This window comes from Pseudopipra pipra, chromosome 1 (genome assembly GCF_036250125.1).
Source record: "Pseudopipra pipra isolate bDixPip1 chromosome 1, bDixPip1.hap1, whole genome shotgun sequence".
Taxonomy (NCBI): domain Eukaryota; kingdom Metazoa; phylum Chordata; class Aves; order Passeriformes; family Pipridae; genus Pseudopipra; species Pseudopipra pipra.
In genome coordinates, this window is record NC_087549.1 from 961,943 (window position 1) to 1,017,794 (window position 55,852).

The 55,852-nt window shown below is 62.9% G+C and overlaps 2 protein-coding genes across 2 annotated transcripts; both read right to left on the reverse strand.

Moving 5' to 3' along the window:
- Positions 1-4: 4 nt before the first annotated feature.
- On the reverse strand, positions 5-7,601 carry LOC135405902 (GPI-linked NAD(P)(+)--arginine ADP-ribosyltransferase 1-like). Its single transcript, XM_064640445.1, is given in 10 exon segments — positions 5-363; positions 2,333-2,377; positions 3,879-3,943; positions 3,945-4,017; positions 4,020-4,103; positions 4,106-4,223; positions 4,225-4,278; positions 4,280-4,422; positions 4,425-4,701; positions 7,289-7,601. Coding segments are annotated over 9 exon segments (1,176 nt in total). The 5' UTR covers positions 4,660-4,701; positions 7,289-7,601.
- An 11,770-nt stretch (positions 7,602-19,371) lies between these two features.
- Positions 19,372-52,275, reverse strand: LOC135404027 (myosin-6-like). The gene is made up of 33 exons (XM_064638576.1): positions 52,257-52,275; positions 50,912-50,975; positions 50,006-50,104; positions 49,805-49,908; positions 47,776-47,924; positions 47,419-47,677; positions 45,879-46,049; positions 45,434-45,743; positions 45,278-45,351; positions 45,081-45,168; positions 44,878-44,995; positions 44,670-44,793; positions 43,181-43,317; positions 42,972-43,098; positions 42,757-42,885; positions 42,405-42,647; positions 41,118-41,294; positions 40,873-41,018; positions 40,702-40,792; positions 39,424-39,813; positions 38,347-38,473; positions 36,861-36,979; positions 34,637-34,833; positions 33,036-33,219; positions 31,185-31,350; positions 30,974-31,098; positions 30,575-30,883; positions 29,122-29,325; positions 27,132-27,257; positions 26,775-27,050; positions 23,199-23,294; positions 20,270-20,404; positions 19,372-20,175 (listed from the first exon to the last, which is right to left on the reverse strand). The coding sequence occupies exons 4-33, from the start codon at positions 49,904-49,906 to the stop codon at positions 20,155-20,157; spliced, it is 4,920 nt and encodes a 1,639-aa protein (XP_064494646.1). The 5' UTR covers positions 49,907-49,908; positions 50,006-50,104; positions 50,912-50,975; positions 52,257-52,275; the 3' UTR covers positions 19,372-20,154.
- Positions 52,276-55,852: the final 3,577 nt, after the last annotated feature.

Genomic DNA, 55,852 nt, shown 5'->3' on the forward strand with positions numbered 1-55,852 from the left:
TCCCCTACCCTCCTCCTCCTCCTCCTCCTCCTCCTCCTCCCCTTCCCCCCCCCAGATGAAAACTCGCGGTGGGTCGAGACAAAACCGCTTTAATCGTCGGGAAGAAAAATAAAATTATTGGAAAGGGGGAAACCCCCCCCCAAAAAACCCCAACAGACCAAACCCCCAAAAGTTCAGCCCCCCGGCCATAGCACGTCCGGGTCACCTGTCCTGTCCCGGTGCCCCCGGTGGCTCCGCCCCTGTCCCCCTTGGTGGCCCCGGGGTGGCCGCGGTGGCTCAGGGGGTCCCCGGTGGCCACTGCCAGGGCTGCGGTGACCAGCAGGAGCCCCCCGAGGGGAGGGGGGGCCCCCAAGATGCCGCTGCCTGGAGGGGGCAAAGAGGGGGCTCAGGGGGAGCCAGGGGGGTCCTGGGGGGATATGGGGGGGTCAGGGGGCCAACGGAGAGTCAGGGAGAGCTGAGGGGGGTCAGGGGGGTCAGGGAGACATGTGGGGGGTCTGGGGGGCAACAGAGGGTCAGAGGGAGGTGGAGGGGGTCAGGGGGCAATGGAGGGGTCAGGGGGACCTGGGGGGGGAGGGTCAGGGGGGTCAGGGGGGCAACGAAGGGTCAGGGGGACCTGGGGGGGGGGGGTCAGGGGGACATGTGGGGGGGGAGGGGGGCAACAGAGGGTCAGGGGAGCGAGGGGGGTCCTGGGGGGATTTGGGAGGGATCTGGGGGGGGGTCAGGGGGACGTGAGGGAGGTCAGGGGGGTCAGGGGGGCAACGAAGGGTCAGGGGGACATGGGGGGGGGTCAGGGGGTTCAGGGGGGACATGTGGGGGGGGAGGGGGGCAACAGAGGGTCAGGGGGAGCTGGAGGGGGTCAGGGGGGCAATGGAGGGTCAGGGGGACCTGGGGGGATGGGTCAGGGGGGCAATGGAGGGTCAGGGGGACCTGGGGAGGGGGTCAGGGGGGGCAATGGAAGGTCAGGGAGACGTGGGGGAGGTCAAGGGGGTCAGGGGGGCAACGAACGGTCAGGGGGACCTGGGGGGGTCAGGGGGGTCACAGGGGCAAAGAAGGGTCAGGGGGAGCTGAGGGGGTCAGGGGGGACAATGGAGGGTCAGGGGGACATGGGGGAGGTCAGGGGGGTCAGGGGAGCAATGAAGGGTCAGGGGGACCTGGGAGGGGTCAGGGGGGTCAGGGGGTCAACAGAGGGTTAGGGGGAGCTGGGGGGGGTCAGGGGGGCAACGAACGGTCAGGGGAGCTGGGGAGGGTCAGGGGGGCAACGAAGGGTCAGGGGGAGCCGGGGGGGGTCAGGGAGGCAACGAAGGGTCAGGGGGAGCTGAGGGGGTCAGGGGGGCAATGGAGGGTCAGGGGGAGCGAGGGTGGTCCTGGGAGGATTCAGGAGGGATCTGGGGGGGGGGTCAGAGGGAGCTGAGGGAGGCCAGGGGGGTCAGGGGGATCACGGAGGGTCAGGGGGAGCTGAGGGAGGTCAGGGGGGCAACAGAGGGTCAGGAGGACATGGGGGGAGTCAGGGGGGTTAGAGGGGCAACGGAGGGTCAGGGGGACGTGAGGGAGGTCAGGGGGGGTCAGGGGGGTCAGGGGGAACAAGGGAGGTCCTGGGGGGATTCAGGAGGGATCGGGGGGGTCAGGGGGGCAACGGAGGGTCAGGGGGAGCTGTGGGGGGGGGGGTCAGGGGGGCAACGGAGGGTCAGGGGGATGTGGGGGAGCTCAGGGGGGTCAGGGGAGCAATGGAGGGTCAGGTGGAGCTGGGGGGAGGTCAGGGGGGCAACAAAGGGTCAGGGGGAGTGAGGGGAGTCCTGGGGGGGATTCAGGAGGGATCTGGGGGGGTCAGGGGGGTCAGGGGGGCAACGGAGGCTTAGGGGGACGTGGGGGGCGTCCGGGGAGCAACGAAGGGTCCAGGGGGAGCAAGGGGGGTCCTGGGGGGATTCAGGAGGGATCTGGGGGGGTCAGAGGGACCTGGGGGAGGTCAGGGGGGGCAACGGAGGGTCAGGGGGAGCTGGAGGGGTTCAGGGGGGTCAGGGGGGGCAATGGAGGGTCAGGGGGACAACAGAGGGGCTTTGGAGGGAAGTCCTCGGGGGGGCCAACGGTCCCAGGGGGGCCTTGTGGGGTCAGGGGGAGCTGGGGGGGGGGGGGTAAGGGGGTTCTGGGGGTATCAGTGGGAGCAATGGGGGGTCGGGGGAGCTGGGGGGAATTGGGGGAGGTTTGGGGGGGCTCAAGAGGACCTGGGGGGGGTCAGAGGGCCCAGGGAGGGGTCAGGAGGTTTTGAGGAACAGCAAGGAGCTGGGGGGGGGGGGCCGGGGGGGCCTTGGGGGGGGTCCAGGGGGTCCCGACTCACCCGTGTCGAACACACACGGCCCGTCCCTGTCCCCGCAGTGCTGCTCTGCAGGGGGGACACGGGGGTTGGCCCGGGGGGTCCCTGTCCCTGCCCCCGTCCCTCTCCCTGTCCCTGCTCCTGTCCCCCATCCCTGTCCCTGTCCCTGCTCCTGTCCTTGTCCCCGTCCCTGTCCCTGCCCCTGTCCCTGCTCTGCCCCTCCCCCTGTCCCTCTCTCTGTCCCTCTCTCTGCCCCTCTCCCTGTCCCTGCCCCTGTCCCTGTCCCCCCCGAGCCGTGGGTGTCCCTGTCCCCCCTCCCCTGGCAGGGACCCCCCCCGTCCCCAACCCCTGTCCCCACCCCCGCAGGGAGTGTCCCCGTCCCTGTGCTCATTGGGGGTGTCCTTGTCCCCCACCCACGGGGGGTGTCCTTGTCCCCCCCCATGTCCCCCAGCCGTGGGTGTCCCTGTCCCTGCACCCACCATGGGTGTCCCTGTCACCCCCCTGTCCCCAGCCACTGGTGTCACTGTCCCTGCACCCACAGAGGGTGTCCCTGTCACCCCCCTGTCCCCAGCCATGGGTGTCCCTGTGCCCTGTACCCACCGTGGGTGTCCCTGTCCCCCCCCATGTCCCCTGTACCCACAGTGGGTGTCCCTGTCCCCCTGTCCCCCAAACACAGGTGACCCTGTACCCGCAATGGGTGTCCCTCCTGTACCCACCGTGGGTATCCCTGTCCCCTGTACTCACCATGGGTGTCCCCCCCCGTGCCTGCCGTGGGTGTCCCTGTCCCTCCTGCACCCACAGTGGGTGTCCCTGTCCCCCTGTCCCCCACCGTGGGTGTCCCTGTCCCCCTGTCCCCGACCCGTGGGTGTCCCTGTCCCCTGTACCCACAGTGGGTGTCTCTGTCATGTCCCTGTCACCCCTCTGTCCCCGGCCACGGGTGTCCCTGTCATCCCCCCTGTCCCCAGCCATGGGTGTCCCTGTCCCATACCCACCGTGCGTGTCCCTGTCCCTGTACCCACAGTGGGTGTCTCTGTCATGTCCCTGTCACCCCCCTGTCCCCAGCCACGGGTGTCCCTGTCCCCCATACCCACAGTGGGTGTCCCCGTCCCCTGCACCCACAGTGGGTGTCCCTGTCCCCTGTGCCCACCGTGGGTGTCCCCAGCCACGGGTGTCCCTGTCCCTGTACCCACAGTGGGTGTCCCTGTCCCCCTGCACCCACAGTGGGTGTCCCTGTCACCCCCCTGTCCCCAGCCACAGGTGTCCCTGTCCCCCGTACCCGCCGTGGGTGTCCCTGCCCCCTGCACCCACAACGAGTGTCCCCCCGTGCCCACCGTGGGTGTCCCTGTCCCTGCACCCACCGTGGGTGTCCCTGTCCCCTGTACCCACCATGGGTGTCCCCATCCCCTGTACCCACCGTGGGTGTCCCTGTCCCCCACACCCACTGTGGGTGTCCCTGTCCCCCTGTGCCCACCATGGGTGTCCTCAGCCACGGGTGTCCCTGTCCCCTGTACCCATAATGGGTGTCCCTGTCACCCCCATACCCACCGTGGGTGCCCCCTCGCGCCCTCACCTCTCAGCCACTCGCAGTTGTAGTTGCTGAGGGTCCCCGTGGAGCGGAGCCGGATCCGCACCCCGGCCCCGCCGACACCCCCCTTCGACCTCGGCCACCTCGAAGGTCTCGAAGGGCGGGATGAGCACCTCGTCCTCGTCGGGAAGAAGGAGAACTCCCTGACGGCTGCCCCGTGGCAGGTGAGCACCTCGAAGGCCGTGTCGGCGCCGAAGGCCCGCGCGCTGCCGTGCGCCGCGACGCCGACGCGAAGTGGCCGAAGCGGACGGCGCGGCCCGGCCGGGCCTCGAACCTCACCCCGCTGACCCCGCGGAACACCCGCCGGCACGGCCGGCCCTGCGCCTCCCCACAGCGCTCCCACCGCCCCCGTCAGCAGGAAATGCAAGGCCTTGAAGTGGAAAGCCGTCCCGGTACTCGCGGCGGGAGCGCCCGGCCGCCCGCGAGGCCGCGTGAAGGCCCCGGTGCAGCGGCACCGGCGCCGTGTAGGCCAAGAGGGCCACGGCCTGCTCGGGGCTCAGCGGGGGGGACCTGGGGCTGCCGGGCACCCCCGGACGCGCCACTCGGCCGCCGCCAGCGCCCAGCCCGCCGCGTAGTCGCCGTTGAGCGGGAACTCGGAGCGGTTGAGCGCCGGCAGCGCCGCCGCCATGGCGCGGGCCGCAGCCCCGGTACGGTCGTCGAAGGCCGACGGCGCCATGTCAGGGGGGACCTCCCGGGGGGCCGGGGGCAGCGGGGTGGCCAAAGCCAGGGCCGGCAGGGCCAGGAGCAGGGCCAGCAGCGGGACCATGGAGGGGACGTGGGGACACCGCAGGGAGACCGCGGGGACACCCTGGGGGGACCAACGGGGCACTGGGGGAGCTGGGGGGTCCAGTTTCCTCCCAGTCAATCCCAGTACATGCCCCAGTCCCCCCAGTCCCCCCTAGTCTCCCCCCAGTCCCTCCTCAGCTCCCCCAGTCCCTCCCATTCCCCCCCAGTTTCCTCCCAGTCAATCCAGTACATGCCCCAGTCCCTCCCATTCCCCCCAGTCCTCCCCAGCTCCCTCAGTCCCTCCCAGTCCCCCCCAGTTTCCTCCAGTCAATCCCAGTACATGCCCCAGTCCCTCCCAGTCCCCCCCAGTCCCTCCTCAGCTCCTCCAGTCCCTCCCAGTCCCCCCCCCAGTTTCCTCCCAGTCAATCCCAGTACATGCCCCAGTCCCTCCAGTCCCCCCCAGTCCCTCCCCAACTCCCTCAGTCCCTCCCAGTCCCCCCCAGTTTCCTCCCAGTCAATCCCAGTACATGCCCCATTCCCTCCCAGTCCCCCCCAGTCCCTCCCCAGCTCCCTCAGTCCCTCCCAGTCCCCCCCAGTTTCCTCCCAGTCAATCCCAGTACATGCCCCATTCCCCCCCAGTCCCTCCCAGTTTCCTCCCAGTCAATCCCAGTACATGCCCCAGTCCCTCCCAGGCCCCCCCCAGTCCATCCCCAGCTCCCTCAGTCCCTCCCAGTCCCCCCTAGTTTCTTCCCAGTCAATCCCAGTCCATGCCCCAGTCCCCTCTGTCCCCCCCCCACTCCCTCCCAGTCCCCCCCAGTCCCTCCTCAGCTCCCCAGTCGCTCCCAGTCCCCCCCAGTTTCCTCCCAGTCAATCCCAGTCCACACCCCAGTCCCCAGCTGGCCCCCTCACGACCCCAGTCCCACTCCCACCGCCTTGTTTTTCCCAGTCACTCCCAGTTGCTCCCAGTCACTCCCCAGTCACTCCCAGTGCTGCCTGACCACCCCCCAGTGCCCCCCAGTTTCCTCTCAGTTGCCCCCAGTGCCCCCCAGTTGCCTTCCAGTCACCCCTCAGCACCTCCCAGTTGCCCCCAGTGCCTCCCAGTTGCCGTCCAGTCACCCCTCAGCACCTCCCAGTCCCTCCCGGTGTTCCCCCAGTCACTGCCAGCTGCTCCCCAGTTCCCCACCAGTGCCTCCAGTCACTGCCAGCTGCTCCCCAGTTCCCCACCAGTGCCTCCCAGTCACTCCCAGCGCTCCCCAGTTCCCCCACCAGTGCCTCCAGTCACTCCCAGCGCTCCCCAGTTCCCCCCCCAGTGCCTCCCAGTCACTCCCAGCACCCCCCAGTTCCCCCCCAGTGCCTCCCAGTCACTCCAGTGCTCCCATATCACCCCTTGTGATATTACCCCCATAGCACTCCCAGCCTTGTTTTCCCCCCCCCTGGTGTCCCCCTGGCCCCCCCATGAACCCAATCCCACTCCCACCACCCCGTGTCCCCCCCCGGTGTCCCCCCGACCCCCCCATGACCCCAATCCTGCTCCCCACCCCTTGGTGTCCCCCCCCAGTGTCCCCCCCGGCCCCCCACGACCCCAATCCTCTCCCCACCACCCGTGTCCCCCCCTCGTGTCCCCCCGACCCCCCCATGACCCCAATCCCGCTCCCACCACCCCGTGTCCCCCCTTGGTGTCCCCCCAGCCCCCCCATGACCCCCAATCCCTCTCCCACCACCCCGTGTCCCCCCCCGGTGTTCCCTCGACCCCCCACGACCCCAATCCCTCTCTCACCACCCCGTGTCCCCGCCCTATAGCCCCCCAGCCCCCCCATGACCCCAATCCCTCTCCCACCACCCCGTGTCCCCCCTTGGTGTCCCCCAGCCCCCCCATGACCCCAATCCTGCTCCCACCACCCCGTGTCCCCCCCCAGTGTCCCTCAGCCCCCCCATAACCCCAATCCCTCTCCCACCACCCGTGTCCCCCCCTCGTGTCCCCCTGGCCCCCCCATGACCCCAATCCTGCTCCCAGTCCCTGTGCTGACTCCCAGAGTCCCCCCGACCCCCCCATGACCCCAATCCCACTCCCACCACCCCATGTCCCCCCCCCCGGGTGTCCCCTCAGCCCCCCCATAACCCCAATCCCACTCCCACCACCCCGTGTCCCCCCCCGGTGTCCCCCCAGCCCCCCCATGACCCCAATCCTGTTCCCACCACCCCCTGTCCCCCCTTGGTGTCCCCTCAGCCCCCCCATGACCCCAATCCCTCTCCCACCACCCCCGTGTCCCCTCTCGGTGTCCTCTCGCCCCCCCTACAACCCCAATCCCTCTCCCACCCCCTTGGTGTCCCCCCTTGGTGTCCCCAACAGCCCCCCCATAACCCCAATCGTGCTCCCCACCCCCCTTGGTGTCCCCCCCCAGTGTCCCCCCGGCCCCCCACGACCCCAATCCCTCTCCCACCACCCCGTGTCCCCCCCTCGTGTCCCCCTGGCCCCCCCATGACCCCAATCCCGCTCCCAGTCCCTGTGCTGACTCCCAGAGTCCCCTCGACCCCCCATGACCCCAATCCTGCTCCCACCACCCCATGTCCCCCCCCGGTGTCCCCTCAGCCCCCCCATAACCCCAATCCCTCTCCCACCACCCCCTATAACCCCCCGGTCCCCCTGCGCCCACCCCCTCGGTGCTCACCTGCCCCCCGGGGGGGGGTTTGGGGTCGGGGTCCCGCTCCCGGGGGGGTTTGGGGTCAAGGTCCCGCTCCCGGGGGGGTTTGGGGGTCGGGGGTCCCGCTCCCGGGGGGGTTTCGGGTCGGGGTCCCGCTCCCGGGGGGTTTTTGGGGTCGGGGTCCCGCTCCCGGGGGGTTTTGGGGTCGGGGTCCCGCTCCCGGGGGGGTTTGGGGTCAAGGTTCCGTTCCCGGGGGGGGTTGGGGTCGGGGGTCCCGCTCCCGGGGGATTTTGGGGGTCGGGGTCCTCTCCCGGCCCCCCCCGGCCCCTCCCCTGCCCCCCCCCCCAGGGGTCACGTGGCTGCTCCGGCTTTTTTTAGCCGGATCGGGCCCGGAGCCAACCCCCCCTCCCCCCCCCAGGGTATTTTTAGGGTGTCCCCCCCCCCGCCAGGGGCCGAGCAGCTGCTACTGGGAGGGACTGGGAGGGATTGGAGAGCACTGGGAGGGACTGGGAGGGACTGGGGGGTGACTGGGAATGACTGGGAAGCACTGGGGAGCAACTGGGAATGACTGGGAGGGACTGGAGAGACTGAAGAGCACTGGGAGGGATTGGAGAGCACTGGGAGTGACTGGAGAGCACTGGGGGGTGACTGGGAGGCACTGGGGAGGGACTGGAGAGCACTGGGGAGGGACTGGAGAGCACTGGGAGTGACTGGGAGGCACTGGGAGGGACTGGGAGGGACTGGAGAGCACTGGGGGGTGACTGGAGAGCACTGGGAGTGACTGGGAGGCACTTGGAGGGACTGGAGAGCACTGGGAATGACTGGGAGGCACTGGGAGTGACTGGAGAGCACTGGGGGGTGACTGGAGGCACTGGGGGGGTCACTGGGAATGACTGGGAAGCACTGGAAAGCACTGGGAGGGACTGGGAGGCACTGGGAGTGACTGGAGAGAACTGGGAGTGGACTGGAGAGTACTGGGAATGACTGGGAGGCACTGGGAGACACTGGAGAACACTGGGAATGACTGGGAGGGACTGGAGAGCACTGGGAGGGACTGGAGAGCACTGGGAATGACTGGGAGGCACTGGGAGGGACTGGAGAGCACTGGGAATGACTGGGAGGGGACTGGGAATGACTGGAGAGCACTGGGAGGGACTGGAGAGCACTGGGAATGACTGGGAGGGACTGAGGAGTGACTGGGAATGACTGGAAAGCACTGGGAGTGACTGGAATGACTGTGAGGCACTGGGAGAGACTGGAGAGCACTGGGAGGGACTGGAGAGCCCTGGGAATGACTGGAGAGCACTGGGAATGACTGGGAGGGACTGGGAGTGACTGGAGGGCACTGGAGGGACTGGAGAGCACTGGGAGGGACTGGGAATGACTGGGAGAGACTGGGAGGCACTGGGAGGGACTGGGAGGCACTGGAGAGCACTGGGAGGGACTGGAGAGCACTGGGAGGGACTGGGAATGACTGGGAGAGACTGGGAGGCACTGGGAGTGACTGGGAGGCACTGGAGGGACTGGAGAGCACTGGGAATGACTGGGAGGCACTGGGAGAGACTGGAGAGCACTGGGAATGACTGGGAGGCACTGGGAGGGATTGGAGGGCACTGGGAGGGACTGGCAGTGACTGGGAGGCACTGGAGGGACTGGAGAGCACTGGGGGGTGACTGGGAGGCACTGGGAATGACTGGAGAGCACTGGGAGGGACTGGGAGGCACTGGAGGGGTTGGAGAGCACTGGGGGGTGACTGGGAGGCACTGGGGGGTCACTGGGAATGACTGGGAAGCACTGGAAAGCACTGGGAGTGGCTGGGAGGCACTGGGAGTGACTGGAGAGAACTGGGAGTGACTGGAGAGCACTGGGAGTGACTGGAGAGCACTGGGAGTGACTGGGGGGTGACTGGGAATGACTGGGAGGCACTGGGGAGCAACTGGAGTGACTGGGAGGCACTGGGAGGGACTGGAGAGCACTGGGAGTGACTGGGAGGGACTGGAGAGCACTGGGAATGACTGGGAGGCACTGGGAGAGACTGGAGAGCACTGGGAGTGACTGGGAGGCACTGGGAGAGACTGGAGAGCACTGGGAATGACTGGAGGCACTGGGAGGGACTGGAGAGCACTGGGAGGGACTGGGAGGCACTGAGAGGGACTGGAGAGCACTGGGAATGACTGGGAGGGACTGGGGGGTCACTGGAATGACTGGGAAGCACTGGAAAGCACTGGGAGTGACTGGGAGGCACTGGGAGGGACTGGAGAGAACTGGGAGTGACTGGAGAGCACTGGGAGTGACTGGGAGGTGACTGGAGAGCACTGGAATGACTGGGAGGCACTGGAGGGATTGGAGAGCACTGGAGTGACTGGGAGGGACTGGGGGGTGACTGGGAATGATTGGGAAGCACTGGGAGCAACTGGGAATGACTGGGAGGGACTGGAGAGACTGAAGAGCACTGGGAGGGATTGGAGAGCACTGGGAGTGACTGGGAGGCAGTGGGAATGACTGGAGAGCACTGGGAGGGACTGGGAGGCACTGGGAGGGGTGGAGAGCACTGGGGGGTGACTGGGAGGCACTGGGGGGTCACTGGGAACGACTGGGAAGCACTGGAAAGCACTGGGAGTGACTGGGAGGCACTGGGAGTGACTGGAGAGAACTGGGAGTGACTGGAGAGCACTGGAGTGACTGGGAGGTGACTGGAGAGCACTGGGAGTGACTGGGAGGTGACTGGAGAGCACTGGGAGGGACTGGAGAGCACTGTGAGTGACTGGGGGATGACTGGGGAATGACTGGGAAGCACTGGGGAGGCAACATGGGAGTGACTGGGAGGCACTGGGAGGGACTGGAGAGCACTGGAGTGACTGGGAGGCACTGGGAGGGGCTGGGAGGCACTGGGGGGTGACTGGGAACAACTGGGAGGCTCTAGAAGATGACCTGGAGCAACTGGGACTGACTGGGAGACACTGGGGAGCAACTGGGAGTCACTGGATCCACCCCAGCTCCCCCAGCAGCTCCCAGTTGCCTCCCAGTGCCTCCCAGTTGCCGCCCAGTCAATCCCAGCATGTGCCGCAGGTCCCCCCAGCAGCTCCCAGTCACCCCAGTGCCTCCCAGTTACTTCCCAGTGCCTCCCAGTCAACCCCAGTTGCTCCCCAGTGCCTCCCAGTGCTCTCCAGTCACCCCCCTGTGCCTCTCAGTCACTCCCAGTGCTCTCCACTCCCTCCCAGTTGTCTCCCAGTTCCCTTCCCATGCCTCCCAGTCAGTCCCAGTCAGTCCCAGTCAGTCCCAGTCAGTCCCAGTCAGTCCCAGTCACTCCCAGTCAATCCCGGTGCACGCCCTGGGACCCTCCAGCAGCTCCCAGTCACTCCCAGTTCCCTCCTCAGCAGCTCCCAGTGCCCCCCAGTTTCCTCCCCAGTCCCTCCCATTCCCCCCCCAGTTTCCTCCCAGTCAATCCCAGTACATGCCCCAGTCCCCTCCCAGCCCCTCCCAGCCCCCCCAGTCCCCCCCCAGCCCCCACCAGTCCCCTCCCAGTCCCCCCTCAGCCCCCACCAGTCCCCTCCCATTCCCTCCCCAGTCCCCCCCCCAGTCCCTCCCAGCCCCCCCAGTCCCCCCCCAGCCCCCCCAGTCCCCCCCCAGCCCCCTCAGTCCCCTCCAGTCCTCCCAGCCCCCCCCAGTCCCTCCCCAGCTCCCCCAGTCCCTCCCAGTCAATGCCAAACCCCCCCCAGCCCCCCCCAGTCCCCCCCAGTCCCTCCTCAGCTCCCCCAGTCCCTCCCAGTCCCTCCCAGCCCTCTCAGTCCCTCCCCAGCTCCCCCAGTCCCTCCCAGTCCCTCCAGCCCCCCCCAGTCCCTCCCCCAGTCCCCGCCAGTCCCTCCCAGTCCCCCCCCAGTCCTCCCAGTCCCCCCGCACTCCCTCCCAGTTCCTCCTCAGCTCCCCCAGTCCCTCCCAGTCCCCCCCAGTCCCTCCCAGTCCCCCTCAGTCCCTCCCAGTCCCTCCCAGCCCCTCTCAGTCCCTCCCCAGCTCCCCCAGTCCCTCCCAGTCCCTCCCCAGCCCCCCCCCCAGTCCCTCCCAGTCCCTCCCAGTCCCCACAATTCTCCTTTGTCCCGGTCCCGCCGGTGCCTGTCACGGGGGGGGGGGGTGGGAGGGGCACCCACGTGACCCCCCCGGCTCCCTCCCCCCCAGTACCCCCCCAGTAACACCCCAGTACCCCCCAGTAACCCCCCAGTAACCCCCAGTACCCCCCAGTAACCCCCCAGTAACTCCAGTACCCCCCAGTACCCCCTAGTAACCCCCACTACCCCCCAGTAACTCCAGTACCCCCCAGTACCCCCCAGTACCCCCCAGTACCCCCCAGTAACACCCCAGTAACCCCCCAGTACCCCCAGTAACCCCCCAGTAACCCCAGTAACCCCCCCGTACCCCCCAGTAACCCCCCAGTACCTCCCCGTAACTCCCAGTAACCCCCCGGAGCCCTCGAGGGACCCCCGGACCCCCCCGGACCCCCCAGTATCCCCAGTACCCCCCAGTACCCCCCAGTACCCCCCCCAGTACCCCCCAGTAACCCCCAGTAACCCCCAGTACTCCCCAGTACCCCCAGTACTCCCCAGTACCCCCAGTAACTCCCAGTAACCCCCCGGAGTCCTCGAGGGACCCCCGGACCCCCCCGGACCCCCCCATGGGGCAACCGGAGCCCCCGGGGCCTTCGACCTGGGGGGGCTGAGAACCCCCCGGGGGGGGCTGCTGGGGGGGGGAACTGGTACGGACTGGGAGCACTGGGAGCACTGGGGGGACTGGGACGGGGCACTGGGAGAGCTGGGGGGGGAACTGGTACGGACTGGGAGCACTGGGATGGGGACTGGGAGTGCTGGGGGGGAACTGGTACGGACTGGGGGGACTGGGAGTGCTGGGGGGACTGGGGACGGGGCACTGGGAGTGCTGGGGGGGGAACTGGTACGGACTGGGGGAACTGGGACGGGGCATTGGGAGTGCTGGGGGGGGAACTGGTACGGACTGGGGGGACTGGATGGGAACTGGGAGTGCTGGGGGGGGAACTGGTACGGACTGGGGGGACTGGGATGGGGACTGGGAGTGCTGGGGGGGGAACTGGTACGGACTGGGGGGACTGGGAGTGCTGGGGGGGAACTGGTACGGAACTGGGAGCACTGGGAGTGCTGGGGGGGAACTGGTATGGAACTGGGGGTACTGGGGGGGGGAACTGGTACGGAACTGGGGGGACTGGGAGTGCTGGGGGGAACTGGGGGAACTGGGGGGACTGGGAGTGCTGGGGAACTGGTACGGAACTGGGGGACTGGGATGGGAACTGGGGGGACTGGGGGGACTGGGAGTGCTGGGGGGGGAACTGGTACAGGACTGGGGGGACTGGGAGCGCTGTGGGGGGAACTGGTACGGGAACTGGGGGGACTGGGGGGACTGGGATGGGGGAACTGGGAGCACTGGGGGAACTGGGAGTGCTTGGGGGAAACTGGTATGGAACTGGGGAACTGGGGGGACTGGGATGGGAACTGGTACGGAACTGGGGGGACTGGGGGGAACTGGGAGTGCTGGGGGGAACTGGTACGGGGCACTGGGAGCACTGGGGGCACTGGAGGGGGAACTGATACAGGGGTTACTGGGAGCGCTGGGGGAACTGGGAGCACTTGGGGGGGAACTGGTACGGGACTGGGGTCCTGGGGGGGCTGAACTGGTGTGGGGGCACTGGGGGCACTGGAAGGGGAACTGGGAGGGAACTGGTGTGGGGGCACTGGGTGACACTGGGGGGGGGCTACTGGGAGTGTGTGGGGGAACTGGCACCGGGGGGGGGGACTGGGAGGCACTGGGGGGGCACTGGGGGGGATTGGGGATGCTCTGTGGGGTGATCATGGGGGTCCTGCCCCCCTGTGCCCCCCCGTGCCCTCCACACACTCTGTGGGGTGGTCATGGGGTCCTACCCCCCCTGTGCCCCCCCTGTGCCCCCCAGATGCTCTGTGGGGTGGTCGTGGGGGTCCTGCCCCCCCGTGACCCCCTGTGCCCCCCAGATGCTCTGTGGGGTGGTCGTGGGGGTCCTGCCCCCCCGTGACCCCCCTGTGCCCCCCAGATGCTCTGTGGGGTGGTTGTGGGGGTCTTGCCCCCCGTGACTCCCCCGTATCCCCCAGATGCTCTGTGGGGTGGTCTTGGGTGTCCTGCCCCCCCCGTGACCCCCCCTGTGCCCCCCAGGCGCTCTGTGGGGTGGTCATGGGGGTCCTGTCCCCCTGTGCCCCCCCCATGACCCCCCCCTGTGCCCCCCAGATGCTCTGTGGGGTGGTCATGGGGGTCCTACCCTCCCATAACCCCCCCTGTGACCCCCCATGTGTCCCCCAGATGCTCTGTGGGGTGGTCGTGGGGGTCCTACCCTCCCATAACCCCCCCTGTGCCCCCCTGTGCCCCCCAGGCGCTCTATGGGGTGGTCATGGGGGGTCCTACCCCCCCTGTGCCCCCCTGTGCCCCCCCTGTGCCCCCCAGACGCTCTATGGGGTGGTCACGGGGGTCTGCCCCCCTGTGCCCCCCCCCGTGCCCTCCACGCTCTCTGTGGGGTGGTCATGGGGGTCCTGCCCCCCTGTGCCCCCCCCGTGCCCTCCACGCTCTCTGTGGGGTGGTCTTGGGTGTCCTTCCCCCCCGTGACCCCCCTTGTGCCCCCCAGATGCTCTGTGAGGTGGTCGTGGGGGTCCTTCCCCCCTGTGACCCCCCCTGTGCCCCCCAGGCGCTCTGTGGGTGGTCGTGGGGGTCCTACCCTCCCATAACCCCCCCCATAACCCCCCCTGTGCCCCCAGGCGCTCTGTGGGGTGGTCGTGGGGGTCCTGCCCCCCGTGACCCCCCCATGACCCCCCCTGTACCCCCAGATGCTCTGTGGGGTGGTCGTGGGGATCCTGCCCCCCCATAACGCCCCCCGTGACCCCCCCTGTGCCCCCCAGATGCTCTGTGAGGTGGTCGTGGGGGTCCTGCCCCCCCATAACCCCCCTGTGCCCCCCTGTGCCCCCCAGATGCTCTGTGGGGTGGTCGCGGGGGTCCTACCCTCCCATAACCCCCCCTGTGCCCCCCTGTGCCCCCAGGCGCTCTGTGGGGTGGTCATGGGGGTCCTGTCCCCCTGTGCCCCCCCCATGACCCCCCTGTGCCCCCCAGGCGCTCTGTGGGGTGGTCGTGGGGCTCCTGGCCCCCCCCGCCCCCCCCACACTGGCCCCGGTGCTGCTGCAGACCCTGGGGGGGGGTGGTGGCCCTGGGGGGGGCTCCTCCTGCGGGACCCCCCCCGGCTGCCCCCCGGCTACGGGGCCTGCCTGGTACGTGGACCCCCCCCCCATGTTCCCTTGGTGTCCCCCCCATGTCCCCATGGTGTCCCACCCCCCATATCCCCTTGGTGTCCCCCCCATGTCCCCATAGTGTCCCCCCCATGTCCCCTTGGTGTCCTCCCCATGTCCCCTTGGTGTCCCCCCCATGTCCCCATGGTGTCCTCCTCCATGTCCCCTTGGTGTCCCCCTCGATGTCCCCGTACTGCCCCACCCCCCATGTCCCCTTGGTGTCCCCTCCATGTCCCATGGTGTCCCACCCCCAATGTCCCCTGGGTGTCCCACCCCCCATGTCCCCTGGGTGTCCCCCCCATGTCCCCCTTGGTGTCCCCCCCATGTCCCCATAGTGTCCCCCCCCCATGTCCCCTGGGTGTCCCCCCCCCATGTCCCCTTGGTGTCCCCCCCCATGTTCCCTTGGTGTCCCACCCCCATGTCCCCATAGTGTCCCCCCCATGTCCCCATAGTGTCCCCCCATGTCCCCATAATGTCCCCCCTCATGTCCCCTGGTGTCCCACCCCCATGTCCCCATAGTGTCCCCCCCATGTCCCCATAATGTCCCACCCCCCCCATGTCCCCTTGGTGTCCCCCCTCCATGTCCCCTGGGTGTCCCACCCCCAATGTCCCCTGGGTGTCCCCCCATGTCCCCACAGTGTCCCCCCCATGTCCCCTTGGTGTCCCCCCCATGTCCCCTTGGTGTCCCCCCCCATGTCCCCTGGGTGTCCCCCCCCATGTTCCCTTGTTGTCCCCCCTCGATGTCCCCACAGTGTCCCACCCCCATGTCCCCTTGGTGTCCCCCCCATGTCCCCTTGGTGTCCCCCCCATGTCCCCTGGGTGTCCCCCCCCATGTTCCCTTGTTGTCCCCCCCCATGTCCCCACAGTGTCCCCCCCATGTCCCCTTGGTGTCCCCCCCATGTCCCCTTGGTGTCCCCCCCATGTCCCCTTGGTGTCCCCCCTCAGTGTCCCCCGGGGTCCATCCTGCCACCTCCCGGTGTCCCCTGGGTGTTGTCCCCACCCTGGAGGCCCCAGTGTGTGTCCCCCCCATGTCCCCGTGGTGTCCCTCCCATGTCCCCATAGTGTCCCACCCCCCATGTCCCCTTGGTGTCCCCCCTCGGTGTCCCCATAATGTCCCACCCCCCCCATGTCCCCACAGTGTCCCCCCCCCATGTCCCCTTGGTGTCCCCTCCATGTCCCCTTGGTGTCCCCCCCCATGTTCCCTTGTTGTCCCCCCTCGATGTCCCCGTACTGCCCCACCCCCCATGTCCCCTTGGTGTCCCCCCTCGATGTCCTCATACTGCCCCACCCCCCATGTCCCCTTGGTGTCCCCCCCATGTCCCCATAGTGTCCCCCCTCCATGTCCCCATAGTGTCCCCCCCCCATGTCCCCATGGTGTCCCCCCCCATGTCCCCCTTGGTGTCCCACCCCCATGTCCCCTTGGTGTCCCCTTCACGTCCCCATAGTGTGCCCCCCCATGTCCCCTTGGTGTCCCCCCCCATGTCCCCTTGGTGTCCCCCCCCCATGTCCCCTTGGTGTCCCCCCCATGTCCCCATAGTGTCCCCCCCATGTCCCCTTGGTGTCCCCCCCATGTCCCACGGTGTCCCACCCCCCCATGTCCCCCATAGTGTCCTCCCCCATGTCCCCTTGGTGTCCCCTCCGTGTCCCCTTGGTGTCCCCCCTCGATGTCCCCGTACTGCCCCACCCCCCATGTCCCCTGGGTGTCCCCCCCATGTCCCCTGGGTGTCCCCCCCATGTCCCCTGGGTGTCCCACCCCCCATGTCCCCATGGTGTCCCCCCTTGGTGTCCCCATAGTGTCTCACCCCATGTCCCCACAGTGTCCCACCCCCTCATGTCCCCTTGGTTTTCCCCCCCCATGTCCCCTGGGTGTCCCCCCCATGTCCCCTTGGTGTCCCACCCCCCATGTTCCCATAGTGTCCCACCCCCCATGTCCCCATAGTGTCTCACCCCATGTCCCCATAGTGTCCCCTCCATGTCCCCTTGGTGTCCCACCCCCCATGTTCCCATAGTGTCCCCCCCCATGTCCCCATAGTGTCCCCCCCCATGTCCCCATAGTGTCCCCCCATGTCCCCATGGTGTCCCCCCCTATGTTCCCATAGTGTCCCCTCCATGTCCCCTTGGTGTCCCACCCCCCATGTCCTGTGGACCCCCCTGTTTCCCCTTGGTGTCCCCCCATGTCCCCTGGGTGTGCCCCCCCATGTCCCCATAGTGTCCCACCCCCCATGTCCCCTTGGTGTCCCACCCCCATGTCCCCATAGTGTCCCCCCCATGTCCCCTGGGTGTGCCCCCCCATGTCCCCTGGGTGTCCCTCCCATGTCCCCTGGGTGTCCCTCCCATGTCCCCATAATGTCCCCCCCCATGTCCCCTTAGTGTCCCACCCCTCATGTCCCCTTGGTGTCCCCCCCATGTCCCCATAATGTCCCCACCATGTCCCCTGGGTGTCCCCCCCATGTCCCCTTGGTGTCTCCCCCATGTCCCCTGGGTGTCCCTCCCATGTCCCCATAGTGTCCTCCTTTGGTGTCCCCATAGTGTCCCACCCCCCATGTCCCCTTGGTGTCCCCCCTCAGTGTCCCCCCGGGTCCATCCTGCCACCTCCCGGTGTCCCCCGGGGTGTTGTCCCCACCCTGGAGGCCCCGTGTCCCCGTGGTGTGTCCCACCATGTCCCTATGGAGTCACCTCCATGTCCCCCCAGTGTCCCCCCAGTGTCCCCCCTTGTCACCTCTCCTGTGTCCCCGTGGTGTGTCCCACCATGTCCCTATGGGGGTCCCTCCATGTCCCCCCAGTGTCACCCCTTGTCACCCTCCAGTGTCCCCGTGGTGTGTCCCTCCATGTCCCTATGGGGTCCCTCCATGTCCCCTCAGTGTCCCCCCCTCGTGTCCCCGTGGTGTGTCCCACCATGTCCCTATGGGGTCCCTCCATGTCCCCCCCGTGTCCCCCCCTTGTCACCTCTCCTGTGTCCCCGTGGTGTGTCCCTGTGGTGTGTCCCACCACGTCCCTTTGGGGGTCCCTCCATTGTCCCCCCGGTGTCCCCCCCTTGTCACCCTCCTGTGTCCCCGTGGTGTGTCCCACCATGTCCCTATGGGGTCCCTCCATGTCCCCCCAGTGTCCCCCCTTGCCACCCCTCTTGTGTCCCTGTGGTGTCCCCATGGTGCGTCCCACCCTGTCCCTATGGGGTCCCTCCATGTCCCCCCTCCTGTGTCCCCGTGGTGTGTCCCACCATGTCACTCCATGTCCCCCCAGTGTCCCCCCCTTGTCACCCCTCCAGTGTCCCCGTGGTGTCCCCGTGGTGTGTCCCACCCTGTCCCTATGGGGGTCCCTCCATGTCCCCTCAGTGTCCCCCCCTCGTGTCCCTGTGGTGTCCCCATGGGGGTCCCTCCATGTCCCACCAGTGTCCCCCCTCCTGTGTCCCCGTGGTGTCCCCGTGGTGTGTCCCAACCTGTCCCTATGGAGTCACCTCCATGTCCCCCCAGTGTCCCCCCCTTGCCACCCTCCCTGTGTCCCCATGGTGTGTCCCACCACGTCCCTTTGGGGGTCCCTCCATGTCCTCCCAGTGTCCCCCCTCCTGTGTCACTGTGGTGTCCCCATGGTGCGTCCCACCTTGTCCCTATGGGGTCCCTCCTTGTCCCCCCAGTGTCACCCCCCCTTGTCACCCCTCCTGTGTCCCAATGGTGTCCCCGTGGTGTGTCCCACCGTGCCACCCCAGTGTCCCCCCTTATCACCCCTCCTGTGTCCCCATGGTGCCCCCCCATGTCTGTCCCCTGCCCCCACGTCACCCCCACGGTGTCCCCCCTTGTCACCCACTCCTCTCCCCACGTTGTCACCCCGATGTCCCCCTGGTGCCCCCCCCATGTCCCCACAGTGTCCCCCCCCCGTATCCCCCCCATCATCCCCCCTGTGTCCCCGTGATGTGTCCCACCACGTCCCTATGGGGTCCCTCCATGTCCCCTCAGTGTCCCCCCCTCGTGTCCCTGTGGTGTCCCCATGGGGGTCCCTCCATGTCCCCCCAGTGTCCCCCCTTGTCACCCCTCCTGTGTCCCCCCCATGTCTGTCCCCTGCCCCCACGTCATCCCCACGGTGTCCCCCCTTGTCACCCACTCCTCTCCCCACGTTGTCACCCCGGTGTCCCCCTGGTGCCCCCCCGATGTCCCCCTGGTGCCCCCCCGTGTCCCCACAGTGTCCCCCCCCCCCCCGTATCCCCCCAGGACCTGCTCCGGGCCGTCAGCGGGACCTTCATCTTCCTCGTGGTGGCCCTGGTGGCCTTGGCCTCGTCCCGGGACGCCCTGGCCGCCACCACCTTCGTGAGTGTCCCCAAACCCCCCCTCCCCTCACCCTGCCACCCTCCCCCCATACCCGGGGGTCACCTGCCCCTCTCCCCTCCCCCCAGACCTTCAGCCTCGTCCTCGCCTTCGTCTTCGCCTTCGACGTCTTCGTCACCTACCGCACGCGGGTGGGGCCGGCGCTGGGACAGGGTGAGGGGACACCGGGGGACACCGGGGGACACGGGGGGGGTGGTGGGGACACACCCGGGTCGCCCTTGGGTGGGGGACACCCGAATTCTCCTTTTCCGCCACCTCCAACCTCTTCCTCTTCCTCCTCCAGACCCCGACATGGAGGAGACCTGAAGGCCACCCCCCTTCATCCCCCGGTGTCCCATCGTCCCCTGGTGTCCCATCGTCCCCTGGTGTCCTGCCCTGACCCCCCCTCCCACCTCACAACCCCCCTCCCACCTCACAACCCCCCCCCCTCATCAAACCCCCCCCAAATGAAACCTCTTCCCACTCCTGGTGCTGCTCCGGGTCGTGTTTTTGGGGTGGGGGGGGAGAGGGGACATTGTGTCCCTCCCCCCGACCCAGCGGGCGGTCCCGTGGGTCAATAATTAATTAATTAATTAATGATGTCATCGGGGTCCCCTCGTCTTGGACGGGGGGGGTGGGGAGGGTGTCACTCGTGGGGTTGGTGGGTCCCTCGTGGTGGTGGTTCCTTCATGGGGGGTCCCTCATCGTCATCATGGGGGTCCCTCATGGTGGAGGTGGGTCCCAAATATCATCATGGGGGTCCCTCATGGTGGAGGTGGGTCCCTCATCGTGATGGTGGGTCCCTCATGGTGGAGGTGGGTCCCTTCTCATGGTGGGTCCCTCGTGGTGGTGATTCCTTCATAAGGGGTCCATCATCATCATCATGGGTCCCTCATATCATCATGGAGGTCCCTCATGGTGGTGGAGGTGGGTCCCCCATGGTGGTGGTGGGTCCCTCATCATGATGGTGGGTCCCTTCTCATGGTGGGTCACTCGTGGCAGTGGGTCACTCGTGGTGGTGGTCACTCCTCATGGTGGGTCCGTGGTGGTGGTGGTGGTCCCCCACAAGGGTGGTGGTCACTCCTCATGGTGGGTCCATGGTGGTGGTGTTGTTGTTGGTGGTGGTCCCTCATGAGGGTGGTGGTCACTCCTCATGGTGGGTCCATGGTGGTGGTGTTGTTGTTGGTGGTGGTCCCTCACGAGGGTGGTGGTCACTCCTCATGGTGGGTCCGTGGTGGTGGTGTTGGTGGTGGTGGTGGTCCCTCACGAGGCTGGTGGGTCACTCCTCATCGTGCAGCTTCTGGGGTGGGGTGGGAGAGAAGACAGCGGGTCCGGGGGCGGTTGAGGGGTGGCTGTGGGGCTGGGGGGGGGTGGGTGACGGGGGGAGGTCCCACCTTGGCCCCGATGTCGCGGCTCTTGGCCCGGAGTTTGTTGACCTGGGACTCGGCGATGTCGGCGCGTTCCTCGGCCTCGTCCAGCTCGTGCTGCGCCTTCCGGAACTTGGCCAGGTTGGTGTTGGCCTGTTCCTCCTGGGGGGGCAAGGGGGGGTCAGGGGGTGGCACCGGGGCCAAACGTCCTCCTGCCTCCACCACAGCTGAGCTGTCTTTGTCCCTCTGTCCGTCCATCCACCCGTCCGTCCCCATCCTTCTGAAGGCTCAGCCATCCGTGGAGTCATCCGTCCATCTCTCCGTCATCCACCCATCCACCCATCCACCCATCCATCCACCCATCCATCCACCCATCCATCCACCCATCCATCCTTCTCTTTGATCCATCCATCCATCCACCCATCCATCCACCCATCCATCCATCCATCCATCCATCCATCCATCCATCCACCCATCCATCCACCCATCCATCCTTCTCTTTGATCCATCCATCCATCCACCCATCCATCCATCCATCCATCCACCCATCCATCCACCCATCCACCCATCCACCCATCCATCCACCCACTATCCACCCATCCATCCACCCATCCACCCATCCACCCATCCATCCATCCATCCATCCACCCATCCATCCATCCATCCATCCACCCATCCACCCATCCACCCATCCACCCATCCATCCATCCACTATCCACCCATCCATCCACCCACCCACTATCCACCCATCCATCCACCCATCCATCCACCCATCCATCCACCCATCCATCCACCCATCCACCCATCCACCCATCCATTCATCCATCCATCCATCCACCCACCCATCCATCCATCCTTCTCTTTGATCCATCCATCCATCCATCCATCCATCCACCCATCCATCCATCCACCCATCCACCCATCCACCCATCCATCCACCCATCCATCCATCCACCCATCCACCCACCCATCCATCCATCCATCCACCCATCCATCCATCCATCCACCCACCCATCCACCCATCCATCCTTCTCTTTGATCCATCCACCCATCCATCCCTTCATCCATCCATCCATCCATCCATCCACCCATCCATCCACCCATCCATCTGTCCACACATCCTTCTTCCCGTCCATCCACCCATCCATCCTTCTTCTCTTTGATCCATCCATCCATTCATCCCTCCATCCACCCATCCATCCATCCATCCATCTTCTCTTTGATCCATCCCTCCATTCATCCCACTGCCATCCAGCCACCCTACTTCTTTCCCATCATCCATCCATCCATCCTTCTTCTCTTTGATCCATCCCTTCATTCATCCATCTGTCCACACAACCTTCTTCCCACCCATCCTTCCATCCTTCTCTTTGATCCATCCCTCCATTCATCCATCCATCCACACATCCTTCTTCCCATCCATCCATCCATCCATCCATCCATCCTTCTTCTCTTTGATCCATCCCTCCATTCTTCCATCTGTCCATATGTTCTTCTTCCCATCCATTCATCCATCCATCCATCCATCCATCCATCCTTCTCTTTGATCCATCCATCCATCCATCTGTCCACCCATCCATCCATCCATCCACCCATCCATCCATCCACCCATCCATCCACTATCCACCCATCCATCCATCCACCCATCCATCCACCCATCCATCCACCCATCCATCCATCCATCCACCCATCCATTCATCCATCCACCCATCCATCCATCCTTCTCTTTGATCCATCCATCCATCCTTCTCTTTGATCCATCCATCCATCCTTCCATCCATCCATCCACCCATCCATTCATCCGTCCATTCATCCATCCATCCTTCTTTTTGATCCATCCATCCATTCATCCATCTGTCCACACATCCTTCTTCCCATCCATCCATCCATCCACCCATCCATCCTTCTTCTCTTTGATTCATCCCTCCATTCATCCATCTGTCCATCCATTCATCCATCCATCCACTCATCTTCTCTTTGATCCATCCCTTCATTCATCCATCTGTCCATACATTCTTCTTCCCATCCATCCTTCTTCTCTTTGATCCCTCCATCCATCCATCCTTCTTCCCATCCATCCATCCATCCATCCATCCATCCATCCACCCATCCATCCATCCATCCTTCTTTTTGATCCATCCCTCCATTCATCCACCCATCCACCCATCCATCCATCCATCCTTCTTCTCTTTGATTCATCCCTCCATTCATCCATCTGTTCATCCATCTGTTCATCCATCCATCCATCCATCCTTCTTCTCTTTGATCCATCCATCCATCTGTCCATCCATCCATCCATCCAGCCATCCACCCACCCATCCACCCTTCTTCTCTTTGATCCATCCCTCCATTTATCCACCCATCCATCCACCCATCCATCCTTCTTCCCATCCACCCGTCCATCCATCCATCCATCCATCCATCCATCCATCCTTCTTCTCTTTGATCCATCCATCCATCCATCCATCCACCCATCCATCCATCCATCCTTCTTCCCATCCACCCATCCATCCATCCATCCATCCTTCTCTTTGATCCATCCATCCATCCATCCTTCTTCTCTTTGATCCATCCCTCCATTTATCCACCCATCCATCCACCCATCCATCCTTCTTCCCATCCACCCGTCCATCCATCCATCCATCCATCCATCCATCCATCCATCCTTCTTCTCTTTGATCCATCCATCCATCCATCCATCCATCCATCCATCCATCCATCCATCCATCCATCCATCCATCCATCCATCCTTCTTCCCATCCACCCATCCATCCATCCTTCTCTTTGATCCATCCATCCACCCATCCTTCTTCTCTTTGATCCATCCATCCATTTATCTATCCATCCCTCCATCCAACCATCCATCCATCCATCCTTCTCTTTGATCCATCCCTCCATCCATCCTCCTCCCCCTCCAACCCCCCTCCCCTCCGTCCCTCCCTCCCCGTTCACCCACCGCCTCCTCCGCCTGCCGCTTGTAGGCCTTGACTTTCATCTGCAGTTTGTCCACCAGGTCCTGCAGCCGCAGCAGGTTCTTCTTGTCCTCCTCCGTCTGCGGGGACAGGGATGGACGTCGGCTCAGGGTGGGGCCGGTCAGGGGTTCCAGGTCACCCGTGACCGGTCAACTGACCGGGTCAATGTCCTGAGTCACCTCTGTCCCTGTGGCCACCAGGTCAATCCTCTGGGTCATCTCCATCCCTGTGGCCACCAGGTCAATGTCCTGGGTCACCTCTGTCCCTGTGTCCACCAGGTCAATCCTCTGGGTCATCTCCATCCCTGTGTCCACCAGGTCAATCCTCTGGGTCATCTCCATCCCTGTGTCCACCAGGTCAATCCTCTGGGTCATCTCCATCCCTGTGGCCACCAGGTCAATCCTCTGGGTCACCTCTGTCCCTGTGTCCACCAGGTCAATGTCCTGGGTCACCTCTGTCCCTGTGGCCAGCAGGTCAATCCTCTGGGTCACCTCTGTCCCTGTGGCCACCAGGTCAATGGCCTGGGTCATCTCCATCCCTACAACCACCAGGTCAATGGCCTGGGTCACCTCTGTCCCTGTGGCCAACAGGTCAATGCTGTGGGTCATCCATGTCCCTGTGGCCAGCAGGTCAATATCTTGGGTCACCTCTGTCCCTGTGGCCACCAGGTCAATCCTCTGGGTCACCTCTGTCCCTATGGCCATAAGGTCAATGTCCTGGGTCACCTCCATCCCTACAACCACCAGGTCAATCCTCTGGGTCACCTCTGTCCCTGTGGCCACCAGGTCAATGTCCTGAGTCACCTGTGTGTCTACAGCCACCAGAACAATGTCCTGGGTCACCTCTATCCCTGTGTCCACCAGGTCAATGTCCAGGGTCATCTCCATCCCTATGGCCACCAGGTCAACACTGTGGGTCATCCCTGTCCCTGTGTCCACCGGGTCAATGTCCTGCATCAGTGACGTCCCCGTGGCCGCCACCGTCTCTCCCCATTTCCAGTCCCCCATGAACGTAGATGAAGAGGGGCCACACCATGGTGGTCTCACCCAGCAGCTGAGCTCCTTGACCCCCCCCCGGTGGTCTCACCTGGTAGCTGAGCTCCTTGACCCCCCCCACGGTGGTCTCACCTTGACCCCCCCACGGTGGTCTCACCTTGCCCCCCCTCGGTGTCTCACCTGGTAGCTGAGCTCCTTGACCCCCCCCACGGTGGTCTCACCTTGCCCCCCCTCGGTGTCTCACCTGGTAGCTGAGCTCCTTGACCCCCCCATGGTGGTCTCACCTTGACCCCCCCATGATGGTCTCACCTGGTAGCTGAACTTGACCCCCCCCCACGGTAGTCTCACCTTGACCCCCCCATGGTGGTCTCACCTTGCCCCCCCTCGGTGTCTCACCTGGCAGCTGAGCTCCTTGACCCTCCCATGGTGGTCCCACCCAGTAGCTGAACTCCTTGATCCCCCCACGATGGTCTCACCTTGCCCCCCCTCGGTGTCTCACCTGGTAGCTGAGCTCCTTGACCCCCTCAGGGTGGTCTCACCCAGTAACTAAACTCCTTGACCCCCCCCACGATGGTCTCACCTTGACCCCCCCTCGATGTCTCACCTGGTAGCTGAGCTCCTTGACCCCCCCCCATGGTGGTCTCACCTTGACCCCCCCATGGTGGTCTCACCTGGTAGCTGAGCTCCATGACCCCCTCATGGTGGTCTCACCTTGCCCCCCCTCGGTGTCTCACCCAGTAGCTGAACTCCTTGACCCCCCCACGGTGGTCTCACCTTGCCCCCCCTCGGTGTCTCACCTGGTAGCTGAGCTCCATGACCCCCTTATGGTGGTCTCACTTGATAGATGAGCTCCTTGACCCCCCCATGGTGGTCTCACCTGGTAGCTGAGCTCCTTGACCCCCCCACGGTGGTCTCACCTTGACCCCCCTCGGTGTCTCACCTTGCCCCCCCCTCGGTGTCTCACCTGGCAGCTGAGCTCCTTGACCCCCTCAGGGTGGTCTCACCCAGTAACTGAACTCCTTGACCCCCCCATGGTGGTCTCACCTTGCCCCCCCCCCTTGGTGTCTCACCTGGTAGCTGAACTCCTTAACCCCCCCATGGTGGTCTCACCTTGCCCCCCCCCCAGTGTCTCACCTGGTAGCTGAACTCCTTGACCCCCCCACGGTGGTCTCACCTTGCCCCCCCTCGGTGTCTCACCCGGTAGCTGAACTCCTTGACCCCTCCACGGTGGTCTCACCTTGCCCCCCCTCGGTGTCTCACCTGGTAGCTGAGCTCCTTGACCCCCCCATGGTGGTCTCACCTTGCCCCCCCCCCAGTGTCTCACCTGGTAGCTGAGCTCCTTGACCCCCCCACGGTGGTCTCACCTTGCCCCCCCACGGTGGTCTCACCTGGTAGCTGAACTCCTTGACCCCCCCCACGATGGTCTCACCTTGACCCCCCCTCGATGTCTCACCTGGTAGCTGAGCTCCTTGACCCCCCCATGGTGGTCTCACCTTGCCCCCCCCCCCCTCGGTGTCTCACCCGGTACCTGAACTCCTTGACCCCCCCATGGTGGTCTCACCTGGTAGCTGAACTCCTTGCCCCCCCCCCATGGTGGTCTCACCTTGCCCCCCCACGGTGGTCTCACCTGGTAGCTGAGCTCCTTGACCCCCCCATGGTGGTCTCACCCGGCACCTGAACTCCTTGACCCTCCCATGGTGGTCTCACCTGGTACCTGAGCTCCTTGACCCCCCCACGGTTGTCTCACCTGGTAGCTGAACTCCTTGACCTCCCCATGGTGGTCTCACCTGGTAGCTGAGTTCCTTGACCCCCCCACGGTGGTCTCGCCTGGTAGCTGAACTCCTTGACCCCCCATGGTGGTCTCACCCGGTACCTGAACTCCTTGACCCCTCCACGGTGGTCTCACCTTGACCCCCCCCCCTCGGTGTCTCACCTGGTAGCTGAGCTCCTTGTCCCCCCCACGGTGGTCTCACCTTGCCCCCCCACGGTGGTCTCACCTGGTAGCTGAGCTCCTTGACCCCCCCACGATGGTCTCACCTTGAACCCTGGTGTCTCACCTGGTAGCTGAACTCCTTGACCCCCCCCATGGTGGTCTCACCTTGAACCCTGGTGTCTCACCTGGTAGCTGAGCTCCTTGACCCTCCCCCATGGTGGTCTCACCTTGACCCCCCCATGGTGGTCTCACCTGGTAGCTGAGCTCCATGACCCCCTCATGGTGGTCTCACCTTGCCCCCCCTCGGTGTCTCACCTGGTAGCTGAACTTGACCCCCCCCCCCCACGGTGGTCTCACCTTGACCCCCCCATGATGGTCTCACCTTGACCCCCGGTGTCTCACCTGGTAGCTGAACTCCTTGACCCCCCCACGGTGGTCTCACCTTGCCCCCCTCAGTGTCTCACCTGGTACCTGAACTCCTTAACCCCCCCATGGTGGTCTCACCTTGACCCCCCTCGGTGTCTCACCCACTAGCTGAGCCCCTTGACCCCCCCACGGTGGTCTCACCTGGTACCTGAACTCCTTAACCCCCCTCCACGGTGGTCTCACCTTGCCCCCTCCCATCGTCTCACCTGGTAGCTGAGCTCCTTGACCCTCCTCTCGGACTTGCGCAGCCCCTTGACGCTCTCGGCGTTCCTCTTCTGCTCGGCCTCCAGCTCGCTCTCCAGCTCCCTCACCCGCCCCTCCAGCTTCTGCAGCTGCTTCTTGCCGCCCTTCAGCGCCAGCTGCTCGGCCTCGTCCAGGCGCAGCTGCAGGTCCTTGATGGTCTGCTCCATGTTCTTCTTCATCCTCTCCAGGTGGGCGCTCGTGTCCTGCTCCTTCTTCAGCTCCTCGGCCATCATGGCCGCCTGCGCGGGGACAACCGGCAGGTCCGGCCGGGTCACCCCGTCCCCCCCCGTCCCCCCCGCCGCCCCGGCCGCCCCACTCACGTCGGTGATGGCCTTCTTGGCCTTGTCCTCGGCGTTGCGACACTCCTGCACGGCCTCCTCCACCTCCGCCTGCAGCTGGGAGAGGTCACCCTCCATCTTCTTCTTCTGGTTGATGAGGCTCGTGTTCTGGGGGGGGAAAGGGGGATGGCAGGGACCTCAGGGGGCGGCCCTGGGGCTGCTGACCCGTGTTTTGACCCCCTCCCAGGCCTTGGAGGCTCCCCAGATCTCCGCAGGGTTCAAGGATCTTCTTCCGGGGATCTCGGCGAGTCGACACAGAAGCCCCCGACCTTCCGTAGACCAACTCAAAGAGAAGCTCCCAAACTTCTGTAGACCAACCCAACCTTCCTTGGACCTTCTACGGACCAACCCAATCTTCCTTGGGCCTTCTATGGTCCAACCCAACCTTCCTTGGACCTTCTATGGACCAACCCAACCTTCCTTGGACCTTCAACGGACCAACCCAACCTTCGACCTTCTATGGACCAACCCAACCTTCCTTGGACCTTCTATGGACCAACCCAAGTTTCCCTGGACCAACCCAACCTTCCTTGGACCTTCTATGGACCAACCCAACCTTTCTTGGACCTTCTGTGGACCAACCCAATCTTTGACCTTCTATAGACCAATTCAACCTTCCTTGGACCTTCTATGGACCAACCCAACCTTCCCTGGACTTCAACGGACCAACCCAACCTTCGACCTTCTATGGTCCAACCCAACCTTCCTTGGGCCTTCTATGGACCAACCCAAGTTTCCCTGGACCAACCCAACCTTCCTTGGACCTTCTATGGACCAACCCAACCTTCCTTGGACCTTCTACGGACCAACCCAATCTTTGACCTTCTGTAGACCAATTCAACCTTCCTTGGACCTTCTACGGACCAACCCAACCTTCCTTGGACCTTCTACGGACCAACCCAACCTTCCTTGGACCTTCTACGGACCAACCCAACCTTCCTTGGACCTTCTACGGACCAACCCAACCTTCCTTGGACCTTCTACGGACCAACCCAACCTTCGACCTTCTATAGACCAATTCAACCTTCCCTGGACATTCTATGGACCAACCCAACCTTCCTTGGGTCTTCTATGGACCAACCCAACTTTCCTTGGACCAACCCAACCTTCCTCGGACCTTCTATGGACCAACCCAACCTTCCTTGGACCTTCTACGGACCAACTCAACCTCCAACCTTCTATAGAACAACCCAACCTTCCTTGGGCCTTCTGTGGACCAACCCAACCTTCGACCTTCTATGGACCAACCCAACCTTCCTTGGGCCTTCTATGGACCAACCCAACCTTTGACCTTCTACAGACCAACCCAACCTTTCTTGGGCCTTCTATGGACCAACCCAAGTTTCCCTGGACCAACCCAACCTTCCTTGGACCTTCTATGGACCAACCCAACCTTCCTTGGACCTTCTATGGACCAACCCAACCTTCCTTGGACCTTCCACGGACCAACCCAACCTTCGACCTTCTATGGACCAACCCAACCTTCCTTGGGTCTTCTATGGACCAACCCAACCTTCCTTGGGTCTTCTATGGACCAACCCAACTTTCCTTGGACCAACCCAACCTTCCTTGGACCTTCTATGGACCAACCCAGCCTTTCTTTGACCTTCTACGGACCAACCCAACCTTCCCTGGACCTTCTATGGACCAACCCAACCTTCTTCAAACCTTTTACGGACCAACCCAACCTTCCCTGGACCTACAGACCAACCCAACCTTCGACCTTCTATGGACCAACCCAACCTTCTTTGGGCCTTCTATGGACCAACCCAACTTTCCCTGGACCAACCCAACCTTCCTCGGACCTTCCACGGACCAACCCCACCTCCTCCAGATCAACCCAACCTTCAGGAGGAGGTGGGGCCACTGGACCAACACCACCTCGAGCCACCTCGAGGCCCCCAAACCGACCAAGCATCTCTGTCTCTGGATGGAGATGCCCCCTCTCTGGGAGGCAGGGGAGGGGTCTCACCTGCGAGTGGAGGAGCTGGACCCTCTCGCTGGCCTCGATCAGCTCCTGCTCGGCCAGTTTCCGGGCCCTCTCGGTCTGTTCCACCAGCGCCCGCAGCTCCTCCAGCTCCGCCTGCAGCAGCGCGTTCCGGCGCTCCACCATGGCCACGTTCTCCTTCAGCTCCTCCCCGGCCCTCGCCGCCTCGTCCAGCTGCAGCTGCGTGTCCTGGGGGGCCACCCCGCCGTCAGGACGGGGGGCCAAGGGGGGGTGGGGGGCCACCCGACCACCCCTGCGGGGCGGGGAAGGGCTCGGAGGTCCCCCCGACCGTGAGGGTGGTGGGTTTATCCAGCTGTGAGGGTGTGGGGAAGGGAATCCAACCACCCCTGGGGGGTAGGGAAGGAGGGGCAGGACCACTCAACCACCCCGGGGGGGTAGGGAAGGAGGGGCAGGCCCACTCAGCCACCCCTGGGGGGTGGTGGGGCCTCCTACCCATCACCATCCCCATGGGACAGGTACCCTCAGGTACCTCCTACCTCACTATCCCATGGGACAGGTGCCCTCAGGTACCTCCTACCCATCACCATCCCCATGGGACAGGTACTCTCAGGTACCTCCTGGACCTCACTGGGACAGGTACCCTCAGATACCTCCTGGACCTCACTATCCCATGGGACAGGTACCCTCAGATACCTCCTGGACCTCACTGGGACAGGTACCCTCAGGTACCTCCTACACCTCACTATCCCATGGGACAGGTATCTTCAGGTACCTCCTGGACCTCACTGTCCCATGGGACAGGTACCCTCAGGTACCTCCTACCCGTCACCATCCCCATGGGACAGGTACCCTCAGGTACCTCCTGGACCTCACTGGGACAGGTATCCTCAGGTACCTCCTGGACCTCACTGGGACAGGTATCCTCAGGTACCTCCTGGACCTCACTGGGACAGGTATCCTCAGGTACCTCCTGGACCTCACCATCCTATGGGACAGGTACCCTCAGGTCCCTCCCACACCTCACTGGGACAGGTACCCTCAGATACCTCCTGGACCTCACTGGGACAGGTACCCTCAGGTACCTCCTACCCATCACCCTCCCCATGGGACAGGTACCCTCAGGTACCTCCTGGACCTCACTGGGACAGGTACCTTAAGGTACCTCCTGGACCTCACTATCCCATGGGACAGGTACCCTCAGATACCTCCTGGACCTCACTGGGACAGGTACCTTCAGGTACCTCCTACCCATCACCACCCCTGTGGGACAGGTACCTTCAGGTACCTCCTGAACCTCACTATCCCATGGGACAGGTACCCTCAGGTACCTCCTGGACCTCACTATCCCACGGGACAGGTACCCTCAGGTACCTCCTACCCATCACCACCCCTGTGGGACAGGTACCCTCAGGTCCCTCCCACACCTCCCTGGCACAGGTACCTTCAGGTACCTCCTGGACCTCCCTGGCACAGGTACCTTCAGGTAGCCCTGCAGAGCCTTGACTTGCTTCTGGGCCTCGTTGGCGCCGCGGTTGGCGTGGCTGAGCTGGATCTCCATCTCGTTGAGGTCGCCCTCCATCTTCTTCTTCAGCCTCAGGGCCTCGTTGCGGCTCCGGGTCTCGGCGTCCAGCGAGGTCTGCAGCGACTCCACCACCCGCAGGTGGTTGCGCTTCACCTGCTCCATCTCCTCCTCCTTCTCCCCCAGCTTCCGCTCGTACTCCGCCTTCACCTGGTTGGACTCCAGCTGCGCCCGCAGGATCTTCCCCTCCTCGTGCTCCAGGGAGGCCTTGGGGGGGGACACGGAGGGGACCTTGAGGGCCACGGAGGGTGAATGTGCCACAAGGAGAACGTGGGGACGGGGAGGGACTCGTCCCACCTCGGCTTCCTCCAGAGCGGCCTGGAGCTCCAGCTTCTCGGCGTCCAGCTGCTTCCGCACCTTCTCCAGCTCGTGGATGGACTTGTGGCCGGCGCCGAGCTGCTCCGTGAGGTCCGAGATCTCCTCTGCCCCGGGGGGAGACCCCGTCAGAGCCCGTGGGGAGGGGTGGGGGACGTAGGACGGGGGGGGGCAGAGCCGCCCCCGGCCTCACCTTGCAGGTTCTTGTTCTCCCTCTTGAGGGTCTCCAGGTGCTCGAGCGACTCCTCGTAGACGTTCCTCAGCTTGAAGAGGTCGGTGCTGAGGGCCCGGGCCTCCTTCTGCGACGCCTCCAGCTCCGTCTGCGACTCCTCGAACTTCTGCTTCCACTCGGACAACACCTGGAGGGAACAACCTGGGGTGACCCACCTGTGCCCCCCCAGCCCCCCTGAAACAGGAGGCCAGGCCCGAATGAGTTAACCAAGAAATTTGGGGCCTGCTAACGAGTTACCAACACCCCAAAACCATCTGTGCTCGTTCTGTTCTACTCTACTGGACCAAAACTCGAGAGAATGGTAAAAGAACATGTAATAAACCTAAAGGTAATAAATTAAAGATGCAGCAGGATGAGGTGGACATTTGAATAGAAGAAACAAGCCAGGAGCTGGGGATTTTTCCAAGCTTCGGTGAGCGGGTCAAGAACAACGGAAGAGAAGAAGGGTCAAGCTGAGGAAGACGAGTTTAAGCCCCCAGACTCACGGGAGGAAGGACGGAACTACCACTGAAATCGAGGGCCAGGAGAAGCCCTGCCCTGAGCCCCGCCTGAGCTCCACCTACACCCCACCTGTAATTAATATGCATAGATAGATGTTGTAACCACTTGCACGTGGGAACCCAAACCCAGCTTTCAGCAAAGGAAAACAAGGGCTGACAAAAACCTCGTGATCTGAAGGAGCTGGACCCTTCTCACAAGACCTGTTAAAGTTCTACCTCATGGATCAAGCCTGGCTCCAGCAGAAATCAGAAAGGACTCTTGAGATGATTGTATCAAACCATGTCTAAACCCCTGTAATCCCTCCGTCCCCCATGTGACCCTACTAGAAGAAAAATTAACTCTTTGGAAATTGCAGTAAAAACTTGTGTAACTCCCCAATTAACATAGGTTGTCCCCTTCATTAACATACAGCCCCAGATGCCTTTAAAACAGTGTTCTCGTGCTCAATAAACTATTCCAGTTTCCCCATACTGGGATCGTGTCTAGCTTTTATTTTTCAGACCACCACTCTTGAATATGCATTTAATCGCAGCTGCAAATTGTATAAAAACTGCTGATTTTGCGTGAAGCCTTCGAGCGAGTTTTTCCAGCTCCCGGCGCCGCCGACAAATCCCTTTGCTGCTCAAAAGATCAAAAGTCTCTGGGCAGTTCATTATTTTTCACTCCCGAATCCGAAAAATCGGCCCGAGGAACTGCTCGGAGACTTTTTTTTTTTTTTAACCTTTAAGCAGCGAGGTGTTTGTTTGTTCGACGTCGGGGGCGAGCCCAGCTGGCGCTGGACAAACTCCCTCGAAGGCTTCACACAAAATCAGCATTTTTATACAATTTTCAGCTGTGATTAATTGCATATTCAAGTGATTACAACATCTATCTATACATAATAACAGGCGGGGTGTAGATGGAGCTCAGGCGGGGCTCGGGGCGGTGCTTCTCCTGGCCCTCAATTTTGGTGGGACATCCTCTCTTCATCCCATGGTTCTGGGGGCTCATTCTCATCTTCCTCGGCCTGATCTCCCTTCTCTTCTATTGTTCTTCACCCGCTCACTGAGGCTTGGAGAAGGCCTTGTCTCCCAGCCTGTTTCTTCTGTTCAAATGTCCACCTTATCCTACTGCATCTTAATTTATTACCCTTAGGTTTATTACATTTTCTTTTACAGTTCTCTTAAGTTTTTGGTCCAGCGAGTAGAACACAACGAGCACAGATGGTTTGGGATGTTAGTAGCTTGTTAGCAGGCCCAAATTTCTTAGTTAACTCTTTTGGGCCTGGCCTCCTGTCCCACCCCCTCAGCCCCCGCCCCGCCCTTCCCTCACCTTGTCGAAGTTCCTCTGCTTCTTGTCCAGGGCGGCGGCGGCGGCGTTGGAGCGCTCCACGTCGGCCATCAGGTCCTCGATCTCGTTCTGCAGCCGGTGCTTGGTCTTCTCCAGCGAGGAGCACTTGGCGTTCACGGCCTCCACGGCCTCCTCGGCCTCCTGCAGCCGCTGCGCCAGCTTCTTCCTGCTCCCCGGGGGGGGGACAGCCTGGGGTCACCCCTGGGCTGGGCGGGACCGCTCAGGCCGCCTCCCGCCCGGCTGTTGGCCGGGGTTCTGCTCTGCGTCTCCTCTACCGCCTCCAGGGCGCTCTGCCTCCTCTGGGGCTTTCTCCAGAACCTTCTCCAGCGGGTGGTCTCCACCCTCCCCCCCCCCAGAAGCTCCATCCACGGGCAGATGACTCAATTTCCTCCAGAACCTTCTCCAGAACCTTCTCCAGAGGGTGGTCTCCACCCCCCACCGCCCAGAAGCTCCGCCCACGGGTAGATGACTCAATTTCCTCCAGAACCTTCTCCAGTGGGTGGTCTCTACACCCCCTCCCCCCAGAAGCTCCACCCACAGGCAGATAACTCAATTTCCTCCAGAACCTTCTCCAGCAGGTGGTCTCCACCCCTCAACCCACAGAAGCTCCATCCATGGGCAGGTAACTCAATTTCCTCCAGAACCTTCTCCAGAACCTTCTCCAGCGGGTGGTCCCCACCCCACAGAAGCTCCGTCCATGGGCAGATGATTCAGTTTCCTCCAGAACCTTCTCCAGAACCTTCTCCAGTGGGTGGTCTCCACCCCCCAACCCACAGAAGCTCCATCCATGGGCAGATGACTCAATTTCCTCCAGAACCTTCTCCAGAACATTCTCCAGAACCTTCTCCAGAGGGTGGTCTCCACCTCCCAACCCACGGAAGCTCCATCCATGGGTAGATGACTCAATTTCCTCCAGAACCTTCTCCAGAACCTTCTCCAGAGGGTGGTCTCCACCCCCCCTTCCCCCCAGAAGCTCCACCCACAGGCAGATGACTCAATTTCCTCCAGAACCTTCTCCAGTGGGTGGTCTCCACCTCCCACCCCAGAGAAACTCCATCCATGGGCAGATGACTCAATTTCCTCCAGAACCTTCTCCAGAGGGTGGTCTCCACCCCCCCACCTCAGAAACTCCATCCCTGGGCAGATGACTCAATTTCCTCCAGAACCTTCTCCAGAACCTTCTCCAGAGGGTGGTCTCCACCCCCCACCGCCCAGAAGCTCCGCCCATGGGTAGATGACTCAATTTCCTCCAGAACCTTCTCCAGAACCTTCTCCAGTGGGTGGTCTCTACACTCCCACCCCACAGAAGCTCCATCCATGGGTAGATGACTCAATTTCCTCCAGAACCTTCTCCAGTGGGTGGTCTCCACCCCCCACCCCACAGAAGCTCTATCCGTGGGTAGATGACTCAATTTCCTCCAGGACCTTCTCCAGAACCTTCTCCAGTGGTTGGTCTCTACACTCCCACCCCACAGAAGCTCCATCCATGGGCAGATAACTCAATTTCCTCCAGAACCTTCTCCAGAGGGTGGTCTCCACCCCTGATCCCCCCCAGAAGCTCCACCCCCTGGGCGGTGACTCACTTGGCCTCCTCCAGCTCCTCGGTGCGTTGGATGGCGTCCGTCTCGTACTTGGTCCTCCACTGGGCCACCTCGGAGTTGGCCTTGGAGAGCAGGCGCTGGAGCTCGGCCTTGGCCTCGGTCTCCTCCTCGTACTGCTCCCGCAGCAGGTCCCCGTCGTGCCGGGCCGACTGCAGCGCGTGGGCCAGCGCGTTCTTGGCCTGGGACGGAGGGGAAGGCGGCGCCGTCGGGGTCGGGTCGGCTGGAGATGTCTCGGGGTTCTTCGGCTCAGCAAGCGCTGGTCACCATCACCCCACCCAACCAGAGCTTCTGCAGATCAACCCAACCTCCTCCAACCCAACCTTCTGCAGACCAACCCAACCTCCTCCAACCCAACCTTCTGCAGACCAACCCAACCTTCTACAGACCAACCCAACCTCCTCCAGACCAACCCAGCCTTCCTTGTACCTTCCATGGACCAACCCAACCTTCTGCAGACCAATCCAACCTTCTGCAGACCAACCCAACCTTCTCCAGATCAACCCAACCTCCTCCAACCCAACCTCCTCCAACCCAACCTCCTCCAGACCAACCCAACCTTCTGCAGACCAACCCAACCTTCTGCAGACCAGCCCAACCTTCTGCAGACCAACCCAACCTTCCTCATACCTTCCATGGACCAACTCAACCTTCTGCAGACCAACTCAACCTTCTGCAGATCAACCCAACCTCCTCCAGATCAACCCAACCTTCTGCAGACCAACCCAACCTTCTGCAGACCAACCCAACCTCCTCCAACCCAACCTTCTGCAGACCAACCCAACCTTCTGCAGACCAACCCGACCTTCTCCAGACCAACCCAACCTCCTCCAACCCAACCTTCTGCAGACCAACCCAACCTTCTGCAGACCAACCCAACCTCCTCCAGACCAACCCAACCTCCTCCAGACCAACCCAACCTTCTTTGTACCTTCCATGGACCAACTCAACCTTCTACAGACCAACCCAACCTTCTACAGATCAACCCAACCATCTGCAGACCAACCCAACCTTCTACAGATCAACTCAACCTTCTCCAGACCAACCCAACCTCCTCCAGACCAACCCAACCTCCTCCAGACCAACCCAACCTCCTCCAGACCAACCCAACTTTCTGCAGATCAACCCAACCTCCTCCAGACCAACCCAACCTTCTGCAGATCAACCCAACCTTCCTTGTACCTGCCATGGACCAACCCAACCTTCTCCAGACCAACCCAACCTTCTCCAGACCAACCCAACCTTCTCCAGATCAACCCAACCTTCTCCAGACCAACCCAACCTTCTGCAGACCAACCCAACCTTCTGCAGACCAACCCAACCTTCCTCGTACCTTCCATAGACCGACCCAACCTCCTCCAACCCAACCTCCTCCAACCCAACCTCCTCCAGACCAATGAATCCTCCTCAGCCTTTCAGGAGAAGGTGGAACCGTCGGGTCCGTGTCAACCGGAGCCATCTCGGGGCTCTCCAGCTCAGCAAAATCTGCTCTTTGTCATCTCAAACCAACCAAACCTTCCCTAGACCAACCCAAACCGTCTTGGACCTTCCGTAGGCCAACCCTACCTCCCTAGACCTTCTGTGGATCAACCCAGCCTTCCCCAGACCGACCCAACCCTCTTTGACCTTCTATCGACCGGCCCAACCTCCTTCCCACCAACCCAACCTCCCTTGGACATCCTGTAGACCAACCCCACCTTCTTTGACCTTCCACAGACCAACCCAACCCTCTTTGACCTTCCATTGACCGGCCCAACCTCCTCCACACCAACCCAACCTTCCTTGGACATCCTGTAAACCAACTCCACCTTCTTCAGACCTTCCACAGACCAACCCAACCCTCTTTGACCTTCCATCGACCGGCCCAACCTCCTCCACATCAACCCAACCCTCCTTGGACATCCTGTAGACCAACCCCACCTTCTTCAGACCTTCCACAGACCGACCCAACCCTCCTTGGACCCTTTTTTTAGACCTTCTGTAGACCAACCCAACCATCCTCAGACTCTCCGAGACGGAACAACCCACAGAGGGACCCACCCAACCCAACCCAACCCACCCAACCCAACCTGACCCATCCCGACCCAACCCAACCCAACCCGACCCAACCCGACCCACCCCGACCCAACCCAACCCAACCCATCCGAACCGGTGACCGCGAGGGCGACGGGCACCCGTAACCTTCCTGGAGCCCCCCAACCCATCCAACCTTCATCTCCTCCTCCAGCTGCCGGCGCAGGTCCTCCAGCTGCTGGGTGTAGGAGACCTTCCCCCGGGTCAGCTGGGACACCAGGGCCTCCTTCTCCTCCAGCTGTCGGGACAGCTCACCTGTGTGAGGGGCGGGGCTTCAGGGGTGGGGCGGGGCTTCAGGGGCGGGGCGAGGGGCGGGGTCAGCACGTGGGGAGGGGGCTGAAGTGGGTGGAGATGTGGGGCGGAGGCTGAAGGTGCAGGAAAAGGGATGAAGGGAGAGGGTGGGGATGAAGGTTTGGGGGGAATGTGGGGTGAGGAGTGAAGGCGTGGGGCAGAGGGTGAAGGCGGTGAAAGGGGGTAGAGGTGTGGGGTGGGGGCTGCAGGTGTGGGGCAGGGGATAGAGGGAAGGGATGGGGGCTGCAGATGTGGGGCGGGGGGTGGAGGGATGGAATGGGGGGTGCACATGTGGGGCAGGGGGTGGAGGTGTGGGATGGGGGCTGCAGATGTGGGGCAGGGGGTGGAGGTGTGGGGTGGTGGCTGCAGGTATGGGGCAGGGAGTGGAGGTGTGGGGCAGGGAGTGGAGGTGTGGGATGGGGGCTGTAGATGTGGGGCAGGGGCTGCAGGTGTGGGGCAGGGGGTGGAGGTGTGGGATGGGGTGGAGGTCTGGGATGGGGGAGGCAGATGTGGGGCAGGGGGTGGAGGTTTGGGGCAGGGGTTGGAGATGTGGGATGGGGCGGGGATGTGGGATGGGGCGGAGGTGTGGGATGGGGGCTGCAGATGTGGGGCAGGGGGTAGAGGGATGGGATGGGGGCTGCAGATGTGGGGCAGGGGATGGAGGTGTGGGATGGGGGAGGCAGATGTGGGGCAGGGGGTGGAGGTTTGGGGCAGGGGGTGGAGATGTGGGATGGGGCGGAGTTGTGGGATGGGGGAGGCAGATGTGGGGCAGGGGATGGAGGTGTGGGATGGGGGCTGCAGGTGTGGGGCAGGGGCTGCAGATGTGGGGCAGAGGGATGGGATGGGGGCTGCAGATGTGGGGCAGGGGCTGCAGATGTGGGGCAGGGGATGGAGTTGTGGGATGGGGTGGAGGTGTGGGATAGGGGCTGCAGATGTGGGGCAGGGGCTGCAGATGTGGGGCAGGGGATGGAGTTGTGGGATGGGGTGGAGGTGTGGGATGGGGGCTGCAGATGTGGGGCAGGGGGTGGAGGTTTGGGATGGGGTGGAGTTGTGGGATGGGGGAGGCAGATGTGGGGCAGGAGGTGGAGATGTGGGATGGGGTGGAGGTGTGGGATGGGGGCTGCAGATGTGGGACGGGATGGAGGGATGGGAGCTGCAGATGTGGGGCAGGGGGTGTAGATGTGGGGCAGGAGGTGGAGATGTGGGAGGGGGCAGAGGTGTGGGATGGGGACTGCAGATGTGGGACAGGATGGAGGGCTGGGGGCTGCAGATGTGGGGCAGGGGGCAGAGCCGTGGGGCAGGGAGGGGCTGCCGTGGGTCGGGGCTCCCACCGTTCTCCGTCTGCAGCTTGGCCCGCTGGGTGTTGGCGTCGTTGAGGACGCGCTGGGTCTCCTCCAGCTTGGCCAAGTGCTCGGCCGCCTGGTCCTCCATGGAGCGCGACATCTTCTCCATGGCCACCTGCGGAGGGGACGGGCCAGGGGTGGGGATGGAGGCCACGGGGAGACCCCCCGTCCCTGGAGGTGTCCGAGGGCCAGGTGGGACAGGGCTCGGAGACACCCGGTCTAGTGGAAGGTGACGTTGGGTGGGATCCACTCAACCCAACCCAGCCCAACCAGCTGGAGACTCTTCAGCCCAACCCAACCCAACCAACTGGAGACTCTTCAGCCCAACCCAATCCAACCCAACCGACTGGAGACTCTTCAGCCCAACCCAACCCAACCAGCTGGAGACTCTTCAGCCCAACCCAACCCAACCAGCTGGAGACTCTTCAGCCCAACCCAACCCAACCAACTGGAGACTCTTCAGCCCAACCCAACCGACTGGAGACTCTTCAGCCCAACCCAACCCAACCAACTGAAGACACTTCAGCCCAACCTAACTCAACCGACTAGAGACTCTTCAACCCAACCCAACCCAACCAACTGGAGACTCTTCAGCCCAACCCAACCCAACCAACTGGAGACTCTTCAGCCCAACCCAACCAACTGGAGACTCTTCAGCCCAACCCAACCAACTGGAGACTCTTCAGCCCAACCCAACCCAACCCAACTCAACCAACTGGAGACTCTTCAGCCCAACCCAACCCAACCCAACCCAACAACTGGAGACTCCTCGTGGTGCCCCTGGAAGGATCCAGAGGGGCACATCCAGCCCCCCTCATCTGTCTCTCCACAGGTGGAACGGTTCCCACCTGGAAGAGGGGATCAGGTGGGATTTGGGGAAGGAATCCTTCCCCGTGAGGGTGGCCAGGCCCTGGCACGGGTTGCCCAGAGAAGCTGTGGCTGCCCCTGGATCCCTGGAATTGTCCAAGGCCGGGTGTCCCTGACCGTGGGTCGACAGAACCGGATGAACCTCACGGTCCCTCCCACCCAAACCCCCCCCGTGATTCCCCCTTGGCCTCGCCCTACCTTGGCCTTGATCAGCTGCTCCACGTTGGCGCTGAGGTCGTCCAGCTCCAGCTTGAGCTCGCTCTTCTCCTTCTCCAGCTTCTGCTTGACGCGCTGCAGGTTGTCCAGCTGCTCGCCCAGCTCGGCCACGCTGTCGGCCTGCTTCTTCCTCAGCGCGGCCGCCGTGGCCTCGTGCTGCAGCGTGGCCTCCTCCAGGTCCCGCCGCAGCTTCTGGAACTCCGCCTCCCGCTTCTTGTTGAGCTCCAGCTGGGCCGAGGTGGCGCCTCCGGCCTCCTCCAGCCGCTCGCTGAGCTCCTCCAGCTCCCGCGACAGCTCCGAGCGCTGCTTCTCCACCTTGGCCCGGCCCGTCCGCTCCGCCTCCAGCTCCTCCTCCAGCTCCTCGATCCGCGCCTGCGCCGCGTGGGGGAGGCGGTTGGAGGGGAGGGGGGTCCACCCAACCCCTCCGCTCGACCCGACTCAACAACTGGAGACTCTTCAACCCAACCCGAGCAGATTGGGACACTTCAGCTCAACCCAACCAGCTGGAGACCCTTCAAGTCAACCCAAACCAACCCAACCAAGCGGAGTGTCTTCGACTCAGCCCAACCACCTGGAGAATCTTCACCCCAATCCAACCACCTGGAGGCTCTCTCACTCTTCAACCCAATCCAACCAGTTGGAGACGCTCCAACCCAACCCAAGCAGCTTGGGACGCTTCAACTCAACTTGACCCAACCCAACCAGCTGGAGATCCTTCAAGTCAACCCAAACCAACCCAACCGAGTGTCTTCGACTCATCCCAACCACCTGGAGACTCTCTCACTCTTCACCCCGATCCAACCAGCTGGAGACCCTTCAAGTCAACCCAAACCAACCCAACCAAGTGGATTGTCTTCGACTCAGCCCAACCACCTGGAGAATCTTCACCCCCATCCAACCATCTGGAGACTCTCCGACCCAACCCAAGCGCTGAAGGTTCAACTCTTCAGCCCAACTCAAACCAACCCAACCCAACCACCTGGAGAATCTTCACCCCGATCCAACCATCTGGAGACTCTCCAACCCAACCCAAGCGCTGAAGGTTCAAATCTTCAGCCCAACTCAAACCAACCCAACCCAACCACCTGGAGAATCTTCACCCCCATCCAACCATCTGGAGACTCTCCAACCCAACCCAAGCGCTGAAGGTTCAGCTCTTCGGCCCAACTCAAAACCCCAACCCAACCACCTGGAGACTCCAACCCAACCACCTGGAGACTCCCCAGCCCCGCCCAAGCAGACACAGACCCAACCCCTCACCTGCAGCTCCTTCAGCTTCTTCTGGAGCTGCAGGGCCAGGGCCTGCTCGTCCTCGATCCTGCCGTTCTGCTGGTGGATCTCAAACTCCTTCCTGCAGAGGAACGAGGCGGGTGCTGAGGTCCCACCTACGCCCCCGGGCGGGTTGGACCCGGGATGTGGGACCAGCCTCACTTCTTCAGCTTCTCCTCCAGCTGCTGCTTGTCGTTCTCCAGATCCATGATGTTCTCCTGGGTCAGCTTCAGGTCACCTTCCAGCTTCCTCTTGGCCCGCTCCAGGTCCATCCGGATCTTCTTCTCCTGCTCCAGGGAGCCTTCGAGCTGTGTGGGGACATGGAAATGGGGAGAAACCTCAGGTTTTCCTCATTTCTGCCCCAGAAGCTCCTTGGCGGGTCAAGGGGTGGGACCGGTCGCGCTCACATCGTCCACTTGCTGTTCCAGCTTGACTTTGCCCTTGGTCAAGGTGTTGACTTTGTCTTCCTCGGCCTGCAGGTCGTCCAGGGTCTGCTGGTGGGACTCCTGCAGGGCCTTCTTCTCCTTGGCCAGCTTGGCGATGGTCTCGTCCAGCCCCGCCATCTCCTCCGTCAGGTTCTTGACCTGTGGGAGCAGCATCCGGTCTCCGGCTCGGTGCCAGGAGCGGGTTCACCTTGGCCAACGAGGCCACTTCAATGCAGAGAACCCAAAGCGTGTTGGGTCTTCTTGATAAACCCCACCCAACCAGCCTTGGGGTCTTCTCCATCTGATCCAACCTTCCTTGGGTCTCCTCAACCCAACCCAACACATCCCACCCAGCCTTGGGTCTCCTCAATGCAAACCAACCAGATTTGGGTCTTCCCAACCCAACTGGCCTTGGGTCTCCTCAATACAAACCAACCAGATTTGGGTCTTCCCAACCCAACCAGCCTTGGGTCTTCTCAATCCAATCCAACCTTCCTTGGGTCTCCTCAACCCAACCCAACACATCCCACCCAGCCTTGGGTCTCCTCAGTGCAAACCAACCAGATTTGGGTCTTCCCAACCCAACCAGCCTTGGGTCTTCTCAATACAAACCAACCAGATTTGGGTCTTCCCAACCCAACCAGCCTTGGGTCTCCTCAATGCAAACCAACCAGATTTGGGTCTTCCCAACCCAACCAGCCTTGGGTCTTCTCAATCCGATCTGACCTCCCTTGGGTCTCCTCAACCCAACCCAACACATCCCAACCAGCCTTGGGTCTCCTCAATGCAAACCAACCAGATTTGGGTCTTCCTAACCCAACCAGCCTTGGGTCTTCTCAATCCGATCCGACCTTCCTTGGGTCTCCTCAACCCAACCCAACACATCCCACCCACCCTTGGGTCTTCTCAACCCAACCCAACCAGATTTGGGTCTTCCAACCCAACCAGCCTTGGGTCTCCTCAACCCAACCCAACACATCCCACCCAGCCTTGGGTCTCCTCAATACAAACCAATCAGATTTAGGTCTTCCCAACCCACCCAGCCTTGGGTCTCCTCAGTACAAACCAACCAGATTTGGGTCTTCCCAACCCAACCAGTCTTGGGTCTTCTCAATCCGATCCAACCTTCCTTGGGTCTCCTCAACCCAACCCAACCAGATTTGGGTCTTCCCAACCCAACCAACCCTTGGTCTCCTCAACCCAACCTGACCCAGCTGAGTTGACTCAAGTCCCCTCCCCTCGAGGCCGAGGCCCCCTCCCCGCCCTCACCTTGTTCTCGGTGGCGTGTTTCTCCTTCTCCACCTTGGCCAGGGTCAGCTCCAGGTCGTCGATGTCCTTCTTCAGCTCCGAGCACTCGTCCTCCAGCTTCCTCTTCTTGGCCGTCAGCTCGGCGTTCATCTCCTCCTCGTCCTCCAGCCTCTCCGTCAGCTCCTTCACCTTGGCCTCCAGCTGGATCTTGTTCTTGATCAGCTGGTCGCAGCGCTCCTCGGCGTCGTTCAGGTTGTCCTGCTCCTGTGGGAGGGGCGGCGGGCGACAAGGGGTGGCTCTGGGGGGGTCCTGGGGGTGGTGGGGCAGGTGGTCACCCCCGGGATGTGGTTTTGGGGGGGGTCGTCTCACTCACGGCCTGCACTTGGAGCTGAAGGTCGTTCTTCTCCTGCAGCATGGACACCATCTTCTCCTCCAGCTCCTTCCGCCGCGATTCCGACTTCTCCAGGGCCTCCTTCAGCCGCCCGTACTCCTCCTTCATGTTCTGCGCCGGGAGACCCACGGAGAGTCCAACCCCCCGTCCATCACCCACCTACGGTGGTCCCACCCTGCCCCGCCCTCTCCTCCCACCTGCATCTCCTTCTCCGTCTCCGCGCTCTTCAGCAGGGGTTTGATCTTGAAGTAGAGCTTCATCCACGGCCAGTTCTTCACCCCCATGAAGGCCCGCAGGTTCCACTGGATCACCAGCAGCGCATCCCTGCGGGGAGGGGAGGGATGTGGGTGCCGCTGGGTGACCCGGCCCGGCGAGGAGGAGCCCGGTCACCCCCGGCCTCACCCACCGGCGCTCCACGATCTTCTTGAACTCGAGGCGCATGAGCTGCCCCCGCGCCCGCGCCTGGATGCGGGTGATGATGCGGGACAGGCGCTCGTCCCGCATCTCCTCCAGCTGCCCCAGCAGCCCTGCCTTGAAGAACACCTGGGAGGGGGGAAGGAGGTCGGGGAGAGGGCGGCGGGACGGCGGGGTCGGCGTCGCCTCGGGGGCGGTGGCACCGTCGGGGACAGAGAGCACGCGGCCTCGTCTGTGGTGGGTGGGAGGGACCGATGGACAGGGGGATGGACGGATGGACAGGGGGATGGACGGATGGAAAGGGGGATGGACAGGTGGACACGGGGATGGACAGATGGACGGGGGATGGACAGATGGAAAGGGGGATGGACAGGTGGGCAGGGGGATGGACAGATGGACAGGGGGATGGTGTGATAGTGAGGTCCGTGTCATCTCGTGAGAGGTGGGACCAGGGGGAACAGAGACCATGCAGCCTGATCTGTGGTGGGTGGGAGGGACCGATGGACAGTCGGATGGACAGATGGACACATGGATGGACAGATGGACATGTGGATGGACAGATGGACACGTGGATGGACAGATGGACAGAGGGATAGTGTGACAGTGAGGTCTGTGTCATCTCATGGGAGGTGGGACCAGGGGGAACAGAGTTCACGTGGCCTCACCTGTGGTGGGTGAGGAGGGACCGATGGACACGTGGATGGACAGATAGACATGTGGATGGACAGATGGACAGGGGGATGGTGTGATAGTGAGGTCTGTGTCATCTCGTGAGAGGTGGGACCAGGGGGAACAGAGACCATGTAGCCTGATCTGTGGTGGGCAGGAGGGACCGGTGGACACGTGGATGGACAGATGGACACGTGGATGGACAGATGGACACGGGGATGGACAGATGGACATGGGGATGGTGTGACGGTGAGATCTATGTCACCTTGTGGGAGGTGGGACCAGGGGGAACAGAGTCCATGTGGCCTCATCTGTGGTGGGTGGGAGGGACCGGTGGACACGTGGATGGACAGGTGGACACGAGGATGGACAGATGGACACGAGGATGGACAGATGGACAGTGGGATGGTGCGATAGTGAGGTCTTTGTCACCTCGTGGGAGGTGGTACCAGGGGGAACAGAGACCACGCGGCCTCATCTGTGGTGGGTGAGAGGGACCGATGGACGGTCGGATGGAGAGGTGGACATGGGGATGGACAGATGGACACGTGGATGGACAGACGGACAGAGGGATGGTGTGACAGTGAGGTCTGTGTCATCTCATGGGAGGTGGCACCGTTGGGAACAGAGTCCATGTGGCCTCATCTGTGGTGGGTAGGAGGGACCGATGGACACGTGGATGGACAGATGGACACGTGGATGGACAGATGGACGCGTGGATGGACAGATGGACACGTGGATGGTGTGACGGTGAGGTCCGTGTCATCTCATGGGAGGTGGGACCAGGGGGAACAGAGCCCACGTGGCCTCACCTTGGTGTGCCCGAACTTGTACTGGTTGTGGTCGATGTCGATGGAGCCCAGGAGCTTCTCGGCGCCCTTGCGGCTGTCGATGAACTGCCCCTCGGGGATGGCCGCGGGGTTCAGGATGCGGTACCTGGCGGCAGAGAGGACACGACCCCCCCCAGTCAGCCCCGGTAGGGTTACGCCCCCCGCCCCACGCCCCCCGCCCCGTGCCCACCGCTGGCGGAAGTCCCCGTAGAGGATGCGGTTGGGGAAGCCCTTGCGGCAGATGCGGATCCCCTCCAGGACGCCGTTGCAGCGGAGCTGGTGCATCACCAGGGCGTTGTCCATCACACCTGGGGGGAAGGGACGCAGGTTGGGGGGGTCAACCGCGAGCCACGCCCACCCTCCCGCCCCCCCCTTCCCGCCCCCTCTGCTCACCCGGCTGCTTCCGCTCGTTGGGGACGAGGCAGCGCACGAAGTGGGGGTGGGTGGTCTTGAGGTTGGCCATCAGCTTGTTGAGGTTCTCCTGGGGAGGAAGAGAAGAAGTTGACCGAAGGGAGAGCAGGGGAGGGGCCGCGGGCGGAGGGTGGGACCCCCCTCTGCCCCACGGCGGGTGCGCCGCGCGAGTCCCTCACCCGGTGCAGGGCCGAGACCGTCTGGAAGGAGGAACCTTTCTTCTTGGCTCCTTTGCCCTTCCCGCCGTCACCACCTGAGGAGAAGACGGATGGGATGAGGCGGGAATGACGGCAACTCTAGCAGGCAGCTGCCTTCTCCATCCACCCATCACCCACCGGAGTCCGCCCCGGCGTAGTTGGAGAAGAGGCTGGCCAAGAGCTTGAGGGCGGATTTCTGGTAGAGCCCCACCACTGTCTCGTTGAGGGGGTCCTTGTTCTTCTCCAGCCAGCCCAGGATGTTGTAGTCCACGGTGCCGGCGTAGTGGACGAGCGAGAAGTGGGCCTCGGCCTTGCCCTTGACGTTGCGCGGCTTCCCGAAGTTGGCCGACTTGCCCAGGTGGTTGTCGTAGAGCTTGGCCTTGAAGGTCATGTCCGAGGCCTTGGGGAACATGCACTCCTCCTCCAGGATGGACATGATCCCCATGGGCTGGGGAGGAGAAGGTGTCGTTGGCCGTGGAGGACGCCAAGGACCGCCCAAAAATCACTTGTCTGGTCACTTAACGGGTTCCAAGTGGACGGACCCTCCTCCATCAGCGCCCGGAGGCCCCGGTGGGGGCGGTACCTTCTCGATGAGGTCGATGCAGGCCTGGAGGTCCATGCCGAAGTCGATGAACTCCCACTCGATCCCCTCCTTCTTGTACTCCTCCTGCTCCAGCACGAACATGTGGTGGTTGAAGAACTGCTGCAGCTTCTCGTTGGTGAAGTTGATGCAGAGCTGCTCGAAGCTGTTGAACTGGGGGAGGAGAGGGAGGGGCAGATGATGGGATCGGCGCGGCCAACTCAACCCCCAACGGGGTCAGCGGGGTGAACCTGAGACCCAGTGGGGTGAGCGGGGTCAACTCAACCCCCAACGGGGTCACCGGGGTGAACCTGACACCCAGTGGGGTGAGCGGGGTCAACTCAACACCCAACGAGGTCAGCGGGGTGAACCCGAGACCCAGTGGGGTGAGCGGGGGTCAACTCAACCCCCAACGGGGTCAGCGGGGTGAACCCGACACCCAGTGGGGTGAGCGGGGTCAACTCAACCCCCAATGGGGTCAGTGGGGTGAACCTGACACCAGTGGGGTGAGCGGGGTCAACTCAACCCCCAATGGGGTCAGTGGGGTGAACCTGACACCCAATGGGGTGAGCAGGGTCAACTCAACCCCCAACGGGGTCAGCGGGGTGAACCTGAGACCCAGTGGGGTGAGGCGGGGTCAACTCAACACCCAACAGGCTCAAGGGGGTGAACCTGACACCCAGTGGGGTGAGCGGGGTCAACTCAACCCCCAATGGGGTCAGCGGCGGTGAACCTGACACCCAATGGGGTGAGTGGGGTCAACTCAACCCCCAATGGGGTCAGCGGGGTGAACCCGACACCCAATGGGGTGAGTGGGGTCAACTCAACCCCCAACGGGGTCAATGGGGTGAACTCAAGACCCAGTGGGGGTGAGCAGGGTCAACTCAATACCCAACAGGGTCATCTCAGCGCCCAACAGGGTCAGAGGGGTCAACTCAACACCCAGAGGGGTCAATTCAGGGCTTCGCAGGGTTAACACAATTCCAAATGGGATCAACATCAAACCCAACACCCAGTGGTGTCAACTCAACACCCAACAGGGTCATCTCAGCGCCCAACAGGGACAAAGTGATTCCCAAAGGGGTCAAGGGGATCAATTCAATACCCAATGGGATCAATGAGGTCAACTCTACCCCCAGTGGGATCACCAGAATGCCCAAGGGCGTCAATGGGGTCACCTTAGACCCAACAGGGTCAACACAACCCCCAGTGGGGTCAATAGGCACAACCCCAATACCCAGTAGGGTCAACAGAACATCCCATGAGATCAGTGGGTCAACCTGAGACCCAATGGGGTCAAAATGACGCCCAGCAGGGTCAACAGGGTGAACTCAACACCCAACAGGATCAACTCAACGCCCAATGGGATCAACAAGGTCAACTCCACACCCAACGGCACCGACGAAAACATCCGAAGCGTCCAAGTTTCCACTCAAGGGCAACGCGAAGCCACAGGAGGCCCACCCAACATCCAACCGGATCAACACCAGCTCCAAGAGGCCTGACACCACCTCCCCTCCCTTCCTTGCCCCACGGGCCTCACGTCGAAGATCTCGAAGCCGGCGATGTCCAGGACGCCGATGAAGTACTGCCGCGGCTGCTTCGTGTCCAGCGAGTTGTTGATCCTCACCACCATCCAGTTGAACATCTTCTCGTAGACGGCCTTGGCCAGGGCGCCGATGGAGTAGTAGACCTGCTGGACGCTCTGGCCCTTGGTGACGTACTCGTTGCCCACCTTGACGCGCGGGTGGCACAGCCCCTTGAGCAGGTCGGCCGAGTTCAGCCCCATCAGGTAGGCGGACCTTGTCGGCGTCCTGCGGAGGAGGGGACGTCGCGGTCAGGTCCCACCGCGGTCAGGTGCCACCTCACCCCGTGCCCCCCCGACCCATCACCCCCTCGCCCCGACCCGCCTTCGGTGCCGTCGGGCTCCGCCTGCTCCTCCCGCTGCTTCTGCTTGAACTTCATGTTGCCGAAGTGCATGATGGCGCCCGTCAGCTTGTACACCCCGGCCTTCTCCTCGGCCGTGAAGCCCAGCACGTCGAAGGCGCTCTGGGGGAGAGGGAGAGGGGTGGAGGAGTGGTCAGGTCACCACCCGGGGGTCCCTCCCGCTGCCCCTTCCACTCGTCGGCAACCGGCCGGTGGAGACGTGTCCATCCGCGGGCTCGTCCACTTGGAGGACTCGTCCACAGACTCGTTCATTCATCCGGGGGTTCGTTTGTCCATCTCAGGACTCATTTGTCCATGGATCCACCCGTCCATCCTTCTGAAAACTCGCGCATCCGTGGACCCATCCATCCATTTGAGGACTCGTCTATCCATTGATTCATCCATTCGTGGACCAATCCATCCATCCATCCACCCATCCATCCATCCATCCATCCTTCTGAGGATTCATCTATCCATGGATTCATCCATCCGTCCTTCTGAAAACTCGTGCATCCATGGGCTCAGTCATCTGTCTGAGGACTCATCACTCCATGGACCCATCCATCCATTTGAGGACTCGTCTATCCATTGATTCGTCCATTTATGGACCAATCCATCCATCCATCCATCCATCCATCCATCCATCCATCCTTCTGAGGATTCATCTGTCTATGGATTCATCCATCCATCCATCCATCCATCCATCCATCGATCCTTCTGAGGACTCATCTATCCATGGATTCATCCATTCGTGGACCAATCTATCCATCCATCCATCATCTTCTGAGGATTCATCTGTCCATGGATTCATCCATGGATTCATCCACCCATCCTTCTGAGGATTCATCTATCCATGGATCCATCCATCCATTTGAGGATTTGTCTATCCATTGTTTCATCCATTCATGGACCAATCCATCCATCCATCCATCCATCCATCCATCCATCCATCCATCCATCGTTCTGAGGATTCATCTGTCCATGGATTCATCCATCCATCCATCCATCCATTTGAGGACTCATCTATCCATGGATTCATCCATTCATGGACCAGTCCATCCATCCATCCTTCTGAGGATTCATCTGTCCATGGATTCATCCATCCATCCATCCTTCTGAGGGTTCATCCATCCATCCATCCATCCATCCATCCATCCTTCTGAGGATTCATCTATCCATGGATCCATCCGGCATTTGAGTACTCATCTATCCATGGATTCACCCATTCGTGGACCAATCCATCCATCCATCCATCCATCCATCCATCCATCCATCCATCCATCCATCCTTCTGAGGATTCATCTGTCCATGGATTCATCCATCCATCCATCCATCCATCCATCCATCCATCCATCCGTCCCATCCTTCTGAAACTCGTGCATCCATGGGCTCAGTCATCTATCTGAGGACTCATCTATCCATGGATCCATCCATCCTTCTGAGGATTCATCTGTCCATGGATTCATCCATCCATCCACCCATCCATCCATCCATCCATCCATCCACCCATCCATCCTTCTGAGGATTCATCTGTCCATGGATTCATCCATGGATTCATCCATCCACCCATCCATCCATCTGAGGATTCATCTATCCATGGATTCATCCATCCATCCTTCTGAGGATTCATCTATCCATGGATTCATCCATCCATCCATCCATCCATCCATCCGTCCTTCTGAAAACTCGTGCATCCATGGGCTCAGTCATCTGTCTGAGGACCCATCTATCCATGGATCCATCCATCCTTCTGAGGATTCATCTGTCCATGGATTCATCAATCCATCCATCCATGGATCCATGGATCCATCCATCCATCCTTCTAAGGATTCATCTATCCATGGACCCATCCATCCATTTGAGGACTCATCTATCCATGGATTCATCCATTCATGGACCAATCCATCCATCCATTACTCATCTACTCCTGGACTCATCCATATATCCAAAGGCCCCTCCATCCCTCCATCCCTCCCTCCCTCCGTCCCTCCGTCCCCGCTCACGTCGGTGGCCAGCAGCTCCTCGGCGTCGTCGATGGAGGCCACGGTCACCTCGCCCTGGGACACGTACCCGTAGTCGTAGGGGTTGGAGGTGACCAGCAGCATCTCTGGCCGGGATGGAGACACCGCTGAGCACTCCCGGCTCCAAACTCCCCAGTTAGGGAGGAGGGGGAAGGAGAAGCCCCCCGGCCCCGCCCGGCTCACCCAGCAGCTCCGGCTTCTTGTTGGAGAGGATCTGGTAGAAGATGTGGTAGTTCCGCTCCGCCTTCAGCTGGAAGATGACGCGGGACTTCTCCAGGAGGTCTGGGGGGGCGGGAGGGGGAGAGGGTGGGGTGAGGAGAGGGGTGGGGACAGGGGGAGATGGGTGGTGGGGGGTGACAGCGTGGGATGGGGATGGGAACAGGGGGGTGAGGAGATGGGTGGAGACACGGGGAGATGGGTGATGGGGGTGACAGCGTGGGTGGGGATGGGAACAGGGGGGTGAGGAGATGGGTGGGGACACGGGGAGATGGGTGGTGGGATGACAACGTGGGTGGGGATGGGAATGGGGGGGGTGAGGAGATGGAGGGAGACACGGGGAGATGGGTGGAGACACGGGGAGATGGATAACGGGGGTGACAACGTGGGTGGGGATGGGGAACAGGGGGGTGAGGAGAGGGGTGGGGACACGGGGAGAGGGATGGTGGGGTGACAGCGTGGGTGGGAACAGGGGGGTGAGGAGATGGGTGGGGACACGGGGGGATGGGTGGTGGGGTGATAACGTGGGTGGGAACAGGGGGGTGAGGAGATGGGTGGAGACATGGAGAGACGGGTGGTGGGGTGACAGTGTGGGTGGGAACAGGGGGGTGAGGAGATGGAGGGAGGGAGCGCTCACGGATCCGTCGGATGTGAAGACAGACGGACAGACGGACACGTCCGTGGAGGGAGGACGGGAGGGAGGTGGAGGGACAAAGGAGGGGTGGAGGGATGGCAGGACAAGGAGGTGGACAGAGGGTTGAGGGGACAGATGGAGGGACAGGGGGGTCTCTGGACACGTGGAAGGAGGCCAGAGGGTGACCAAGCCCCGCCCCCCGGCCCCAAGCCCCGCCCCCCGGCCCCGTGGCCACTCACAGGTCTCGATGTCGGCCGACGCCAACTTCCCGGTGGCCCCGAAGTGGATCCGGATGAATTTCCCCTGGGAGGGCGGGGGAGGGGGTGAGTGGGGCAGAGACCCCACCCCACAGAGCCCAGCCCACCCCATAGGGCCTGTCCCCATAGACACCGTACAAAGAGCGCAGCCACACGGATCCCCCACAGACCCCATAGACACTGACCCCACCCCATAGACACTGACCCCACCCCACTGACACTGACCCCACCCCATAGACACTGACTGCACCCTACAGACCTCCCATAGACACCACCCCATAGACACTGACCCCACCCCATAGACACTGACCCCACCCCACTGACACTGACTGCACCCCACAGACCTCCCACAGGCCCCACCCCACAGACACTGACCCCACCCCATAGACACTGACTGCACCCCATAGACACTGACCCCACCCCATAGACACTGACTGCACCCTATAGACCTTCCATAGACCCCACCCCACAGACAATGACCCCACCCCATAGACACTGATCCCACCCCATAGACACTGACTGCACCCCACAGACACTGATCCCACCCCATAGACACTGACTGCACCCCATAGACACTGACTGCCCCCTATAGACCTTCCATAAACCCCACCCCATAGACACTGACCCCACCCCATAGACACTGACTCCACCCCACTGACACTGACTGCACCCCATAGACACTGACTGCACCCTACAGACCTCCCATAGACCCCACCCCATAGACACTGACTGCACCCTATAGACACTGACCCCACCCCACTGACACTGATCCCACCCATAGACACTGACCCCAGCCTATAGACACTGACCCCACCCCACAGACACTGACCCCGCCCCACAGACACTGACCCCCGCCCCACAGACACTGACCCCACCCCACAGACCTCCCATAGACCCCACCCCACTGACACTGACTGCACCCCATAGACACTGACCCCACCCCACAGACACTGACCCACCCCATAGACACTGACTGCACCCCATAGACACTGACTGCACCCCATAGACACTGACCCCCCTCCACAGACCCTCCCATAGGCCCCACCCCATAGACACTGACCCCACCCCATAGACACTGACCCCACCCTATAGACACTGACCCCACCCCCACAGACATTGATCCCACTCCCCAGACCTCCCATAGACCCCCGCCCCATAGATACTGACTGCACCCCTATAGACCCCACCCCATAGTTTCCCCTCCATAGACTCCACCCCAAAGCCCCCGCCCCACAGACACTGACCCCACCCCACAAGCCCCACCCTCAAGCCCCACCCCCCAAGCCCCACCCCCCAAGCCCCGCCCCTCAAGCCCCGCCCCGCTCACAAATCGGGAGGAGTTGTCGTTCCCGGACGGTCTTGGCGTTGCCGAAGGCCTCGAGCGCGGGGGTTGGCCTGGATGATCTGGTCCTCCAGGGTGCCCTGGCGGGGTTTGGGGGGGGTCACTCCGGGGGTCTGGCAGCGCCGAGGGGGGGGGTCTCCGGGCAGGGGGGGGCGTGGCCGGAGCCCCTCCCTCACCTTGTTGGTGTTGGCCGCCTCCTTCTTGCGGTCGCCGATGGCGGCGGATGCTGGCGAAGTACTGGATGACCCTCTTGGTGTTCACCGTCTTCCCCGCCCCCGACTCGCCCCCTGGGGGGCAACGGGGTCAAGGGGGGGTCGCCAGGGGGGTCAAGGGGGGTCACCGGGGGGTCAAGGGGGGGTCGCCGGGGGGTCAAGGGGGGGCGGGGGACTCACGTGATGAGGATGGACTGGTTCTCACGGTCTGCGGGGGGGACAGAGGGGACGGGGGGTGAGGGGGGCGTTGGGGGTCTCCAAACTCCCCCCCCCCAGGTGAGGAACAGGTCAGGTGGGACCAAGGTGGGGAGATTTGGGGGGTCTCCAACCCTCCAAGTGAGCAGCAGGGGGGGACCAAGATGGGGGGAGATGTTGGGGGTCTTGAGGGGTCTCGAGGGGTCTCCAACCCTCCAAGTGAGCAGCAAGGGGGGGACCAAGATGGGGGGAGATGTTGGGCGTCTTTGGGGTCTCCAACCCTCCAAGTGAGCATCAGGGGGGAACAAGGTGGGGAGATGTTGGGGGTCTTTGGGTGGGGGGGTTGGTGGCCTCTGACTCCCCAGGTGAGCACCAGGTGGGGCTGGGGGAGGTGTTGGGGTTCTTGAGGGGAGGAGCAGGTGGAGGTTGGGGGAGATGTTTGGGGGGTTTTGGGGTTCTCCCCCCTCCCAGGTGAGCACAGGGTGGGACCAAGTTGGGGGGAGATGTTGGGGGGTCTCGGGGGTCTCCAACCCTCCAGGTGAGCACCGGGTAGGACCAAGTTGGGGGGAGACGTTGAGGGTTTTGGGGTTCTCCCCCCCTCCCAGGTGAGGTGTTTGGGGTTTTGGGGTTCTCCCCCCTCCCAGGTGAGCACCAGGTGGGGCTGGGGGGAGGGTGGTTTGGGGTTTTGGGGGTTCTCCCCCCTCCCAGGTGAGCACAGGGTGGGACCAAGTTGGGGGGAGATGTTGGGGGGTCTTTGGGGTCTCCAACCCTCCAAGTGAGCATCAGGGGGGGAACAAGGTGGGGAGATGTTGGGGGTCTTTGGGTGGGGGGGGTTGGTGGCCTCTGACTCCCCAGGTGAGCACCAGGTGGGACCAAGTTGGGGGGAGATGTTGGGGGTCTTGGGGGTCTCCAACCCTCCAGATGAGCAGCAGGGGAGGCCAAGATGTTGAGGGTGATGTTGGGGGGTCTTTGGGTGGGGGTGTTGGTGGCCTCCAACTCCCCAGGTGAGCACCAGGTGGGACCAATTTGGGGGGAGATGTTGGGGGTCTGGGGGGTCTCCAACCCTCCAGATGAGCAGCAGGGGAGACCAAGATGTTGAGGGAGATGTTGGGGGTCTTTGGGTGGGGGGGTTGGTGGCCTCTGACTCCCCAGGTGAGCACCAGGTGGGACCAAGGTGGGGGGAGATGTTGGGGGTCTCGGGGGGTCTCCAACCCTCCAGGTGAGCACCAGGTGGGACCAAGGTGGGGGGAGATGTTGGGGGTCTTTGGGTGGGGGTGGTTGGTGGTCTCCAACTCCCCCAGGTGAGCACCAGGTGGGGCTGGGGGGAGGTTTTGGGGTTCTTGAGGGGAGGAGCAGGTGAGGTTGGGGGAGGTGTTTGGGGTTTTGGGGTTTCTCCACCCACCCAGGTGAGCACCAGGTGGGACCAATTTGGGGGGAGATGTTGGGGGTCTTGGGGGTCTCCAACCCTCCAGGTGAGCACCGGGTAGGACCAAGTTGGGGGGAGACGTTGAGGGTTTTGGGGGTTCTCCCCCCTCCCAGGTGAGGTGTTTGGGGGGTTTGGGGTTCTCCCCCCTCCCAGGTGAGGAGCAGGTGGGGCTGGGGGAGGTTGTTTGGGGTTTTGGGGTTCTCCCCCCTCCCAGGTGAGCACCAGGTGGGACCAATTTGTGGGGAGATGTTGGGGGTTTTGGGGGGTCTCCAACCCTCCCAGGTGAGCACCAGGTGGGACCAAGGTGGGGGAGATATTGAGGGGGAGGACCTCGAGGTTCTCCACCCTCCCAGGTGAGGGTGTTTGGGGGTTTTTGGGGGTTCTCCCCCCTCCCAGGTGAGGTGTTTGGGGTTTTGGGGTTCTCCACCCTCCCAGGTGAGGTGGTTTGGGGTTTTGGGGTTCTCCTCCCTCCCAGGTGAGCACCGGGTGGGACCAAGGTGAGGGAGACATTGAGGGGGAGGACCTCGAGGTTCTCCACCCCTCCCGGGTGAGGTGGGTCGAAGCCGGGGGGGAGTCATCGGGGGGGTCTTGGGGGGTCTCCCCTCTCCCAGGTGATGACTGGGGGAGGCTGGGGGAGGGGTTTGGGGGTTTCTCCCCCCTCCCAGGTGAGCACCAGGTGGGGCTGGGGGAGGTGTTTGGGGGTTTTGGGGGTTCTCACCCCTCCCAGGTGAGCACCAGGTGGGGCTGGGGGAGGTGTTTGGGGTTTTGGGGTTCTCCCCCCCTCCCAGGTGAGCACCGGGGTGGGACCAAGTTGGGGGGAGACGTTGAGGGTTTTGGGGTTCTCCACCCTCCCAGGTGAGGTGTTTGGGGGTTTTTGGGGTTCTCCCCCCTCCCAGGTGAGCACCAGGTGGGGCTGGGGGAGGTGTTTGGGGTTTTGGGGTTCTCACCCCTCCCAGGGGAGCACCAGGTGGGGCTGGGGGAGGTGTTTGGGGTTTGGGGGTTCTCCCCCCTCCCAGGTGAGGTGTTTGGGGTGTTTGGGGGTTCTCCCCCCTCCCAGGTGAGCACCGGGTGGGACCAAGTTGGGGGCAGGACGTTGAGGGGGAGGACCTCGAGGTTCTCCACCCTCCCGGGTGAGGTGGGCCGAAGCCGGGGGGAGCCATTAGGGAAGGAGGGTCTCGGGGGGTCTCCCCTCTCCCTCGGGGGCCGTTTTTTTGGGGGGTCCCCACCTGTCAGCATGTACTGGTAGGCGTTGTCGGAGATGGAGAAGATGTGGGGGGGCACCTCGTTGCGCTTCTTGCCCCGGTAAGCGGCGACCACCTGGGGGTCGTACACCGGGAGGCCACTTGTAGGGGTTCACGGTGACGCAGAACAGCCCCGAGTAGGTCTGGGGGGTGGGGGGGGACAAAAAAGGGGGGACGGGGTCAGGGGGGACACCCCCACAGGAGGGGAACAACCCCCCCGGGAGGGGAGAGCCGGGAGATGGGTCTGGGGGGTCCGGGGGGATCAGGGATGGGGCGTTTTGGGGTCTGGGGGGTCCTGGGATGGGACGTTTTGGGGTCTGGGGGGATCCGGGGGGATCAGGGATGGGGCGTTTTGGGGCTGGGGGGTCCAGGGATGGGACGTTTTGGGGTCTGGGGGGCTCCGGGGATGGGGCGTTTTGGGGTCTGGGGGCTCCGGGGATGGGGACATTTTGGGGTCTGGGGGGATCAGGGATGGGATGTCTGGGGGGTTGGGGGGGGGGTCCAGGA

Excerpts from the sequence above, each read along its gene's own strand:
- LOC135404027 (XM_064638576.1), bottom strand. The coding sequence starts at position 49,906 with ATGCTGCTGGTCACCTCCAACCCCTACGACTACGGGTACGTGTCCCAG. Across the intron at positions 45,352-45,433 it reads CTACGCCGGGGCGGACTCCG|GTGGTGACGGCGGGAAGGGC; the intron begins GTGGGTGATGGG and ends TCTTCTCCTCAG. Across the intron at positions 43,099-43,180 it reads AAGAAGATCGTGGAGCGCCG|GGATGCGCTGCTGGTGATCC; the intron begins GTGGGTGAGGCC and ends CCCTCCCCGCAG.